Source organism: Phalacrocorax carbo, chromosome 31, assembly GCF_963921805.1.
Source record: "Phalacrocorax carbo chromosome 31, bPhaCar2.1, whole genome shotgun sequence".
NCBI classification, from domain to species: Eukaryota; Metazoa; Chordata; class Aves; order Suliformes; family Phalacrocoracidae; genus Phalacrocorax; species Phalacrocorax carbo.
The window spans coordinates 537,759-599,753 of NC_087543.1; the positions used below are offsets into that span (position 1 = coordinate 537,759).

Sequence of the window (61,995 nt, forward strand, 5' to 3'; positions counted from 1 at the left end):
GTCAATCGTTTGCTTATGTTTACAGCCGTCTGGCCGAATTGATGAGCTTTGCAACGCTTTACCGCCACTTCTTTTGGTTTCTGCACGTCTTCCGGAAGTTGGAGAATGTCTTCTTTATGCTGTATCAATGATTCTTGGGCTGATGGCAGTCCTTTTTCCTTCCCAGTAGCTCCATGATCGTGGATCACACCAAATGCATGTTTGGAATCAGTCTAGATATTTATCCTTCGTCCTTCTGCCATTCGCAGAGCTCGCTTCAACGCTACCAATACTGCTTTCTGTGCTGAGGTGTTCGCAGGCAGCGCCCCTGACTCCATTCCCTCGGCGGTGATAACGACAGCATATCCGGCCATTCTCTTCTCGCCCAGAGCTGCTTCCATCTGTAAACAACTCCAGATCAGGATTTTCCCAGAGGTTTGTGTCTCAGGCCTGGTCTGCTGGAATAGACTTGTTCAATAGTTAGCAAGCGATCGTGTTCGAAATTGTCCGTAAGGTTTTCTGTTGTTAAAAACATAGCAGGATTCAGTATAGCAGTAGCCTTCGATTCCACATGGTCTTGTTCTAACAGAACAACTTGATATTTCAACATTCTGCTAAGGGATAGCCAACGACCCCCCTTTTGTTCTAAAACAGTCACCGCTATGTGCGGGACACATACTGTCATCTTTTGTCCCATTGTTAACTTTGGGGCTTCCTGGATCGGCAGCGCTGCTGTTGCCACTGCCCGTAAACATCCAGGCCATCTTTTACTCACGTGGTCGAGTTGTTTGGAGAAGTAGCCCACGGGTCTCTTCCAGGTTCCCAGTCGCTGTGTCAGCACTCCAAGGGCTAAATGTTGTCTTTCGTGGACAAACAGCTCAAAAGGTTTAGCGAAATCGGGTAGGCCTAATGCAGGGGCCATCACTGAGGCTCTTTTCAGTTCTTTGAATGCCGTTTGGCATCCGGGCGTCCAGGTTAAATATTTATCCTTTGATTCTTTCAGTGCCTCGTATAATGGTTTTACATACAGTCTGTAGTTCAGAATCCAGAGCTGACGCTATTTCACTATTTTCAGAAAAGCTCTCAGTTCCTTCGGGCCGCAAGGTTCGGGAATTTGACAAATAGTTTCTTTCTTTTCACTTTCTAATTGTCTTTGTCTTTGAGATATTTCGAATCCTAAATAAATGGCTGTTGCTTCTCCTATTTGGGTTTTGTTTCTGGAAACTCCGCATCTTCCTTGGCCCAGAAAATTTAAAAATTTCAAAACATTATTCTTTACTTTCTGCCACTATCAGAATGTCGTCTGCATTCTGTAACAATATGCCTCTCCCTGGGTTCTGTTTTTTCTATACATTTCTATATTTCTAATTTTTTTTCTTGCCAGCTGAGTCCCAAATATCGTAGGACTAATTTTAAATCCTTGTGGAAGTACGGTCCATGTTAGCTGTGTCTTTCATTCTGTGGTGGGGCTTTCCCATTCCAAAGCAAATAGGCTTTGACTTTTTATGCCTGGAGGTATGCAAAAGAAGGCATCCTTCAAATCTAGTACAGTAAACCATTTATGCTCCTCCTTTAAAAGAGGTCAGTAAAGTGTATGGATTAGCTACTACCGGATGTAGATCTTGGACCACCTGAGATATAGCCCTTAAATCGTGAACCAGCTAATACTCTTTGCCTCTAGATTTCTTTACTGGCGGCACAGGAGTACTATATTCTGATTCACATTCTACTAAGAGCTCATATTCTGAAAAAAATTTATAATTAACTTCTCTAATCCTTTTCGAGCCTCTCGCTTAATACGGTATTGTTTTTGCCTTACCGGCTTGGCTCCAGGCTTTAAGGTTACTTTTACCGGCTCTGCCCGCTTAGGTCGCTCCGGAGCTCCGCTCGCTCAAACCAAAGGAATTACTACGTTTTCCACTTCTTCGGGAACCTGTTCCTCCCTGGAGGAATCCTGTAACATAAACGCTCTCGCCTCTGTGGCTTTTGATTCTGTTCTGGTATTAGTAATTTAATCTCTCCATCTTTAAAAGTTACTTGAGCATCTAATTTACTTAATAGATCTCATCATAACAGAGGCAGTGGACATTCAGGCATATACAGAAACTGGTGAGTTGCCCATTGCTTCTCCAATTTAAACTTTAATGGCTCTAAGAAAGGCTAATTTTTCTTTGCCCTGTCACACTAACAACACCTACTGGTTTATGATCAACTTTCTCTTTACGTGTATTCAATACCAAAGAAGTGGCTCCCGTATCTACCAAAAATTCTATTTCTTCATTCCCTAGCTTCAGTGTAACCAGGTGTTCAGCTAGGGTTGATTCCTCTGGTCTCCTTCATGCCAAGCTACTTCAAGCATTTTACCCAGATCTCTGGATTCAGGTTCTTCTAGTTTCTGAAGGTTTTTTTACTCCCCCCCCCCACCCCCCCCAATCTGGGGCTGATTGTCTTATGAATATAGAGACCAACTGAATTGCTTTTTCTGTTTTTTTCTGGGTTCAAATGAGTATATTTTCTGGTGGTCACCTTCAGCCTTTCCATAAAGGCTGAAGGGGGGGACTCCTTTAATTCTTGTCTCACTTAATAAATGGGTCAAAATTTATGGCTTTTGGCATTGCATGTCTTACTCCAAATAAAATCTGTCTCTGACATCTAGTCAACATTCCCCTGGGTCCTGGCTGATTAGGGTCCCACTCGGGATTTGTAGATGGAAAATTCTTATTCGTTGTTCTCTGTAAATTCCTGTTAGCATGTGCTCCCTGCACCTGCCTTCTGGCTGTATTCAATACTATTTTCTTGTCAGTTCCATCAAGTGAAGTATCCAGTATCACAAGTAGAGCAACACTTCAAGTTCTCACCACATTTTCCTCTTTTCAGAAACATTGCCGTAGAATCCTGTGGACATATCTCACGCTGTTTCTGCCACTCTGGATGATTCCACAGTGTAAAGAACAAATCAACATATGCCACTTCTTCCCATTTGCCTTCCCTTTTTACAAAACAACATTAATTGCAAGATGGTATGATATTGCAATGTCTCCTGTTCTGGCCATTCGTGCCCACCTTCCAATTGATACGTTGGGCACCAATGATTGCAATATTCAATTAATGGTTTCCGAGTTAGTGGGTCATCACCCCCGATGTCTTTCCAGTGCTTCAAAGTACATCCCAAAGGTGTTCTCTGTGGGATAGGTTTCTTACTCAGAAATGCTCCCATCTCCCAGTCGACTAGCAGTTGTGATAGTGCACTATCACAAATAGTAGTCAGAGGGACTCCAACCCCCGTTAGAGGTCTCACTGGGATCTGTAGCCCCCTGCTAGATATCCCTGGAGACTTCAACCCCCTGTTGAAGACCCCCCTACCCTCGGGTCCCGCTCCACAGGCTTTCGCCTAGCAGAGACTTACCAACCGAGGTACCTCTTGGCCCCAACCCTGCGTGGCTTTTGCCGCGCCTTACGGGCAGGCCTGTGGGACTCAAACCCACTATCCTATCCTATGTGGGAAGCTAACGCCACATATTATTCTACCTAAGTTTCTTCGTAAACGAATGCCTTGTTTACTTCAGTCCAGGGGATCTTTCTCAGAATTCTCTGGCCTGGGGATCGGAAGCTCTCCCCAAGAATTCCTTGGGGCTGGCTGCAGGTCCCACGGTCCTGCGGATCCGTCGAGATTCAAAAGCAGGTTCCCATCTGGGGTGCCAAAACTGTTACCAAAAAACACGGTAAAATCGGAAATATCTATTCAACACCAATCTAGTATTAAAGAGCAGGCGTTCTTTATTCACGGCGCCAGATGCACGGGGGATCGCTCCTCCTGGCGTGCGTCCCTCACACACCTTTCCCGTAGAATTTGTAGATCAAAATTTTACGTATTCATACATATTCATTATCGTCCTGTCTACTGATCGGTACAAACTTGCTCGTTCCGTATGTAAATCGCTGCGCAGGCTCGGTGGTGGTCCGTGAGTCGGTGGTCGCAATCTCCCCCTGCCAGAATTGCCTTTTACCTTCTTGGCTCTTAATCTTGGCAGTCTTGGCTAGTTTTCTCAGTCCGCTACACGAAACCGCGTTTTGTCATCCGTTTCTGACAGAAGCACGTTGTCTGTTGTTCTGCTGACATTAACGATCGCCTAGGGACTAAAATGCAGATCGACAGATGCGCTGATTCGTACGCTCCGTGTTCCCGTAATGGAACACCGTCTCTGGTTGGTTGATTTCATCGCTTTGGTTACATTTCCCCCCTTTGGAAGTTTTGAAATAATCATTTTCTCAATACTTCCATCTTAGATCAATAATATTCCACTATGTCAGTTCAGTGTTTGGTTCATCTTCTCAAAATTTTCACTTGATTGTGGTCTCTAGGGCATATGCAGGTTCCATTTTATACCCAAAATTTTATTAATTTGTTGAACTACCTCTGCAAAAAAATGTGGTCCTCTCTCAGAGGACATTCCTGTTGGCACTCTAAATCTTGGTATTATTTCTTTCAGCAACATCTTAACTACTACTCTAGCTTTGTTGGTGCAGCACGAGAAAGCTTCTGGCCAACTAGAAAACTTGTCCATCAGCACTAACAAATACTGCTATATCTATTTTGTCTGGGTAACTCAGAAAACTTAATTTGCTAATAATTTCCGGGAGAATTTTTTGTTTTGTTACTCCTAAAGGTGGTTTCCTTTGGTTCAGGGGATTATTTCTAGGACAGATTGGACACTTAGCTACCATGGGTTTAACTGTTCTTGTCATGCCTACACACGCTACAGATGCTTTTAAACTCAAAACCGTAGCATCTACACCCTAATGTGTTTGCTCATGCTTTTCTTTTGCAAGTTCTGTCATAACTTGTGGGGTTGTTATTATTATTACTTGTTTTTCTGGTGTTACCTACCATCTCTGTGTTTTGTGATGCTTCCAATTGTTCTGCTAATTGCTCATCCAATTTATTATAATAATCTCGGTTTCAACTTTGGAATTCCGATCTGTTTTACTGGTACTAGTGCAAGGATACCTTGCTCTGCAGTCCTCTTTGCAGCTTTATCTGTCAATCGTTTGCTTATGTTTACAGCCGTCTGGCCGAATTGATGAGCTTTGCAACGCTTTACCGCCACTTCTTTTGGTTTCTGCACGTCTTCCGGAAGTTGGAGAATGTCTTCTTTATGCTGTATCAATGATTCTTGGGCTGATGGCAGTCCTTTTTCCTTCCCAGTAGCTCCATGATCGTGGATCACACCAAATGCATGTTTGGAATCAGTCTAGATATTTATCCTTCGTCCTTCTGCCATTCGCAGAGCTCGCTTCAACGCTACCAATACTGCTTTCTGTGCTGAGGTGTTCGCAGGCAGCGCCCCTGACTCCATTCCCTCGGCGGTGATAACGACAGCATATCCGGCCATTCTCTTCTCGCCCAGAGCTGCTTCCATCTGTAAACAACTCCAGATCAGGATTTTCCCAGAGGTTTGTGTCTCAGGCCTGGTCTGCTGGAATAGACTTGTTCAATAGTTAGCAAGCGATCGTGTTCGAAATTGTCCGTAAGGTTTTCTGTTGTTAAAAACATAGCAGGATTCAGTATAGCAGTAGTCTTCGATTCCACATGGTCTTGTTCTAACAGAACAACTTGATATTTCAACATTCTGCTAAGGGATAGCCAACGACCCCCCTTTTGTTCTAAAACAGTCACCGCTATGTGCGGGACACATACTGTCATCTTTTGTCCCATTGTTAACTTTGGGGCTTCCTGGATCGGCAGCGCTGCTGTTGCCACTGCCCGTAAACATCCAGGCCATCTTTTACTCACGTGGTCGAGTTGTTTGGAGAAGTAGCCCACGGGTCTCTTCCAGGTTCCCAGTCGCTGTGTCAGCACTCCAAGGGCTAAATGTTGTCTTTCGTGGACAAACAGCTCAAAAGGTTTAGCGAAATCGGGTAGGCCTAATGCAGGGGCCATCACTGAGGCTCTTTTCAGTTCTTTGAATGCCGTTTGGCATCCGGGCGTCCAGGTTAAATATTTATCCTTTGATTCTTTCAGTGCCTCGTATAATGGTTTTACATACAGTCTGTAGTTCAGAATCCAGAGCTGACGCTATTTCACTATTTTCAGAAAAGCTCTCAGTTCCTTCGGGCCGCAAGGTTCGGGAATTTGACAAATAGTTTCTTTCTTTTCACTTTCTAATTGTCTTTGTCTTTGAGATATTTCAAATCCTAAATAAATGGCTGCTTCTTCTCCTATTTGGGTTTTGTTTCTGGAAACTCCGCATCTTCCTTGGCCCAGAAAATTTAAAAATTTCAAAACATTATTCTTTACTTTCTGCCACTATCAGAATGTCGTCTGCATTCTGTAACAGTATGCCTCTCCCTGGGTTCTGTTTTTTCTAGACATTTCTATATTTCTAATTTTTTTTCTTGCCAGCTGAGTCCCAAATATCGTAGGACTAATTTTAAATCCTTGTGGAAGTACGGTCCATGTTAGCTGTGTCTTTCATTCTGTGGTGGGGCTTTCCCATTCCAAAGCAAATAGGCTTTGACTTTTTATGCCTGGAGGTATGCAAAAGAAGGCATCCTTCAAATCTAGTACAGTAAACCATTTATGCTCCTCCTTTAAAAGAGGTCAGTAAAGTGTATGGATTAGCTACTACCGGATGTAGATCTTGGACCACCTGAGATATAGCCCTTAAATCGTGAACCAGCTAATACTCTTTGCCTCTAGATTTCTTTACTGGCGGCACAGGAGTACTATATTCTGATTCACATTCTATTAAGAGCTCATATTCTGAAAAAAATTTATAATTAACTTCTCTAATCCTTTTCGAGCCTCTCGCTTAATACGGTATTGTTTTTGCCTTACCGGCTTGGCTCCAGGCTTTAAGGTTACTTTTACCGGCTCTGCCCGCTTAGGTCGCTCCGGAGCTCCGCTCGCTCAAACCAAAGGAATTACTACGTTTTCCACTTCTTCGGGAACCTGTTCCTCCCTGGAGGAATCCTGTAACATAAACGCTCTCGCCTCTGTGGCTTTTGATTCTGTTCTGGTATTAGTAATTTAATCTCTCCATCTTTAAAAGTTACTTGAGCATCTAATTTACTTAATAGATCTCATCATAACAGAGGCAGTGGACATTCAGGCATATACAGAAACTGGTGAGTTGCCCATTGCTTCTCCAATTTAAACTTTAATGGCTCTAAGAAAGGCTAATTTTTCTTTGCCCTGTCGCACTAACAACACCTACTGGTTTATGATCAACTTTCTCTTTACGTGTATTCAATACCAAAGAAGTGGCTCCCGTATCTACCAAAAATTCTATTTCTTCATTCCCTAGCTTCAGTGTAACCAGGTGTTCAGCTAGGGTTGATTCCTCTGGTCTCCTTCATGCCAAGCTACTTCAAGCATTTTACCCAGATCTCTGGATTCAGGTTCTTCTAGTTTCTGAAGGTTTTTTTACTCCCCCCCCCACCCCCCCCAATCTGGGGCTGATTGTCTTATGAATATAGAGACCAACTGAATTGCTTTTTCTGTGTTTTTCTGGGTTCAAATGAGTATATTTTCTGGTGGTCACCTTCAGCCTTTCCATAAAGGCTGAAGGGGGGGACTCCTTTAATTCTTGTCTCACTTAATAAATGGGTCAAAATTTATGGCTTTTGGCATTGCATGTCTTACTCCAAATAAAATCTGTCTCTGACATCTAGTCAACATTCCCCTGGGTCCTGGCTGATTAGGGTCCCACTCGGGATTTGTAGATGGAAAATTCTTATTCGTTGTTCTCTGTAAATTCCTGTTAGCATGTGCTCCCTGCACCTGCCTTCTGGCTGTATTCAATACTATTTTCTTGTCAGTTCCATCAAGTGAAGTATCCAGTATCACAAGTAGAGCAACACTTCAAGTTCTCACCACATTTTCCTCTTTTCAGAAACATTGCTGTAGAATCCTGTGGACATATCTCACGCTGTTTCTGCCACGCTGGATGATTCCACAGTGTAAAGAACAAATCAACATATGCCACTTCTTCCCATTTGCCTTCCCTTTTTACAAAACAACATTAATTGCAAGATGGTATGATATTGCAATGTCTCCTGTTCTGGCCATTCGTGCCCACCTTCCAATTGATACGTTGGGCACCAATGATTGCAATATTCAATTCATGGTTTCCGAGTTAGTGGGTCATCACCCCCGATGTCTTTCCAGTGCTTCAAAGTACATCCCAAAGGTGTTCTCTGTGGGATAGGTTTCTTACTCAGAAATGCTCCCATCTCCCAGTCGACTAGCAGTTGTGATAGTGCACTATCACAAATAGTAGTCAGAGGGACTCCAACCCCCGTTAGAGGTCTCACTGGGATCTGTAGCCCCCTGCTAGATATCCCTGGAGACTTCAACCCCCTGTTGAAGACCCCCCTACCCTCGGGTCCCGCTCCACAGGCTTTCGCCTAGCAGAGACTTACCAACCGAGGTACCTCTTGGCCCCAACCCTGCGTGGCTTTTGCCGCGCCTTACGGGCAGGCCTGTGGGACTCAAACCCACTATCCTATCCTATGTGGGAAGCTAACGCCACATATTATTCTACCTAAGTTTCTTCGTAAACGAATGCCTTGTTTACTTCAGTCCAGGGGATCTTTCTCAGAATTCTCTGGCCTGGGGATCGGAAGCTCTCCCCAAGAATTCCTTGGGGCTGGCTGCAGGTCCCACGGTCCTGCGGATCCGTCGAGATTCAAAAGCAGGTTCCCATCTGGGGTGCCAAAACTGTTACCAAAAAACACGGTAAAATCGGAAATATCTATTCAACACCAATCTAGTATTAAAGAGCAGGCGTTCTTTATTCACGGCGCCAGATGCACGGGGGATCGCTCCTCCTGGCGTGCGTACCTCACACACCTTTCCCGTAGAATTTGTAGATCAAAATTTTACGTATTCATACATATTCATTATCGTCCTGTCTACTGATCGGTACAAACTTGCTCGTTCCGTATGTAAATCGCTGCGCAGGCTCGGTGGTGGTCCGTGAGTCGGTGGTCGCAATCTCCCCCTGCCAGAATTGCCTTTTACCTTCTTGGCTCTTAATCTTGGCAGTCTTGGCTAGTTTTCTCAGTCCGCTACACGAAACCGCGTTTTGTCATCCGTTTCTGACAGAAGCACGTTGTCTGTTGTTCTGCTGACATTAACGATCGCCTAGGGACTAAAATGCAGATCGACAGATGCGCTGATTCGTACGCTCCGTGTTCCCGTAATGGAACACCGTCTCTGGTTGGTTGATTTCATCGCTTTGGTTACACCTGTTCCTGTTGTTCAGTTTCTTCTTTTTTGGCTTTGTGTGATTCTCTCTGTGATTCTGTTTTTCTCTGCCTCGCTTTTCCCAGCTCCCCGTCCCTCACTTTGAATACCCGTTATCCTTCACCAGCTCACTCTCCCTTGGTTGCCATCCCCGTTTCTGAGTTCCTCCTGCTTTGCCATGTAGCCCGTGACTTTTTTCTTAATCTCTCTCTGTCTGCCTCAACGCTCCCGCCGCGCTTTTTAGTTCGTCTGCTCTGCTCTGTACCCTGCTACTGTTACTTGCCTGCCTGAGTTCTTCTCTGTCCAGCTCCCTTTCCCTATTCTTGAATTCCTGTTCTTCCTGCACCCGCCGCTGTTCCCTGTGATCTCCGTCTCCCTCTGTCCAGCTCCCTGTCCCTAGGTTTTAATTCCTGCCTCTGCCCGCCGTAGCCCGTCTAGATTTTTCTCTCGGCCTCTCTCTCTGTCCGGCTCCCCCTCTCTGTGTTCTAATTCCACGTTCTCTGTCACGTAGACCGTGCTGTTTGTTTGTCCTCATCTCTCTCTGTCCAGCTCCTTGCTGCTGTGTTTTATTTCTTCCCTCTCTGTCTGTCTTTGTAGCCCATTGCCGTTGTGTGTTTTTTTTTTTTTTTTTCCTACTTGTTTCTTCATGTGTCTCTGTCTGCCTCCCAGTGCCTGATCTTTAATTCCTCCTTCCCTGTAGGCCGCTGTTCCTTTTTTCCATTCTACATTGTGTTCTCTTTGGTCTCCTGTTCTTATTCATCGATTCCCTCCTCGCCGCCCTGTGGCCTGTCCCCATTTTATTGTTGCGCCTCTCTCCCTCTCTCTGGCTTCTTGCCCCTGTTTTGAAAATTCCTCCCTCTCTTCTCTCTTCCCTGTTGGCCGTGTGATCTTCAGCCTTTCTCCATCTCTTTCTGCCCAGCTCTCTGTGTCTATTCATTAATTCTTCCCTCTCTGCCCTGTAGCCTGTAGCTTTTGTCCTTTCTCCATCTTGCTGTCTCTGGCTTCCCCATGACCCTGTTTTAGAATTGTTTCTCTCTCCTTTCTGTACGCATTGCGATTCCTTTTGCTCCCCATCTCCCTTTGTTTTGGGTGTTTTTTTTTGTTGTTGTTTCTCTGGCTCCCTGTCCCTAATTCTTAATTCTCTGCCTTCTCATGCTCTGTACCACGTAGCCCCATGGTTTGTTTTGTGGTGTTCCCTCCCCGGCCCCTTCCCTCCGTTGTTGGCTGTCTCGGCTCCCTGTCCCCGTGGCTTCATTCTTCCCTTTCTGCCCTGTTCTTGTCGCTTGTCTTGTCTGTCTCCATCGCGCTCGGTCCAGCTTCCTGCCCCTATTCTTCTTTCCTCCCTCGCTGTCGTGCTGCCTGCCCCAGGTTCTTTGTGCGTCTCCAGCCTGCTCCTCTTCCTTCTTTGTTGGTCTGTGTCCTGCTCTTCCCTCTTTCTGCTGCCTCTCTTCCCCTCTCTCTGCTGCTTGTATCTCCACCTCCGTCAGGCTCCCTGTCCTTCTCTGGCCGTCCTGTTCCCTGCCTCGTGCCTTCTCACTACACGCACACACGCCCCCCCGCCCCCGTCCAGCTGGCTGCCGCTCTTCTCTTCTCTTCTCTCTTCCTACTGTCCTGTGCCCTGCTCCTCACCTTTGGTGGCCTCCCCCTCTGCCCAGCAGCCCGTCGCTCCAGGAGCCAGGCGACGGACGGTCCCTTCCCTGCCAAACGCGGACAAGCGCGTGCCGTGGTTTAGCCCCAGCTGGCAACTCTGCACCAGGGAGCTGCTTGCTCGCTCCACCCTCAGTGGGCTGGGGGAGAGAGCTGGAAGGGTAAAAGTGAGAAAAATCATGGGCTGAGATCAAGACTGTTTAATAGGTAAAGCAAAAGCTGTGCGTGGAAGCAAAGCAAGGAATTAATTCACTCCTCCTTTTCGGCGGGCAGGTGTTGAGCCACCTCTGGGAAAGCAGGGCTCTGTCATGTGTCATGGTTACTTAGGGAGAGAAATGCCGTAGCCCCCCCCCCCCCCAAGGACTCCCCCTTCTTCCCCCAGCTGCGTGTGCTGAGCATGATGTCAAATGGTATGGAATATCCCTTTGGTCAGTTAGCTGGGAAAGCTTTCCCAGCTGTCCCAGCCTACTTGCTGGTGGGGCACTGAGAGAACCAGAAGAGGCCCTGACTGTGGAAGCAGTGCTCAGCAAGAACCAAAACATCTCTACATTATTAACGGTGTTTTGAGCATAAATCCAAAACGTATCCCTTCCTAGCTACTGTGGAGAAAATGAGCACTATCCCAGCCACCACCAGCTCCGTGCGGCTGCGGCAACGGCGGCCGAGGTGGCCTTGGGGCAGGGGGAGCGTTGGGGACCCTGAGCCACGAATCGCTCCTGGGACTTGTTACGTGTGCGCCTGCACCAACAGCTGCCCTCTCCTTTGGCCTGAGGGCTGCGTTTGCGCTCCCTTGGCGTGGGGCAAGGGGCTGTGATGGAGCCCGGGGGAGGAGGTGGTGCACTGTGGGGGTGAGGGGAGGGGGCCCCCCGTTGCTGCTGCGCCTCAGCTGTGGGCGGGGTCTGGCTGGAGGAGCCCCAGGTGCGGGCAGTGGGGCTGGCGGTGCCGGCTCCTCCCTGGAAAAGGGGTGGTGCCCTGCTCCGGGGGGCCAGTGTGAGCCGAGGGCGGAGCGGAGCGGAGCTGTGGCCGAGCGTCAGCGGGCTGCGAGTGTAGCGAGGGAGGAGGTGAGCGGGGGCTGGGTGGGGGGCCGCTGCGTGCCGGGTCAAGCCCCGAGGAGGGCTGCGGCGGGGCAGCGGCGGGTCGGAGCGGGCGGTGGGGAGAGCGAGGCTGTGCTGAGGGCTCGGTGGGGCTTCCGGGGGCAGCGGCGGGAGGGACGGTGCCCCGCAGGGTGAGAGAGCGGGGAGGGCGGGCTCGCGGCGTGGCGGGAGCTGTGGTGGTGCGTGTGGCGGCTGGGCGGGCGGCCGTGTTGTGGCGCAGAGCATGCCGGGAGCTGTAGTCCTTGCGGCGGGGGGCTGCCGGGCGGCCGCGTTGTGGCGCAGAGCATGCCGGGAGCTGTAGTCCTTGTGGCGGGGGGCTGCCGGGCGGCCGTGTTGTGGCGCAGAGCATGCCGGGAGCTGTAGTCCTTGCGGCGGGGGGCTGCCGGGCGGCCGCGTTGTGGCGCAGAGCGTGCCGGGAGCTGTAGTCCTTGCGGCGCGCGGCTGCCGGGCGGCCGGGTTGTGCCGCAGAGCGTGCCGGGAGCTGTAGTCCTGGCGCAGTGGCTGCCGGGCGGCCGTGTTGTGGCGCAGAGCATGCCGGGAGCTGTAGTCCTTGTGGCGGGGGGCTGCCGGGCGGCCGTGTTGTGGCGCAGAGCATGGCGGGAGCTGTAGTCCTGGCGCAGTGGCTGCCGGCCCTGTCACGTGGCTCGCCGGGGCGCGGCGGGAGGCGCGGTGTTCCGGCGCTCGGGTGCCGGGCGGCCGTGCCGCGTACGGTAGGCGCGGTGTATTTTTGGGGTTGGATTCGTGTTGATTTCTGGGGGCTTCCAGGTGCGGCCGCTCCCCGAGAAGCGGTGAGTTCCCCGGGAGCTGACAGAAGGGAAGAGGGAAAGGAGGAGGACCTTTTCCCCCTGCCCAGGGCGCAGATGATGGCCGCCGCCTCCCCGGCTCACCGGAGCTCCCGCTCAGCCTCCCCTGGCCCCCCCCTTGCCCCGTGCGCCTGCCCCCAGCCCCGGCACCTCCCCGTAAGCGTGCTGCGTAGCCCTTGGCCGCCCCCAGGCCCTGTCGTGAAGGCAGCGAGCCGGCCCTCGAGCGCACTGGATTCCCCCTCGGCGCAGGGGCCCTTAGCAGTAGCGCGGGGAAGGGGCGGTGTGTCCAGAAGCCCCTGCGCAAGGAGGGGCTTTGGCCAGGGTCGATCGACGGTAATGACGGTCGCTGTTTCTTCTTTCCCTCTCCCAGAGACCGTGCTGAGGACGTGGTTGTCTGTCCTTCCCCCGGGGATGCCGTTGACTGCGGCCGTCTCAGGCTTGCGTGGCTTCTCTCTGCCCGGCGTTGCCATCCTCGCAGCGCGGGGGCGAAAAGGGACACACAGAGCCCTTCCCGGCTGTGGACAGGAGCTGCCTCGGCTGAAGCTGGAGACGCCAACGAAAGGTAAAGCAGAAGAAACTGAAGGCGCTCTGGCTGCCAGCTGCCTTCCTGCCGCAGGCAAGAGAGAGCCTGTCCCTGCAGGTGAGGGAGGGAGGATCCCCCTTCGTAGCCCGCAGCGGGCCAGGCCACCAACGTGCACCGCAGGGTCTGTACACGTAACCGGGAGTTGGGTACGGGCGTGTAGTGCACGAGCGAGCTAGGCTACGTGCCTAGGAAGCCTCATCTCGTAAGAGCGGTAAGACACCCGTGTATCCTCTTTAGGTGGAGGACGGCCTAGAGTCTGGAGCTGCAGAAGAGGCAGGGCGGAGAGGAGGGGAAAGAAGCATCTGAACGGCTAAATTGTGCCAGCAGCGCTGAGAGCGAGAGTCGCGGTGAGTCCTGGGCCACTGGGGCCCCGTTGCCTCTCTTGTGCGTCCTGGGCCCTCCCTGTCTCTCCCCCCTGGCCCCCTCTCTTTCCTTACCTGCTGCAAAATTATTTTTAGGGTTTTTTTTTTGCGCCCCCCCGCCCCTTCTTTCTCCATCTCGCTCTGAGTGGCTCCCTGCCTCCCCGTCTTTTTGGTCCTCCCTCTCTCTGTCCTGTAGCCTGTGGCTACTTGTTCTTTCTCCGCCTCTCTCTGCCTGGCTCTGGCTCAGTTTTTTATTTTATATTTATGGAGAGAGCATCGGGCGTCCTCCTGTCTTTGCAGGGCTGACCCTGAGGAAGTGTGGTCCGTCGGTCGATAGCATGAATATATATATATTTTGTGGGTGCACAAATCCTTTTCAGAGTGTCAGAGGGTAAGGGTTTTGTTCTGTTCAGCGTAAACATTGTTCTGTTTGGTGTATTTGTCGAAGATGAGAGTTTAGTGGGGGAGGTAGTCAGCTCTCTGGCTGGTTTGAGGTGGGCTATACGTGTTTGTCGGTCACCTCTCACCTGCCAGTTGTTTTGAACTAGTTTTATCTGGTTTTCCTTGGGAGTCACAAGGGGTTTGGGGCTCCCCGGTGGCGGGTGCTGTGGCCAAAAGAGAGAGCAGGGTCACAGAGTGCTTCATTTATGGGGCTGGCCTCGGCCATCTCCTGCACAAACTTCTGGTATGTAGCGATCGGGATTTGATTTCCTGAAGGAGAGGATGATGGAGCTCATCATAAGAGCATAATCATTTTCTCTTCCTTTGGCAGTACGGGCACCCGAGGGCCAGCCTGCTTTTGAGGAACAGCATGAGGATGTCGGTGTCGATGCTCAGCAGTGGAAGGAAGCTTCTTTTGGAGGCCAAGAAGATGAAGTGGAGTACTTATTTGTTGTGTTTGATTTTCATTGCGGGGATGGGGAGGGGTGGGACATGGAAAACGCGGTCCCAGGCAGGGGAGGTGTCTATGATGTGGGAGGCCGTGAGAGAGATCATGGACGCTGCTGGACAGGCGTTAGAACCCGTTGCTCAGGTTGGACGGACCCGGCAGAACCACTGCACCATCTTAAGTAACGCCTGCTCACATACTGAGATTTTGGTAGTTGCCCCCACATCCCCGTTGGCTTTTCCTCGTCGAGCTTGTATTTTGGCAAGAAGCGTCTCTCGTTAAGCGTTTGGGTCTAAGGGGTGTCCACGAGGCTACGTGGTGCCCATCCCCATGAGATTTTGTGACCATCAAGTGATATTCAGCATCCGTCTTATGCCCGTCTCCTGTAACTACTCTGCAGTTTTCACTTAAGGCTTGATAGCGCAGCGTTAGCTGAGGGCGGCATTTCCCGCGCTGGCCCCGCCACGCCGACGGCGTTTCCCCTGCCGGCCGCTGTCCGTTCCCTGTAACTGTGACTCTTGTCCTGGCAGAACCTTTGCCAAAGCCACCTTTGTGCTCCACAGCAGTCTGTTTTCTGTCTCGAGTATGTTTCTTTTCGGTATCGGCTACCCCAAAGCTGTGTACCGTTGGCTCAGGTCTCTCCGTGAGCTTCTGTGAGTAGAGAGAGCCTTCCTCTGTTTTTATCGATGCGTCTCCTGGGGTGGTTTTTTGTTGTCCTTTACAATTTAGTTTTGTCCCAGCTACTGAGGTGTTAATTTAGCTGCTTCGTACCGTTCCCGATACGCTTGTATATTTCCACGTTTCTTTTCATGTTTTTTGTCCTTTGAGACTGATTCAGTTCTGTTAAGGGACTGAGCGAGAGAGAGCGTTGAGGTGACTCCGAATGGTTGATGGTTTTACAGTAAATGATTTACTTTATAACCAGAGATAATTTTTGAGAAGGGGCTCTTAAAAGATTTCATTCTGCTTTGCCATTCTGCTGGCGTAGATGAGCCCCAGCCTTTCTTCGGGAGGCTCATTCTGCTCCTGGGCTTCTCTGGTACTGTTCCTTGAGTTGGTTGCAGGTTTTGAGCTGTCTAAGCTCTTTGGGTAGGTGTGTTTTGACATTTAGAGAGGGGGAGGTTTCTGGCTGAGGTAAGAGAGCAGTCAAAGTTGAGCAGCAGATATATATTAGGAAGTATACTTGTACGAGCTTTTGTTTTTCCTCGGGTCAGTAAGTTTGTGTTGGATGTTCAGGGGTAGCAAGATGGTCTAATAGTGTGTTTTGGATTGTTTGGTTTTGTGGGGGTGTTATGGTTTTGTCTGGGGTTTTTTTGGTGTTTTGTTTTTGTGTGTGGTAGGTTTTTTGTTTGGTTGGTTTTGCAGGAATTTTATGACTTGGCCGAGGGTAGAAGCGTATATTTTTCCCACCAGTTTTGCCTGTGTGTTGTGCAAGTTGTTGACGTTATCTCTCAATAGGACTGATGCTGAGATGCTGCGGTAGGGGTTAGGGTGAGCGTGTTGTACGCGTCTGTATGTGGAGCTCTAGCCTTCCTTCAGAAAGCAGCAGGGACGTAACGCATAGTGTGTGTCGGGGTACGGAACTGCTCGTCGCCTTTCCCGATCGCCCGCAGAGTACCACGTTGTCCCGAGAACCTTTGCAGCTTGCGGCAGGTCCCTCGTAGATTATAAGCATCGGGGCTTCTGTTATTTTGTGGGCCTGTAGAGAGCACGGAGTCTGCGGGAAGCCGGAAGGTGGGAGGTGCTCGCAGAGCGCGGGGCAGAGGTGGGAAGGGCAGCTCCCGAGGAGCGGCTGACAGAGGGGCTTTAGGGGTGCAAATACAGGGCGGGAGCTGTCGGGAAGGAGTGAGGTTCCTTCCCTGACAGTTCAGGAGGAGAGGAGGGGTTTTTGAAGTCTTGGTACCGGGGGATGGTTGGGAAAGGGGTGTTCAAGTGTTAGCTAACGGTCGCGTTCTGTGTGCAAGCAGCCTCCGGTAGCCCAGTCTCCTTCCCCGTACGTGTCAGCGCGGCCGCTCGAGCGTGCTGTCTGCCGAGAGGTTCTCCACGCGGCTGTTCACGGAGTCGCTCAGGAGTGAGTTACCTACAAAGGGAGAGTGTGTCACTACACCAGCCACGCCCGTTTGCTTCCCGTACTGCTTTTGGTGTTTGCCCTATCGGTGTAATTTTTGTGTGTTGCGTGGTTTGACTTTTTCTTGCACTTTAAGTCATAGGTCTAGGGTTAAGCAGGACAGTCGAGCGAGGCGTGGCAGCAAAGGCGAGCAGATGGCGTCGTGTGCTGTGACGGGGCGGGCTGTGCGGTCACTCGTCTGGGATTTCTGCCTTTGGGGTCTCTGTGTTGCCAAACAAGTCAGTCAAAACGATTTGTTAGTTTGTTTTGCGTGGTGAGCTCTTGCTTTTGGAAAGCAGTGTCTAATATCTGTGTGCCTCTCCGTATTTCCCCAGAAGTGGGCCCGGCATTGAAGGTGACAGTTCCCAGCCATCGGGGACGGACCGAGTATGCGAGCAGGTGCCTGACGCGGCCACTGACCCGGGAGGCACGGATCGGGAGGTGAGGGAGCCGTGTTGGCATGGTAGGGGAAAGGATGAGTCTGGAATGTGGCTGTTGGTGGAGATGCACGGCAGGGAGCCGGACACGGGAGGGAGGGGGCGAACAGAGCATCGTGAGAAGGTAGGTCAGCACGTGACAACGGAGGGGTCGTGCAGTGCGAGCACCTATGTGACTAGTTAACGAAGGGACTCACAAAACTACATGCAAAGCGGGATGTCTGCCCCCAGCTCGTCGGGCAAGGTGAGCGATGAACAGGAAACTGTAGCAGCGGTTATTTTTGAGGTGTGGAATTGTTTGTGAGCGGGCGGCCGCTTCCAGGCGCAGCGGTCACCTTGTCTCTCTGGTTCTCTAGGCGCCGTAGGTGGCGGCGGCCACGACATCCAGCCTCATTAGAGCGTGGGCGAGCGGAAGTTCACGGCGCTTCCGAGGAGGCTGTCGTTGCGGAAGTGGCCGGCGTTGAGTGGTGCGACGCTGAGTGATGGCACCGCACGTTTGGAGATGAAGAGTGTCCGTGTGACCGCAGCCCCATCCTACGTAGCCTGTGTGGCCTTTTTAAAGGATGGCTTTTGAGCCCCCGGATTTGGAAGCGAAGCTGAGGGGCCGATGCGGTCTTTGTGCAGGTGGCCGGTCGGTTGCGGGAAGCGCAGGGGGGGCAGGCAGGGGTTGTCAAATCAGTGGAGGGGACCGTTCAGAGACCGGACACGTTTGGGCCGAGAGAGGTTGTGTTGTCCTTTCTGCAAAACAGAAGCATCTGCCAGGCAGGGGAGTTCCTGCCTGTGCTTGTGCTGTTGTGTGGATTTTGTAGTCTGTCTTTGTTCCTTCCTGTACTCGGGTCTCGATGTGTCTGTTCTCCGTGCTGAGCAGGCACCTAGGTAGCAATATTGAGGGTTTTGCAAGCCCTGGCTCATCGGCATAATGGTAACCGAGAGCTTCCTTTCTCGCATTTTAAGTCTACTGCATAGATTTGTCTTGTGTCTTAAATATTAGACCTTTATAGAAGGTCATCTTTTTGCGGCGGTGATTAAGGCGGCCTCAGTACTGCTGCTGAAGAGCAGTCTGAATACGCAGGGCCCTTTTCTGGGACCTGTTCCCTGCACCTGAACGTTCTGAGGTCTTTAAGAGCGGCTCGTCGCTCGTGCATCGTCCTAGTTGTGGGTATATGGTTTTTTCGCAGGTGATGATGGTACGTGACATCTCCGCGGATGCTATAGCTGCTTCCTCGCTGCCCTGCAGATCTTCTCGCCCGGTGGCATCTCTGGGCCGGAAGTCCGTGGTCTCGGTGAGAATTTTCTGAGGTGCCGCGATCACGTCGCTTGTAGTATTTGTGAGCAGTGTCGGTCCGTGCACGTCGATGCCTGTGTCAGAGCTGCTCCTCCGCCTGGGGGTGTAGCAATGGTAGAGCGGGGGAAAGAACAGCAATAAGAGTATATGGTTAACGTTAATGTGCGTAGACTGTTTTGGCAACGCCCGTACAACCCTCGTTGGAGCGAGTGGCCGTTGGCAGCGGGCGAGGACGGTAATTTCCGGGGCGTTTTGTGGGTGCCGAGGGGATGACCGTAGCCGTCTGGGAGAGGCAGCTAGAGTGCTAGCTGAGCAGAGGGCATCTCTCAGCTGTTCAAGCTTGTACGTGCGTGGGGCTTAACATTTGATTGAAGGTATTTCCTTTAATGGCATGCAGTAGTTGGGCTCTAGATGGTATTCCTACGTGGAAGCAAGACCTGTGGAATGGTTAAGCTGTTGCTGTGCGTCCAGGTGACTTGTTCTATCATGCTGTTCTTGCAGAGGATGAAGATGGAGCTGTGCAGGGTGATAGAGCAGAGCTGAGTAGAGCACACTAAGGCGGCGGGTCCGTGTGCAGGATTAAAGGGAAGATGCGACTGAAGGCTATTTGAGGAGCATTTCAGGTGAGCTGGGTCGCAGTGAGGAGGCTCATGGGGCTGGTGACTTTGTTCTCTTTGCTCTCAGGAGCACAGCGCTATCCCTAGGGGCTGGCAAGGTTCTAATTGTGGGGCCGGCGCCCATCGGGTGCCTCATTTTTTGCGTTACAGTTTAAAGTGTGGGTCACTCTGGTGTTTGAGGAGTTTCTGGGCAGTTGTCTGCGGCGTCGTTCCCAGATGCATGAACAGCTCTGCTCTGTTGCTGTCCATTTTCAGGGAGCGTGATTTCTTTCCTGCATCCTTACAGTCTTAGGTCTTGTAGCTGGGCTTCTTGTGCCTCCTCCCTCTCAGTTTTGAGAGGAACTTCTTGTCACGGGCCCTGACGCTCTTCTAATCTTTTTGGATCGCGTTAGGGCCTCCTTGCGTCACTGTCAGGGTTCCGCAGGTCTTGTTGCTGGACGAGCTCTTCCGTCCAGTTGTCTCTCTGTTTGCCGAGAGCGTTCTCTCGTCTCGGAGGCGCGCAGTTTGTAGCGTTTCTCATAGCGTTGGTGTGTGCGTTTGAGTTTGTCTCGGACCGCCTTGCTGGCCCTGTAGAGTCGGGTAGGTGGCACAGCGATGAGAGGTTAGGGTTCATCTGTTGCTGTGCCAAGGCTGTTGGGGGAAAGGTTGTACCGTCATCTCGGATTGAGTGGCCCTCCTCAGCGGGCGAGGACCGTAATCACCGTGACATTTTGTGGGCTCGGAGGCCGTGACCGTAGCTGTCTGGGAGAGGCGGCTAGAGTTCAGCTGAGCAGATTACCTCTGCAGGGTGTTCAAGCTTGTACGTGCGTAGGGCTTCATGTTTGAAGTCATATGTTTGTTTTGATGGCAGGTTATAGTCGGTCTTCAGGAACCGTTAAGGTACTGCTGTGCAACCAGGCGACTTGTTTGGTATTGGTTTTGGAGATGCCGAGGGACGAGTCGTGCAGGGCGACGGAGGGGAACTGAGGGGACCGATGTAAGCGGGTGAGGTGGTGCGTGGTGTATATAGAGGGAAGATGTGACCGATGGCTCTATGACTCCGTTGCTCCTTGCGTTTGTCTTTTGGTTTGGGTTTGAAGTAGCGTAGCAATGAGCAAAGGAGGCAAGTCGAGCAAGGCGAGTGGTGATTGGTGGGCTGAAGTAGCAGCTCTTTTCTGAGGTGTTGTGTTGCTGGGGAAGTTATAAGCAATGCGTGTTGTTTGGGTGTTACGGACGGCGGGCGAGCTGGACACGGCACCTGGAAGTGGCGTAGGCTGGGAGGGAGGCTGTCGAGGGAAAGGGGTGCGAGACGGGGATCGGTGCGGGCAGGCTGTGGCATCGGGCAGCATCTCGGGAGGTGCCTTTTCGCTTGGCTTTTTGCAGGTGCCGCTGGCAGGCTCGGAGCGGTGCTGCCGCGTGCCTATGAGAGGTCTGAGAAGGTGGGGCAGCGGCCAGCATCTGAGACCAGAGAATGCTGTGGTCCGTCGTCGAGCTCTTCAGTTTTGTAGGTAACACGTGGGCCGTCTTTGGAACGGCGTATGAGCATTAGAAGCGAGCTGGGTAGTAATGAGGAAGTCACGGGGCGGTGATTTCTCACGAGCGTAACGGTAGTTTACTGTGTGTTGATACATTTGGTGCCACAAGCGATGACGGAAGCGGGGTGTGATGCTGGAACCTGTGCAGAGCAGGTGAGCCGATGGGCATGTTCCTTTTGATGAGGGGGGTGCTCTGGAAGAGAGCTGTGTTGACCCGTGTGATACTTATTGCTGGCTCTGGTGTTTTTTGGGGTGTTTTTTTTTGTTGGTTTTTTTTTTCACGTGATGAAGAGGCACCTGGCCACTGCGAGAATATCCTGGTTAGCTGGTGTGTTTCTTGTTGTGAAAGGATTCATAATCTGGCCCATCTGAAAGCCCCACAGTGTGACTTTTGTTAGGAAGAGATCTTGAAAAATTGAGATATTTCTTATTCAGTGAGGTTGCATTCTATGAACTTGCCATCAGAGTGCATCTTAGAGACAATGTCTTTGTCAGTAGAACTCATCAGCACAAGACTTGCGAAGTACTGCTTTTTTTTCTAAGATGAAAAAATCAATGGTCCTTGCGGAGATCCAAGCACAGCACATACTCCAAATGTTGATGGCATTGGTAGTGCTTGGGTTCTCAGTTGTAACAGTCGAGATCCCATAAAAATACGGTTCCCCTGCATGCTTCAGTACAGCCAAACGCATTAGCATATCTGCCGGTCCTTCTTGGTAGCCCCATGTATTGCAACACTGGGGATTTGATTTGCGTGGGTTTTTGTTGTGGTATTTTTTTTCCCCAAAAGAATTAAAACCGTATCGGGGATCTCTTAACTCACCGATTCTTCTGTCATAAATGAAAGTTTAAAAAAAGCTAACAGCGTCTGATTTACGACGTGACTTGCGCTGTTTCAGCTGTAACTGCCGAGCAGATGTAGCGTATGATTTGTTAGGTGTAATTAAGCAGGTAGGTATTTGTTGTAAATATTTAACGAGGGGCGACTGAATGTTGGGGTGGGGGCGGTTTTTTCCTGCCGGTATTTTGAGGGAGCGCTCTTAAGTATTTTATTTCAGTCTCGCTTTGGATGCGCGTTTCCCTGGCAGTTCAGCAGCATCTCTCGGGCGGGGCAGCTGGGCGGACGTCCCTCCCGACTCCATAACACGCCAAAACCCCCCAGTCACGTTGCTGCTGTGTATTTTGGAGATAGATAATCTTATGGCGGGTGTGAACGGCTGTGTGAGTTAAATGAACGCAGAAGGAAAATGGAAAGCTTTCAGAGCCTAGACGCTCATATTGGATGTGCGTAAACACGCGCCCGCCTTCTCAGCACAAAGTGCATTACTGAGATTTATTCTTAATTTTTTACGTTACTCTTTCAAGTTTGACGCTTCGCTTCAGGCTTCATGGAGCCAGGCAGCAAGACGTGCGGCGGCAGGGCGAGGGCTGTAGCTGCTGCGGTGGATCTGTAAGCGGAGGTTCCGGTTCCGGTACAACTTTGCCCCGCAGCCTCACGGGGTTATCTCCCCGCAGCGGTGCCGTAAGGAAGGGATGAGACGTTTTCCAGCACCAGCCAGAGCGTTCAGTGTTACGCGAAGAATCTGTTCAAAACGGTATCGGTTAGTCTTAATACCGTTTTCAAGTGTTCCAGTCCCTCTAGCTTTTAAAGGAGGTGTTGTGTTTTGACGTGACCCGTTTGCCCAGAATCTTGCTGCGGCTCAATTTCCTTCCTATCCCTTGTGCTGACTGAGTTCCTCCATTTTCTTCTGTGCTATTTTATTCACGTGCTGAAATATAGTTTGGGATTTCTGTTTTTCAGATGTCTTCTCAGTGTCTCGTGATGCTCAAGAGATGCCCCCCGGCCCGGGTTTGCCTGCCGGTCGTTAAGCGTGGTGAAGGTAAGGGGCCATCCCTCTGCCTGGGGGCTCCCGGCTCTGTCTCCAGCGGGTGCCCCGCAGGTGCGGCCGCGAGGGCTGCCTGGTGGGGAGAGTCGGGGCCCCCAGGGGCCGGGGCTGTTTGTCGCCCCGGGGAGCCCGTCCCAGCGCGGGAACATGTCCGAGCAGAGCCCGAGAGAGACGTGACACCGTCCTCTGGCACGCTCCCGCTCCGCCGTGGGGCGGCCGCTAGCCTGCGGACAGGGGCTGGTGGGGCTGCAGCTGTTTGGGGGGCTGCCCCACCTTTTAGATTTTAGCAGAGCTCCCCCTTTTCTGGGGGGTGGGGTGTGTGTGTGTGTGTGTACCTTTGTAAATGGCACTATTAAAGTAATGAGCTGCAGGTTGGAGTAGATTCCCTTGTTTAGTGCCCTTCTTGGGGGTGAATAAAATTGGGGGGGGGGGGGGGGGGGGCGGTGTGATGATGTCATGCGGGGCGCCCCGGTGTCACTGGGGGAGCTGATAATGCGTCAGAGGAACAGGTGAGTGGGGGCGTCATGTAGGGGTTCCCCCCCAAAAAGGGGGGTTGCAGCCCCAAAATGCCTGAAAATTGAGGGGGGCTATTACAAAAACCTCTTATTTTATATATATTGACATGTCATATTAATTGATAGATGTATAAAGGGATTTTAAAATAAGAACTTCTCTCTCCTATATTATATAACGTATTTCAGGATACAAAAATTCTACATCGAGATACAGGGTTTTAAACCACAAAAGTAACGCGACTGTCTAAATATCTAAATTAAAAAATAAAGGAGTTTAAAATGAAGAAAAAGGATAGATGAAGGAATTCAAAGCAGAAGAAAGTCTGACTAGAGCGAGCATCTACGCTTAGTGTGTGTTACATAGTCTAAGCAGATGTGTAATCTAAATAGAGGTTATATAGAGTGAAATAAGCCTAGGTATAACTGTAAGTAGATGTCTAAATAGAGAAGTCGAAAAAGATTGAAGTGTCAAAGGGTAAGTAAGCAGATAGCTAGCCTAAATAGGTGGTTTATATACGTGTTAATATGGAAGTCTGAACAGGTATGTGTAAATAGATATGCTGTGTAAGTGTAAATAGCCTAAGTAGGTGTAAGTGTAAATTTAATAGCTAAGTCTAAACAGGTGTTGTATGTAAATGTAAAATAGATAGTATATATAAACTATAGATGTACTCTGTAAGGATGTGTAAGCAGACACACAAGTGCAAATGTCTATGCTATATAAGGTTTTAAAATGCAAAGAAACCATGTTGATAGAGATGTTTATAGAGAGGATTTAAAAATTGGACACACACCCCACCCCCACCCCCCAATCAACTGAAGACACAAAAGCGCTTTCAAATGCTGCCCCTTTCCCGTTCTCCCTCTCCCATCCCGATTTGGGGCCGATTCCCCCAGATGGGGACTTCCCCCTCTGGGGCTGCGCAGGCCGCCTGGGAGCTGCTGCCAGGGCAGACAAACACCCCCAAAGCCCCCGAGTCTGGGTCTGCAATGGGGGGTGAAAAACCCCAAACAGGCAAAACACCCAAACAGGTTTGGGGGAAAGAAAACAATTGGGGGCTCCTGGGAAAGCCCACTCCTGCTGGGTTTGTGCAGCTGGAAAGGAAGGGGGGGGGGGAAAAAAGCGGTGGGGGGTTGGATGGGTTGGAACCCCACTAACCATTCTCATGCACAAAACCAGGAGCAAAAATCACCGATTTCTTTGTTGTGGAAAGGGCCAAAGAGACCCAGAAGTGAACCGTTTGGAAAAGCAATCCCAACTTTGTTCCTTTGGCTTTTTTTGCTTTTCCATAAGGTAAAACCCCCAAAACCCCCAACAACAAAAAAAGCCAAGCCATCCAAACAGAAATCACCACCACCAAACGACCGCCCCAAAAACCCCAAATTGGGGAAAATTTGGGGTGAAACGGCAGCAGTTTGAGGGGCATTGCTGGGGCTTATCCGGAATGGATTCTCCGGAGCGGGTCGGTTATCTGGAGCGGATCATCTGCTGCAGGTAAGCCCAGGTGAGTTGCCCGTTGTGGATTATCCTGGGGGGACCCCCCTGGTGTCAGTCATCCCCATGCATGTTCCCCATGGCGTGTCTGCCCAGACATGCTCCTGTCCGGCAGTGTCCGCCTCCTCCCCCGCCCTCCCTCTGCGTGTGTCTGTGCCCTCCCAGACGCTGTCCCCTGAGATGGCCCCCCTGCATGACTTTTTTTCCCCGGTGACATTCCTCCCCCCCGCTTCCCCTGGCCTCCTGTTCTGTGCTCGCTGAAGCCTCGTGCTTACGCAGGATGAGCAGTGGCGAGGCGAGGCGCTGCCAAGCCAACGAAGCCCAAGGCTCAGCAGCGCACAACTCCTTTGCAGGGCAGCCGCTGGCATCTGGTCTGCCTGGCTGCCCTGTGCCCCGACGCACAGCTGCCCCCCTCACCCCGGGCAGCCTGCCTTCAGAAGGGCAGCTGTGTTCCCCTGATGGATTTTCTTCTTTAACCCCCCAGGACCTGTTGACTTGCTGCTCTCCCTGTCCCAGCCCTGATGCCGCAGGCCTACAGCAACTGATGGGGCTTACTCCGGGGGGGGTGTGGGGGTGGGAAAGGGGACCTTTTTCCCCAGGTGGTTTGTGCTGCTTCTCCTCCCTCGGGCGTGGGGTGGGGGCGAGTGGGGCAGGCGGGAGGACAGTGCGCATGCGCAGTGGCGCCTTTGCTGCTCTCTGCCGCCACCGTGCGGCCAAACCGCGGTACTGCAGGCGGGCGGCCGCGCATGCGCAGTGGCGCCCTTTTCTGCTCTCTGCCGCCACCGTGCGGCCAAACCGCGGTACTGCAGGCGGGCAGCCGCGCATGCGCAGTGGCGCCATTTTAGCTCTCTGCCGCCACCGTGCGACCAAGGCGCGGTACTGCAGGCGGGCAGCCGCGCATGCGCAGTGGCGCCATTTTAGCTCTGCCGCCACCGTGCGACCAAGGCGCGGTACTGCAGGCGGGCAGCCGCGCATGCGCAGTGGCGCCATTTTAGCTCTGCCGCCACCGTGCGGCCAAACCGCGGTACTGCAGGCGGGCAGCCGCGCATGCGCACTGGCCACCTGTTGTTTTCGGCGCGCTGCTTTCACCGAGCGACCGAGCCCCGGGACTGCAGGCGGGAGCTCCGCTACCCTGGTAGAGATTTCCACCCGCCCCTTATCCGATCGCGGCAGTCACCGGTCGATCAAACCCGGGTACGGCAGACGGGAAGCCGCCCGTTCCCGAGGGTGAAGTTTTCCTCTGGCCGCTGCTGTTGCCGTGCAAGCAGATGCTGGTACTGCAGGCGGGCGGCCGCGCATGCGCAGTGGCGCCCTTTTCTGCTCTCTACCGCCACCGTGCGACCAAACCGCGGTACTGCAGCCGGGCATCCGCGCATGCGCAGTGGCGCCCTTTTCTGCTCTCTACCGCCACCGTGCGACCAAACAGCGGTACTGCAGGCGGGCAGCCGCGCATGCGCAGTGACGCCCTTTTCTGCTCTCTACCGCCACCGTGCGACCAAACAGCGGTACTGCAGGCGGGCAGCCGCGCATGCGCAGTGGCGCCATTTTAGCTCTCTACCGCCACCGTGCGACCAAGGCGCGGTACTGCTGGCGGGGAGCCGCGCATGCGCAGTGGCGCCATTTTAGCTCTCTACCGCCACCGTGCGACCAAGGCGCGGTACTGCAGGCGGGCAGCCGCGCATGCGCAGTGGCGCCCTTTTCTGCTCTCTGCCGCCACCGTGCGGCCAAACCGCGGTACTGCAGCCAGCAGCCGTGCACGGGCTGGAGCGACATTTCGCCGCGCTCACTTCTCCACGCCACTTAGTGACACCCCCCCCCCCGCTACCTGGTGGGGGCTGGAGCCGTGTACCACAGCCCTTAGCGACAGGTGTTGACCCCTTGCGATAGCCCGGTGAGGGTGGTGCTGATACTCCTCGCCACGCTCTTAGCAACGGGCCCCGCCCCCGGCGATGGGCGGGCAGGCGGTCTGATGGCTGACCCACCTGGCCCCACCCACCTTAGCGACAGGCCCCGCCCCCTGGCAACGGCCCGGGGGGCGGTGCCGGCTCTCTCCCCTTAGCGACAGGCCCAGCCCCCTGGCAACGGCCCGGGGGGCGGTGCCGGCTCTCTCCCCTTAGCGACAGGCCCCGCCCCCTGGCAACGGCCCGGGGGGCGGTGCCGGCTCTCTCCCCTCAGCGACAGGCCCAGCCCCCTGGCAACGGCCCGGGGGGCGGTGCCGGCTCTATCCCCTTAGCGACAGGCCCCGCCCCCTGGCAACGGCCCGGGGGGCGGTGCCGGCTCTCTCCCCTTAGCGACAGGCCCCGCCCTCTGGCAACGGCCGGGGGGGCGGTGCCGGCTCTCTCCCCTTAGCGACAGGCCCCGCCCCCTGGCAACGGCCCGGGGGGCGGTGCCGGCTCTCTCCCCTTAGCGACAGGCCCCGCCCCCTGGCAACGGCTCGGGGGGCGGTGCCGGCTCTCTCCCCTTAGCGACAGGCCCCGCCCCTGGCAACGGCCCGGGGGGCGGTGCCGGCTCTCTCCCCTTAGCGAAAGGCCCCGCCCCCTGGCAACGGCCCGGGGGGCGGTGCCGGCTCTCTCCCCTTAGCGACAGGCCCCGCCCCCTGGCAACGGCCCGGGGGGCGGTGCCGGCTCTCTCCCCTTAGCGACAGGCCCCGCCCCCCGGCAACGGCCCGAGCCTGTGTTTGCTCCGCTCGGGGGGGGCTCGGTTTGGGTGTTTTCTCTCCCCCCCCCTCCCGCGCCGGGAGCTCCAGGCGGCTCCCGTACGGCTCCCGGGGCCTTCCCCCCTCGGGGGGCTCGGCCCGCCCCTTTCGCGGGGCGCTGTGGGAAGGGCGGGGGCGGGGCCCGGGGGTCGAAGAGCCCCAGCCGGGGCTCGGGCAGCTCTCGCTGCCCCCGGGCTCCTCTGGCGCCGGGGCTCCCGTGTTCCCTCGGGCGGTCGCAGCTCTGGGGCTGTCTCAGCCCCCCGGGCAGGCGTGCTCTGGCGTTTAGAGAAGCGGAGGCGTTGCCTGAGGTAAGGCTTCCAGAGCTTGGCGCTCTTTGGCAGCATCTGTACTAGAAAGGTCCCTTGTGGCCTGCTTTGCTTTTTTTCTCCCGGGATGCTGTTTTGGGCGCTGAGGGGGCGGTGAGGCGGTTTAGTGGTATGGTGTTCTGTTTGGGGTTTGGTTTTTGCTTTGCTGGTTTTCTTCCCCCTTGTGAGATCATTTTATTCGTTTATCATTTCACATTATCATTTACCCCGCGCCATTTCCGTCCCCTCTGGGCAGCAGCGGATCCGCCGCTCGAGGGCGAGGAGCTGGGCCGACAACGGGCCGCTGCAGACTCTGGTCAGGGTACGAGGCTGCTCCCTGGGGAGCCGGCGCAGGGGGCGCGGAGGTACGCGCGGGCACTTGTCGGTGCCCCTGACCAGTGAAGGGGAGGTTAAATTGTTAGAGTGCAAATAAACACATATTATTTAGGGAGGAGTCGTGACTCAATTTAATCGCAGCTATTACTGAACAAACCAGGCAGTCATTATTCCTAATCTGTAATTAAAAAAAATAAAGGCAGTCCTTTTTTATGCCATAAATAGAGTTGCGAGTCATTAATAGCTCAATCTAAATGCAGCCGTTATTAAATCAACTGCAGGCATTAATGACTCCTGATCAGAAACAAAATAAGGAAATTTTAGAATCTAGAATGAAAATCGACCCGGAAAGCTAAATTGGGAGCGGGTAGTACTGAAATTGTAACAGGGCTGTTAGAAAGTTCGGAGGCAGCGACAGCTCCTGCTTCCAACCCAAGCAGTAAACGAAGCTTTGGGTTCTTAAATGAAGAGAAATAAAGGTGAGCTGTTAAACAGTGGCTGGGGTCAAGCGTAGCTATTAAGAAAATTTGCAGGTACGGGTGATTCCTGACCAGAACTAACAATTCCAGAAGATTTAGATTTAAAAATTACAAAGCTAATGGAGTGCCACAACCGCCCGGATGTAACCGCAGCCGCTTTGGGGGAATGCCCCAGCCCCCCCAGCCACCGCTATTAATTACTGCCAAGGAGAGCGAGAGTGAAAGTAGAAGCGGTGCAGGTGAAATGCGAGCAGTACGCTTTTCCTAAGTCATCCCTTCGTGTCAGGAGAGGAAAGCAAATGGAAAGAAGATGTTTGCAGGGGGTCTGTGCTGGGTTACCTGCGCGTCTCTTCCGTGCATCCTTGAGGAGACATTTAGCTCCTGTTGGGCGCTCGCAGGTGGGGACAGGGCGAGCTGGAGGCAGGATCGGTGCCGGCACTGGTAAAGGGACGGGCGACGAGCTGAGAGAAGAGGGGGCAAGGGCTGAAAAAGGGTCTCCAGTTCTGCAGGGAAGGCAGCGGGATGTGACTCGGCAACCGCTCTGACGAGTGCAGGGTCATTCGCTGCGATGAAGTCGGGGTCTGTGGCTGGCCCGGAGAGGCAGCAGAAATCCCAAACTCTTTGCGGGGGTACCGGCCAGATTAGGGCAACACCTGAACAGTAAAACCATTTAGGGGAAGCAGAGCTGGGCTGCACCGCGTGGCCAACCTCCCTCTTCTCCGTGAGTCCCAAAGGGGCAGCTCCAAGAATGTGCTGAGAATTAATGTCTTGCGCTAAAAATGAGACGCAAGTAGCACCCACCCGTGAATTTTATTTTCTCTCTCGCTCTGCGGCTCCTGCCTGCTTGTCTCTCCTCAGTGCGCACCTGCACCTGTGCTCGGATGGGGCAGCTGAGGGAAGGTGCTGCCATCTCCCCGGCCCCGGCGGACCGCCCCTCAGCTGTGTCCTCTGTCAGGGAGCGTCGTCATCTCTCCTGCCCCCCAGAGCGTGTCCTGTAGTGGCAGACGCGCGGGCTTTTCCCTGCACGCGCATACGGGAAGGGAAGGGAAGGGAAGCACAGTGAGAGCTGGGCTTGTCAAAGCGTAATGGGGGTGGTGGGAAGCGTAGCTAGAACCGGAGAGCTACAGCACAAAAGCGAAGCGGACGGGACACAAAAGTAAAATGGTGCACAGGAATGCTGAGGAGAGAACTCCCGCAGCACACAGGAAATCAGTGTCAGAATCTATTTTCTTCTGACTGCCAAATTAAAAATAATGGCACGCTTTGCAACGCTAAGCTCACTCTAATCGTCTGAACTGTTTCTTTCCAACCCCCCACTGCCCCCAGCACACCGTTCAGCCTCCTCAGCCTGAAATGCCTTGTTTTTCTTCTTTTTTTTTTTTTTAATGACAGGGCAACTTCTGTTCCCGAGGTGGTGCCTACAGTACAGCTATCTCTTCGAAGGCAGTTTGGTTTAGGTCAGAGAATGTTTAGCCTGGACTGAATCAGCCTCTGTTTCTATTTCTGGAAATCGTCGGTCCTGTGCATCAAGCCCGGAAAAAAGGAAATATGAACCAAAGGACCTGGGGCCTGCAGGGCTAGGAAAATATTTGAGAAGAGGTTCAGTGGGGAAATGACTGTTTGTCTGTGGGGCGTCCAGGCAAGCAACCCAGCTGCTAGAAAGCGGCGCTGTCCCCAGGATGGCCTCGGCGGTCCCGTCGGAGTCGGGGGAACAAGGACAAGGCAGGGTGAAGCATCTGGCCTGCCGTGTGGACCGTGACTGTACAAAGCACGTGTGATGCACTGCAAGTTTACCTGTTTAAACTGTGAGTTAAAGAAGGTGTGCAGTTGCTTTGTAAACAGCCGACGCTCTAAAGCTACACCCATCTAATTGCTAGCTGTATTAAATCTATCGTATTGCTGTTTCTGCATTAAAAAAGAAAAAACCAACACACCTATGTAAGCACGTCTAAGTACAATGGAAAACCACTGTTTAACGCGTGGCATGTGCGGGTGGTTTTTTTGGGGCGGGGGGGTGGGGTGTATGACAAAAACCTGCGAGAGACACACGCACACACGCACATGTCATGTTTAGCGCTCACCTAAACCCAAAAAAGAAAATCCACTCTTTATTTTGCAGCATTAGCATTAGCTTCCAGCGCACAGCCTGAGCGCGCACCTCTGCTCTCACCGTCTGCTCCCTCTTCAACCGTGCGTGGCTGTCATCAGCTTGCACAGGCTTTGCTCGTGCAAGTTTCCGCGACGGCTTACGAGAAGGCAGGCAAACAGACCCAGCAAGACGCGTAGTGCCTTCCTCTATGGGCTCCGTCCAGCCTTTGTTAAAATGAGCAGAAAAGACATCTGCTGCTGCCTTTGCCCTGACTGACTCTTACAGAGAGCATCTGACTTGACCTGCAGCAAAGCGATGCCCCAGGCAGCAGCACGTATTGGCGCGGACCGCGGTTTCACCCACCTGCTTTACTGCGCCGGTCCTTTCCCACGGCCGATGCCGCAGATGTGGCGCGGCCCACCCCCAGACCTCTTTACGAGGGTTCCCTGGGCTCTGCAAGTCGCCTGCTGGACGTGTTGCTGATTCAGGCACGGGCAAAGTCAGCTTCTTCGCTGGCCTCGGGCCAGGGCAGCCCCGTACCTGAGGGAAACTGAGAATATCTCCAGCGAGATCTCACCGGGAGGCTGGGACCTCGTCAGTAGGGGAGAAGGCCAAGCGACTGACACTGAAAGGGATCTCTTTGCTAGGCTGTAGATCGTAAAGTTAAAAAAGAAAACAAACCTGCCTTTTTTAAAATGCCCCCCTTTGAGTCTGCCACGTTTGATACAGATTTTTTAAATTGCAGGGTCTATCTCCTACAGGCCTCATGCAAAGGGAAGCGAGTACCTCTGGCTCTCAGGACAAGGGGGTCCCTCAGGAGCCCAGGTGCTCACGCCAGCCGGCATCTGGCACAGCACAGGGCAGGAGCTTTGGCAGTAGTACGTGAGCTGAGAATGAGAGTCCGGCAGCGCCGCACGCTTCTCCTGTGAGCCGCCGAGGCTCGCGCGCTGTGCCTTCCGCAAATAAAAGGCCAGAAGAGTCAGCATTTCTGCTAGTTCCAGCCTCATCCGCACCCTCGTCGGTGTAGCTGTAAGCAAGCGTCCCGTAGCGACTGGGAGCGTGGCAGCTGGGCTTCCTGCGCTGCCTTAGGTTGTGCCCTTGGAGAGACCCTTCTCCGAGCCCCGTGAGCCCCGGGGTGGGTGGGCTGCGGTGCCGTTCAACGCTGAATAGGCACGAAGGCCTGTAAACAAAATGTATTTATATCGCACCCGTACCCGGCAGCCAACCGCCGCTTTATTTACGTATCCTGCACCTCCTGCCGACGCTTTTAAACTTAGCCGATATTGCCGCAGTTTTCACTGACGGGGCAGGGGACTGCCACGCTGCAGGGGCAGTGTCTGGGTGTCTCTCACGGACACAGACGTCCTCAGCTGGGTAGGGACAGGGTGAGAGCTGGAACAACTCTGCTGACATGTACGGGCCGTCCCAGGGCAAGGCTCCTGGGTCTGGGGGCTGAAAGGCGAGCCGCGCTGGGTGGTTGGTGTGGGAGCTGTGGAGCAAGTAGGGGGGAAAAAAAGCAACAGGAAAAAACCATCCAAATGTTTCACAGCAGGTAGAAAGCTTGGCAGAAAGCAAACTGAATGCTGTAAAGACAAAAGCCGAAAGCCGGCTATGGACTGGACGAAAAGAGTCAGTGCCACGGAAGGAGGTTATTTCTTCCACTGACCGTAGGAGGCTTTTCTGTGAGAAAACACAACACCTCTTCTTTCGGCTACGGCGCGGTACCGCAGCAGTAACGGGCCAGAGCGTGCGAGCGCCTCTGGCAGTATCGGTAACGGCCGGGGCACGGCCGAACGGCCAGCCCACCTTCCGCACAAGGAGAACACCGTTCCCCTGGAACGCCACGCAGACCCAGGACGGGTACGGCGGAGGCCGAGCCCAGGCGCCCCCATTGCCAAGGACCACCTTGGCCTCGCAGCGTCTCACGCTGCGGGGTGTTTTGCAGGCCGTGGCTAAGCTCAGGCCCCCTGCTCGTGGCTGCCCCCGGTCCCCCGGCGCCGGTCGGGCCCCAGCCCCCAGCGCGGTGCGGCGCAGGGCAGCGGCCCAGCAGGGCGGCCCCACGGGCCCCAGCCCGCACCCCCCCCCCGTGCCTGCGGGCAGGGCCCCGCGGCCGCCGGCCCCTTCCTCCTCTGCTCGCTCCCGTCGCGGACGGCTCGGTACGTGTCACGAGCGGCAGCCCCGTTCAGCCGCTCCCGGAGGGCGCGCGGCTCTGCCCGGCCGTGACCGGGGCCCGCAGGGGTCTCTCGCTCGCCCGCTCGCCCCGAAAGGAGCCGGCCCCGAGCCGGCGCGTCCCGCCCCGCCCGGCCCTCGGCGCCCTCGCGAGCTGAGCGCGGCCCGGCCAGCAGGGGGCGCTGGCGCTCACCGGCTGGGCGCGGGGGCGGTCCGGCGCGGGGGCGGGGCCGGTGGGGGCCGGTCCTTCCGGCCGCCCTCTAAGGGCCGCCCCGCGGGGCCCGGGCTTCCGGTGGCGCGTGCGCGGCGGAGCGGAGGTGGGAGAGGTGCGTGGGGCGGCCGGGTCGCGAGGGGTCTCTTTGCGGTGCCGGGGCCCCTCTGCGGCCCGGCGTGGGAAGCCCGTGGCCGGCGGAGACTGCTCGGAGCTGGGCGGGGAGCGCCGCGGCAGTCCGGCCGCAGGCAGCCATCCCCTGCGGTGGCCGGCATCCCCTCGGGACTCCTGGAGGCCTGGCGGCTCCCGATCCTCGTCTGCGGCAGCCGCCTGAGAGAGCAGCGCGGCCGTAGCCGGGGGCCGGAGAGCGCTGGTGGGTGAGTTCGGGCAGCGGTGGGGGCTCCGTGTGGGCCGGGGGTGGGGGGGGCTCCGTGCGGGCCCGACCCTGGGCCGGGCGGGGGGGGCCTCCGTCGCCGGCCCGGGCCGGGCTCGGTGCCGGGCGGGGGGAGCTCCGTCGCGCCGGCCCCGGGGCCGGGCGGGGGAGGGGGGGGCTGGCTCCTCCGTGCCGGCCCCGGGGCCGGGCTCGTGCCGGGGGGGGGCTGGCTCCTCCGTGCCGGCCCTGGGGCCGGGCTCGTGCCGGGGGGGGCTGGCTCCTCCGTGCCGGCCCTGGGGCCGGGCTCGTGCCGGGGGGGGGGCTGGCTCCTCCGTGCCGGGCTCGTGCCGGGGGGGGGCTGGCTCCTCCGTGCCGGGCTCGTGCCGGGGGGGGGCTGGCTCCTCCGTGCCGGCCCCGGGGCCGGGCTCGTGCCGGGGGGGGCTCCGTGCCGAGCTCGGGCCCCGCAGAGAAGCCCTGGTCGGGCATCGTTCGCTTTTGCACAATGTAGGGCTTTCCCCTTTTATTTTCTGTGTACTGTGTTTTGGGCCACCTGAAACCCTTTGGCCGGGGAGGTTTGGTGCGGGGAGATGGCAGGTCTGGAGCCTGAAAGATCTCGGGTGGGGGGCGGGGGAGGTATTTTTGCCTTAAAACTCTGGGCCCACCTCGTGTGTCATGTCGTGAGTCTCGTGACTGTGGCAAATGGCTCAGTCAGGCGTTTTCTGATAAAAAACTTCTGAACGTGTGCGTGTGTAGGCACGGGGAGATTTGCGCAGGGTGACGGAGCCCCTTGCGCTTCTGTGCTAATGTCTACCTGTTCTAGATCTCCAATGTTGGAAAGCCTTTGTTTAGTGCCTGGTTGTGCCTGCGTAACAAATGTTTTAGCTGCTGATGTGTTATACCTCTGCTGTGAACTTTTTCCTGGGTGGCTTGATTGTTTCTGGTTGTCCGTGTAAATCTAGGCAGCTATTTTCTGCCCGGTGGTGAAGCCTATCGCTTTGGATAACAAAGGGCAGGAGAGCAATAAAGAAAAAGGTGACCTGTCTGCTGCAGCTCCTTGGAAACGATTCGTTCCTTATTTTCTGCCCTTGGGTAGGTGTTGTGCTTTCCAGATAACGCAGCCTCTCCTGTGCCTGTCCACGCCGTGCATTTTTGTCCTGCCCTTGCTTGAAAAGGCTCTCCTTGCCTTCCTCCTCTCTGCTGCAGTTGGCTTAATCTCTCGCTGCTGCTGCTGCTGGAAGAGGGATAAAGGGAGTGTTGTCGATGGGGTTGTTAAAAGCTTTTTCGCGGGCTGTAACGCGCGGGAAGGGGTGGGCGGGGGGGGCAACTCAGTACGGGGGAGGGGGGAGGATCAGGCTGCGGGGAAAATGGGAAACCAACATCACCTTCCCCTCCTACGGCGCAGCCCGGCCGCACGGCTCCCCGGGGATGCCCCTGCCCGCGGGTGTACCGTGTGTGCGCCCCCCGCGTGGGGCGGGGGACGACGACACACACCCCCACACCGTCGGCGGCACTGGGGCAACCCCTGCCCCAGGGCTCCGCGCTCGTACCCGGCTCTCCCCGCTCCGGCACGGCACGGGGCTGGACGCACCGAGGAGACCCCGGGGCGGCTTCTCGCGTCCGGGCGAGAACAGGGCCCGGCCCCGAGCAGCAGAGCGGGCACCGCCGGTAGCTCGGAGGAGCGGGGCCGGCTCGGCTCGAGGCGTCGGAGCGAAAAGGGACGAGAACCGGCCCGGAGCGTCCGGGGGTTGCGGGGGGGCGGCGGATGGTCCGGTGGCCGGGTTCGGCTCCGTGCCGGGCCGTGGGGCAGCCGGAGCCGCGCCGGGGGGCAGGTGAGGAGCCGCGTGCGTGGCTGGGCGCGCTGTGGGGCGGCGGGTTTCGGCTGTGGGGTCTCCCGGTCCGCGGAGTCCCCGGGGGGGGGGGTTGCGGGCAGCAGCGGCCCCGGGCCGAGCGCTGTCGTGGGTCGGTGGTTGGGTTTTGGGGCCGAGCCCGTGCCCGGCCGTGGGGAAGTAGGGGCAGCCCCACCCGGCTCTCGGCTGCTCCTCGTCGGGGTCGGGCGGCGGCGGCGACCCCGGCGGGGGCCCCTGCGGTGCCGGGCGGGTCCCCCCTTGCCCGCGAGGCAGGCAGGGACCCCGGCTGCTGCCGCCGCGGTTTGCTGGAGGCGGGCTGGGCCCGGCCCCCTGTGGGGTTGGGGTGCGGGCCCGGCGGTGCCGGGGAAACGAGGCCTGCGAGAGCAGGAGGAAAGCGCTGCCGGGCCGGCGCTGGGCTGCCCCGCCGGGGTGCGGGGCCGGGCCCGCGCAGTTCAGTTCCCGAGGCCTCCCCGACAGTGCCCGCGTGGGCCGTGGGGGTGCGGGGCTGCGGGGTGGCTGCGCTCTCCGCGGCCCTGAGCGTTGCCCGTGGGGACTGCGGAGGGGGCCGGGACGCAGCCAGGCTCAGCTGGTTTGGTCCCTGAGCGGGGAGAGCGCAGCTCTTCTGTTCCTGGGCCGTGAGAGCAGGCTCCTGTGGCTGACGCCGGGGCCCTGAAACAGATCGAGTCGTGCGTTTTGAGGGCCTGACCGAGGGGACTAAGTCGTGTGGTTTTGGGCTGAGGAGCAGAGGTCGAGTGCTGCATTTTTGGGACTTGAGAACAGGCTCAGCAGCTGGGCTTTTTAGCTCAGAAACGGTCCCAAAGTGAGCTGGTTTGGGGGCCAAAAGCAGAAGCCGGTTTGGCTGCTTGTGCAGGCTGGGGGGTTGGGGTGGGGGCATTGGGGGCTGCAGGGGAAAGCAGGGGTTGGGCAGGGTACGCGGACCCTCCCCGGAGGTGGGGGTCCGGTCACATCGGACCCCGAAGTTCGGGAGGCCGGCATGCACCAGAGCGAACTCGCCACCTGAGGCGGGTCTCTGGAGGAAGGGTGCTTTTTGGATCCAGCGTAGCGCACCCTCTTTGGGTCCAGCTCTTCTTTCTGTGCTGCTTAGGATAGTTATTAACCAATTAATTAATCATACAAACTAAGTCACAGCAGCTCTATCGGCTCCATCGTGGTTCGGAGCTCTGAATCAGTTTCATTTGGTGTCTAACACGTTTTTTTCCCCAAGGAGAGGCTAAGTTTCAAAGTTAGTTCTCACAAGTGTGTCAGTCGACAAAATTGAGTTATGATTATTAAAACCACAAAGGTGACAGGAGTCTCACAGATCTGGTCTATTTCTGAAAATGTATTCATCCCATGCAGATGTCGTCGGGATACAGATCATCTGCATCTTCATGCTCTGACAAGACAAGATGCTGAGACAGGGATGAGCTCCAGAAGGACTGCGGAAAAGAAAAAAAAACCGCACTCCACAAAGTCATGGGGCTTTTTTTTTGCGTTTGGGGGGGTGGGGTGGCTTTAACAAAAGAGTGCAGTGTTGGCTGGCAGCAGCCTGCAGGGCATCTTTGCTGCCTGATCTCTCCTTTTCTTCTCTTCCACTCCTCTTTCAGGGCTGTGATTGTCATTTGGATAGTTTTAGAAGAGCAGTTAAGTTCCTCGCCTGTGTCAATGTGCTGGTAATACCAGGAAGGTGAATGGTTGAACCGGTCGGGCGGGTGGGAATAACTTGGCTGCAGGTAGAACTTCTGAGGGAAGACCAGCAAAACCAGGAAGCAAATAGCAAGTTCCCCAAAAATGTGCGGGTGTCAAGCACGTAAGCGTTTCATTGCCGAATGTTTTTGGGAATATGTTCCAAATGGCTATTTTTGGTAAACATAAATTTTCAGGAGATTCAGGGTTGTGTGTGGCAAAACATGTCCCTCTGTTTTTGTGTCCTGCCGCACAAACGGCCGGCGGCAGGGCTCTTGTTCCCCGCTCTCGATATTGCCCCAGCAGGGCTGTGATACTTAGACCTGAGTGGGGATGGGTTTAGGAGTGGAAGGAGAGAGAACGCCTGTGTTCTGTAAGGGCTGTGAATGCTGACCCTTTGTCTCCGTCTGCTGCTTTTCCCGTGCGGGTGATGAAGCTGTTTTACTTTTCTCTGTTGTTCCTGGTCTAAATAGCTGCAAGGCTGTCGCCGCTGTGGGTGTGCAATTTGTGTTGCTGTGTTTCTGTGGAGTCCTAGCCACGGCTCGCTTCTAGTGTGGCCAAGGGTCAAGGTAGGGCTTTCAGCTTAAAGCTTCAGAAGCGCTGCGCGCTGAGATGGCTGTAGGTGAAACTGCTGTTGCGCCTGCAGCTGTGCTCGCAGGGATGCTGGGCGGCTCCGCATCAAACCGGCGAGGTGCCCGTGGACCTCCGTCGGGCTGCGCCCTGGGTGCGCGAGCGTGCCGTGGGTTTGCTGTTCCGGCTTGTACGTGCGAGGGCTTAACGTTTGATTTAACGCATTTCCTTTAACGGCAGGCTGTAGTTGGGCTCTAGATGGTATTCCTACGGGGGCGCAAGAGCTGTGGAATGGTTAAGCTGTTGCTGTGCCTCCAGGTGACTTGTTCAGTAACACTGTTTTTCCAGGTGCAGGTGGATGAGTCGTGCAGGGCAACGGAGGAGAGCCCAGGGGAGCGCTGGAAGAAGGTGAGTCTGTGTAGTACTGGAGGGAAGATGTGACTGATGGCTATAGGGCTCCATTATGGGTTTTACTCTTTTTTTTTTTGTGATCCGAGGGCGCTAAGCGATGAGCCGAGCGTGATCTGGGCCCTGGAGGTGAGTCAGGCAAGGTGACCGGTGCTTGGTGGGCTGGAGTAGGTGTTCTTTTTCAGGTTATTCAGGTTTTTTTTTCCCTTGTCTTCACTTTCCTGTCGTGGTTCAGCCTCAGCTGGCAACTGAACACCACGCAGCCGCTCGCTCACCCCCCCCCCCACCCCTGTGGGATGGGGAAGAGAATCGGACGAGCAAAAGAACTTGTGGGTTGAGATAAGCACAGTTTAATAACTACAATAGAATGATGATGATAAATGATTATGATAATAATGACAGTAAGGTTAATATAATAAAAGGGAAAAGGGAGGAAAGGGAGAACAGGGAACAAAAACGCAGAAACACGAACGATACAACCGCTCACCACCCGCCGACCGACGCTGCCCGTCCCCGAGCCGCGATTGCTCCCTCCCTCCCCCGGCCAGCCCCTCCCAGGTAGCATACTGGGCATGACGTTACATGATATGGAATATCCCTTTGGTCAGTTTGAATCCACTCTCTTAGCTGTGCCCCCTCCCCTCCCGGCTTCTTGTGCACCCAGCAGAGCATGGGAAGCTAGACATGTCCTTGACTAGTATCAGCGCTGCCCAGCAACAGCCTAAACATCTGTGTGTTATCTCAACAGGTTTTTTTCCATGCTAATTTCAAAGCACAGCACTATACCAGCTAGAGTGAAGAAAATTAACTCTATCGCAGCTGAAACCATGACAGTATCCACCCCTTATTCCATATCATTGACATCATGCTCAGGTCCCATACTATTCAGTACAACTTCAATAATCCCTATCCATCTTCTTATCCTTTAACAATATATATATATACAGATTTTCATTTATCATTCCACTAGTTTATGGAACACCCCTGTAGAATGCCTGTGAAATGTCCATTGAGTTCATTTAGTCCATGACTTTGGATTTCATCTCTTGTAAGGGTCCTTCGGTGCGGCGGTGTGCGTGGGGTCAGGTTGTTGCATGTCAGTCCTTGTTCCATCACCGCTGCACTGGTAGTTCCTGTTCTCTCACTGCTGCACTCTGCTCGGTTCCATTGAAAGTTCATTTGCTATTATCATTAATTGGGAGATTCCCACCATGATAACATTCCACTGATGCAACCATAGTAGTGATGACATACAACATCATATTACAATTAACAGCATATTATTCAGTTCATTGGCTGTTTTCACCCAGAATTAAATCCCCCTGGGGTACACACCGAACTCCTCCATCCTCCCGCATCACCCACCAAGTGCACCCAGGTCCTCGAGCAAACGCAATCCCACGAGTGGGTTTGCCTCTGCTGGAAGTAGGAATAACCCAGATAGTCTTGCCCAGCATATTTTTTATGTGCACTACAGGGACTCTATCCCCTTCCACAGTACGTAAGGATTCTGATTGGGCCGGGCCAGCTCGCCTGGCAGATCCCCTTGTGTTGACTAACCAGGTGGCTTTTGCTAAATGTGTATCCCAGTGTTTAAATGTTCCACCCCCCATTGCTCTCAGTGTCATCTTTAATAGTCCATTGTATCTTTCGATTTTCCCAGAGGCTGGTGCGTGATAGGGGATGTGATACACCCACTCAATGCCGTGCTCTTTGGCCCAGGTGTCTATAAGGTTGTTTCGGAAATGAGTCCCATTATCTGACTCAATTCTCTCTGGGGTGCCATGTCGCCACAGGACTTGTTTTTCGAGACCCAGGATAGTGTTCCGGGCAGTGGCGTGGGGGACAGGATATGTTTCCAGCCAGCCGGTGGTTGCTTCTACCATGGTGAGAACATGGCGCTTGCCTTGGCGGGTCTGTGGGAGTGTGATATAGTCAATTTGCCAGGCCTCCCCATATTTATATTTCAGCCATCGTCCCCCATACCACAGAGGCTTTACCCGCTTCGCTTGCTTGATTGCAGCACATGTTTCACATTCGTGGATAACCTGCGCAATAACGTCCATGGTCAAGTCCACCCCTCGATCACGAGCCCACCTGTATGTTGCATCTCTCCCTTGATGGCCTGAGGTGTCATGGGCCCACCGAGCTAGAAATAGTTCACCCTTATGCTGCCAGTCCAGATCCACCTCAGCCACTTCAATCTTGGCAGCCTGATCTACCTGCTGGTTGTTTCGATGTTCTTCAGTGGCCCGACTCTTGGGGACGTGAGCATCCACATGCCGTACCTTTACAACCAGGTTCTCTACCCGGGCAGCAATATCTTGCCACAGTGCGGCAGCCCAGATGGGTTTGCCTCTGCGCTGCCAGTTGCTTTGCTTCCACTGCTGTAGCCAGCCCCACAGGGCATTTGCCACCATCCAGGAATCAGTATAGAGATAGAGCACTGGCCACTTTTCCCGTTCAGCGATGTCTAAGGCCAGCTGGATGGCCTTTACTTCTGCAAACTGGCTCGATTCACCTTCTCCTTCAGCAGTTTCTGCTACTTGTCGTGTAGGACTCCATACAGCAGCCTTCCATCTCCGGTGTTTTCCCACAAGGCGACAGGACCCATCAGTAAACAGGGCATATTGCTTCTCATCTTCTGGCAGTGTGTTATACAGTGGGGCTTCTTCAGCACGTGCCACCTCCTCCTCTGGTGATATTCCAAAATCTTTGCCTTCTGGCCAGTCCATAATCACTTCCAAGATTCCTGGGCGACTGGGGTTTCCTACTCGAGCCCGCTGGGTGATCAGTGCAACCCATATACTCCACGTAGCATCAGTTGCATGGTGTGTAGAGGGGACATTTCCTTTGAACATCCAGCCCAGCACTGGCAGTCGGGGTGCCAGGAGCAACTGTGCTTCAGTACCAACCACTTCTGAAGCAGCTCGAACCCCTTCATATGCTGCCAATATCTCTTTTTCAGTTGGAGTATAGCGGGCTTCGGACCCTCTGTATCCCCGACTCCAAAACCCTAGGGGTCGACCTCGGGTCTCCCCTGGTGCTCTCTGCCAGAGGCTCCAGGTAGGGCCATTCTCCCCGGCTGCGGTGTAGAGCACATTTTTAATATCTTGTCCTGCCCGGACTGGCCCAAGAGCTACTGCATGAACTATTTCCCGTTTAATCTGTTCAAAGGCTTGTTGTTGTTCAGGGCCCCATTTGAAATCATTCTTTTTCCGGGTCACTTGATGGAGGGGGCTTACGATCAGGCTGTAGTGTGGAATATGCATTCTCCAAAAACCCACAACGCCCAAGAAAGCTTGTGTTTCCTTTTTGCTGGTTGGTGGAGACATGGCTGTTATTTTGTTGATCACATCCATGGGGATCTGACGACGACCATCCTGCCATTTGATTCCTAAGAACTGGATTTCTCGTGCAGGTCCCTTAACTTTACTTTGTTTTATGGCGAAACCAGCTTTCAGGAGGATTTGAACTATTTCCTTCCCTTTCTCAAAAACTTCTTCTGCTGTATTGCCCCACACGATGATGTCATCAATGTATTGTAGGTGTTCGGGAGCTCCACCTTGTTCCAAAGCATTATGGATCAGTCCATGGCAAATGGTAGGGCTGTGTTTCCACCCCTGGGGCAGTCGATTCCAGGTGTACTGGACCCCCCTCCAAGTAAAAGCAAACTGTGGCCTGCACTCTGCTGCCAGAGGGATTGAGAAGAATGCATTAGCGATATCGATTGTGGCATACCACTTGGCTGCCTTGGACTCCAGTTCATATTGAAGTTCTAGCATGTCTGGCACAGCAGCACTCAACGGTGGAGTGACTTCATTCAGGCCACGATAGTCTACCGTTAGCCTCCACTCTCCATTAGACTTCCGGACTGGCCATATGGGACTGTTAAAGGGTGAGTGGGTTTTACTGATGACTCCTTGGCTCTCCAGTCGACGAATGAGCCCGTGGATAGGGATCAGAGAGTCTCTGTTGGTGCGATATTGCCGTCGGTGCACTGTTGTGGTGGCGATCGGCACCTGTTGTTCTTTGACCTTCAGCAACCCCACCACAGAAGGGTCCTTCGAGAGGCCAGGCAAAGTAGACAGCTGTTTAATTTCCGCCGTCTCCAAGGCAGCTACACCAAAAGCCCACTTGTAACCTTTTGGGTCCTTGAAATACCCCCTCCTGAGATAGTCTATGCCAAGGATGCACGGAGCCTCGGGGCCAGTCACAATGGGGTGCTTCTGCCACTCATTGCCAGTTAGGCTCACTTCGGCCTCCAATACAGTTAGCTCTTGGGATCCCCCTGTCACTCCAGCAATGCTGATGGGTTCTGCCCCTATATAGTTTGATGGCATTAAGGTACACTGTGCACCGGTGTCCACTAAAGCTCTATATTCCTGTGGGTCAGATGTGCCAGGCCATCGGATCCACACAGTCCAGTAAACCCGGTTATCCCTTTCCTCCACCTGGCTGGAGGCAGGGCCCCCCTAGTCCTGATCATAGTATTCATCACTCACTTCCGGTAGATATGAATCACGGGTGTCTCTGTTAAGATCAGTCAGGCCATCAGCACTTCTGCTCCTCTGTCTAGAGAATTGCTTACGGGAAACTGGGGCAGCAGCTCTCCTGGAGAAACTTCCCTGAGTAATTGTTCTCCCTTGCAGCTCACGTACCCGTGCCTCTAAGGCTGAGGTAGGTTTTCCATCCCACTTCTTCATGTCCTCTCCGTGATCACGCAGGTAAAACCATAGGGTGCCCCGTCGTGTGTATCCCTTCTCTTGAGCCAAGGGACGATTACTCCTAATGGCTGAGATACTGGTCCGTACTGGTGGGGAGTAGGACATATCTTCTTTGAGTTGCTGGAACTCTCGGGACAGTTTCTCAACAGCAGAGACGAGCGAGGAAGAGAGATTCGCTTCATATTCCCGGAGTCTATCAATCAACTCAGCCACCGTTGGTGTCTCGTCATCTTTCCAGGACATCACTGCCAATGAGTTTGCATACGAGGATGGTGCGCTCCGTACAAACTTCCGCCACATGGGTCGTGTGCACTCGGCTTCATCTGGATCTTTGGAGGACCGTTGATCGTCCAGGTCACCATAAACCACCTCAAGCACGGCTAATTCCCTTAGATGCTGAACGCCTTTCTCCATGGTCGTCCATTTTCCTAGGCGAAATACAATATCTTCTTTGAAGGGATACCTCTCTCTCACCGCGGCCAGGAGCCGCCTCCAGAGGCTGAGGGCTTGTGTTCCTTTTCCAATTGCTTTATCAATGCCCCCTTCCCTAGAGAGGGATCCCAGTTGTTTGGCTTCCTTCCCCTCTAATTCCAAACTACTGGCCCCATTATCCCAGCATCGGAGCAGCCAGGTGATAACGTGCTCACCTGAATGACGCCCGAAGTCTTTCCGTATATCCCGCAACTCACTCAAGGATAGGGATCGGGTAGTTTCCGTTTCTTGTACACATGGTTCCTCCTCCTCCTCCTCTTCTCGTGATGGCCCTGGTTCATCGTAATCTCTTTCTAAACGAGTTGACTTTCTCTTCCATGATTTCTTCTTGCGTATAGGGGCGACTGATACTGGCACAGGTTGGTCCTCTGGTTCAGCTGCAACGCTTGGCACTGGGGTTTGAGTAGCTGCAGTGCCTGTCGTGGGGGTTTGAGTGGCCGCCGTGCTCATCACCGGGGTTGGAGCAGCTGCAGTATCTGTCGCAATGGGTTGGGTGGCCGCCGTGCTCATCACCGGGGTTGGAGCAGCTGCAGTATCTGTCGCAACGGGTTGGGTGGCCGCAGTGCTCGTCACCGGGGTTGGAGTAACTGCATTCTCTGTTGCGGCGGGTTGGGTGGCCGCCGTGCTCATCACCGGGGTTGGAGTAGCTGCAGTCTCTGTCGCGGCAGGTTGGGTGGCCACAGTGCTCATCACCGGGGTTGGAGTAACTGCAGTCTCTGTCACGGCGGTTTGGGTGGCCGCAGTGCTTGTCGCTGGGGTTGGAGTAGCTGCAGTGTCTGTCGTGAGGGTTTGGGTGGCCGCAGTACTTGTCACGGGGGTCGGAGTAGTTCCTTTCTCTTTCCCTTGGGGGTACTGAATAGTGTTAAATAGGGCTCGATAAGCATAAGCCAGACCCCAGCACATGGCAGTGATCTGTATGTCTCTGGAATTGCCAGGGTGACAACATATTTCCTCCAAATGTTCTACTAATTTTTCAGGATTCTGCACTTGTTCAGGGGTGAAGTCCCACACCATGGGGGGTGCCCACCGTCTTAGGCATTTGCCCATACTTTCCCACATACCCTGCCACGCATAGCTATCAAGCCTTGGGACAGATCTCTGGATTATATTCTTAACTTGCTTACTAACCTTAGACAGATCTGATACCACTTGCCAAAGCAATATCAACAGATGTATCTTAACTACACAAGGATGTTCAAGATACTGAAAAGTTGTTGTAAGGAGGGAGGAGACATTACATAAGATATTAGCTACGGTGCCATTCTGTATTTCCTCCATAAAAAACTCCTCAGAGGAGGAGGTATAATTGCTAATTGCCTCCATGAGGTGGTAGCTGTAGTACAGTAATGGCTTCCATGCAAAACCTAAATAACTGATAACAGTCAAGGCCAGTGTTTTAATAACAAGTCTCCTAGGCAAAATATCTCTAATCACTGAAGAGCACAGCCAGCTGACAGAACCAACAGCAAGTTTTAACATGTACTTTACAATCAGCATGGTAAAGACTGGACAAGCTAATACTGCGAGCAGATTAATCAATGCTGTGACCAGCAACTGTTATTATCTCAAACCCTTCTCGCCCCACGTTGGGCGCCAAAAATAGACTGTCGTGGTTCAGCCTCAGCTGGCAACTGAACACCACGCAGCCGCTCGCTCACACCCCCGCCCCCACCCCTGTGGGATGGGGAAGAGAATCGGACGAGCAAAAGAACTTGTGGGTTGAGATAAGCACAGTTTAATAACTACAATAGAATGATGATGATAAATGATTATGATAATAATGACAGTAAGGTTAATATAATAAAAGGGAAAAGGGAGGAAAGGGAGAACAGGGAACAAAAACGCAGAAACACGAACGATACAACCGCTCACCACCCGCCGACCGACGCTGCCCGTCCCCGAGCCGCGATTGCTCCCTCCCTCCCCCGGCCAGCCCCTCCCAGGTAGCATACTGGGCATGACGTTACATGATATGGAATATCCCTTTGGTCAGTTTGAATCCACTCTTAGCTGTGCCCCCTCCCCTCCCGGCTTCTTGTGCACCCAGCAGAGCATGGGAAGCTAGACATGTCCTTGACTAGTATCAGCGCTGCCCAGCAACAGCCTAAACATCTGTGTGTTATCTCAACAGGTTTTTTTCCATGCTAATTTCAAAGCACAGCACTATACCAGCTAGAGTGAAGAAAATTAACTCTATCGCAGCTGAAACCCTCAAACGGGGACTTCCCCCTGTGGGGCTGCTTATGCAGCCTGGGAGCTGCTGCCTGGGCACAAAAATACCTCAAACCCCCTGACTCTGGGTCTGCAATGGGGGGTGAAAAAAACAGAAAGAATTCTGGTGGAAAGAAAACAACTTGGGGCTTCTGGGAAAGCCAACTCCAGCTGGATTTGTGCAGCTGGAAAGGGAAAAAAAGGGTGGTGGTGGGGAAGGAACAACCACCTAAAAGCACCCACCAACCATTCTCATGCACAAAACCGAAAGTGAAAATGACCATTTTTTGTAGGGTAAAAGCACAAAAAGTCCCCACAGAACTCAGTAGTTTGGAAAAGCAACCCCAATTATTACATTATGTAAAGAAGGCAGGGAAAAAAAAGAAAACCAAAACAAAACCCTATCACAACCCTGATGCCACATGCCTACAAGCAGTTCCTGGGGCTTATTCTGCGGGGGTGGGGGACCCAACCTTGTTCCCCAGGTTTGCTGTGCTGCTTCTCCTCCCTCAGGCATGGGCGGGGGGGGCAGTGGCATGGACAGTAGCAAGCACCAGATTTTTTTAAGCAGTCGAGAGGAAAGGACTGAAATGCTCGAGACGCTTTGCTGTTTGGTGCAGAGGCAATGAACGGTGCTGCTGGGGCTGCGAGGGGGAAAGGTGCAGAGGAATAGAAGCTCTGTGGATGCAGCCAAGTTACGGTTTCTGGATGGTATTAATCGAGAAGAGTAATTCAGATAATGCTGCTGCCCAGCGACCAGAGTTGGGTACTGAGCCCGGGAGCCGCGCACGCGCGGTGGCGTCCCTGTGATCCCCATTGCTCTCTCCGCAGGTGACAGCCCTGCGATGCTGCGGTGCCTGCGAGGTGATGCCGCCGTGCTCGTTGCTGCTTCCTGGTAAGGAAAGGCCTCCTCCGCTCCTGCTGCAGCGTGGTGGTGTGTCGGACACGATTCCCTGTGTCGGGTGAGGCCTAGGGCTGCCGGCGAGGTGAGCGAGCCCCTTTGGTGGGTGCAGGGGTGTCTCCTTGTGTGCCTGCACTACTGGGGCTGGTGGGATGGGAAGCTTCAAACGACCTGCCGAGGCAGGCTTCTGGTATGCTAAAGGCGAGCGGGTGAGGGCAGCCCCAGGAGTTACCCAGGAGCTGATAGAAGGGAAGAGGGAAAGGAGGAGGAGGAGGATGACCTTTTCCCCCTGCCCAGGGTGCAGAAGATAGCCGACTCCCCAGCTCACCAGAGCTCCCCCTCAGCCTCCCCTGGCCCCCCTTGCCCCGTGCTCCTGCCCCCAGCTCCGGCACGAGCGAGCTAGGCTATGTGCCTAGGAAGCCTCATCTCGTAAGAGCTGTGAGACACCCTTGTATTCTCTTCAGGTGGAGGACGGCCTAGAGTCTGGAGCTGCAGAAGAGGCAGGGCGGAGAGGAGGGGAAAGAAGCATCTGAACGGCTAAATTGTGCCAGCAGCGCTGAGAGCGAGAGTCGCGGTGAGTCCTGGGCCACTGGGGCCCCGTTGCCTCTCTTGTGCATCCTGGGCCCTCCCTGTCTCTCCCCCGGCCCCCTCTCTTTCCTTACCTGCTGCAAAATTTTTTTTAGTTTTTTTTTTTGCACCCCCCCCCCTCTTTCTCCATCTCGCTCTGAGTGGCTCCCTGCCTCCCCGTCTTTTCAGTCCTCCCTCTCTCTGTCCTGTAGCCTGTGGCTACTTGTTCTTTCTCCGCCTCTCTCTGCCTGGCTCTGGCTCCATTTTTATTTTTTTATTCCTCCTGCTCTGTCCTGTAGCCTGTCGGTATTTTGTCTTTCTCTGGCCCTCTTGGTCTGACTCCGTGTGTTACCGAAAAACGCGGTAAAATCGGAAACAACTCCTCAACGCCGATTTAGTATTAAAGAGCAGGCGTTCTTTATTCACGGCGCCAGATGCACGGGGGATCGCTTCTCCTGGCGTGCGTACCTCACACACCTTTCCCGTAGAATTTGTAGATCAAAATTTTACGTATTCATACATATTCATTATCGTCCTGTCTACTGATCGGTACAAACTGGCTCGTTCCGTATGTAAATCACTGCGCAGGCTCGGTGGTGGTCCGTGAGTCGGTGGTCACGATCTCCCCCTGCCAGAATTGCCTTTTACCTTCTTGGCTCTTAATCTTGGCAGTCTTGGCTAGTTTTCTCAGTGTGCTACACGAAACCGCGTTTTGTCATCCTTTTCTGACAGAAGCACGTTGTCTGTTGTTCTGCTGACATTAACGATCGCCTAGGGACTAAAATGCAGATCGACAGATGCGCTGATTCGTACGCTCCGTGTTCCCGTAATGGAACACCGTCTCTGGTTGGTTGATTTCATCGCTTTGGTTACATTTCCCCCCTTTGGAAGTTTTGAAATAATCATTTTCTCAATACTTCCATCCTAGATCAATAATATTCCACTATGTCAGTTCAGTGTTTGGTTCATCTTCTCAAAGTTTTCACTTGATTGTGGTCTCTAGGGCATATGCAGGTTCCATTTTATACCCAAAATTTTATTAATTTGTTGAACTACCTCTGCAAAAAAATGTGGTCCTCTCCCAGAGGACATTCCTGTTGGCACTCTAAATCTTGGTATTATTTCTTTCAGCAACATTTTAACTACTACTCTAGCTTTGTTGGTGCAGCACGAGAAAGCTTCTGGCCAACTAGAAAATTTGTCCATCATCACTAACAAATACTGCTATATCTATTTTGTCTGGGTAACTCAGAGAACTTAATTTGCTAATAATTTCCGGGAGAATTTTTTGTTTTGTTACTCCTAAAGGTGGTTTCCTTTGGTTCAGGGGATTATTTCTAGGACAGATTGGACACTTAGCTACCATGGGTTTAATTATTCTTGTCATGCCTACACACGCTACAGATGCTTTTAAACTCAAAACCGTAGCATCTACACCCTAATGTGTTTGCTCATGCTTTTCTTTTGCAAGTTCTGTCATAACTTGTGGGGTTGTTATTATTATTACTTGTTTTTCTGGTGTTACCTACCATCTCTCTGTGTTTTGTGATGCTTCCAATTGTTCTGCTAATTGCTTATCCAATTTATTATAATAATCTCGGTTTCAACTTTGGAATTCCGATTTGTTTTACTGGTACTAGTGCAAGGATACCTTGCTCTGCAGTCCTCTTTGCAGCTTTATCTGTCAATCGTTTGCTTATGTTTACAGCCGTCTGGCCGAATCGATGAGCTTTGCAACGCTTTACCGCCACTTCTTTTGGTTTCTGCACGTCTTCCGGAAGTTGGAGAATGTCTTCTTTATGCTGTATCAATGATTCTTGGGCTGATGGCAGTCCTTTTTCCTTCCCAGTAGCTCCATGATCGTGGATCACACCAAATGCATGTTTGGAATCAGTCTAGATATTTATCCTTCGTCCTTCTGCCATTCGCAGAGCTCGCTTCAACGCTACCAATACTGCTTTCTGTGCTGAGGTGTTCGCAGGCAGCGCCCCTGACTCCATTCCCTCGGCGGTGATAACGACAGCATATCCGGCCATTCTCTTCTCGCCCAGAGCTGCTTCCATCTGTAAACAACTCCAGATCAGGATTTTCCCAGAGGTTTGTGTCTCAGGCCTGGTCTGCTGGAATAGACTTGTTCAATAGTTAGCAAGCGATCGTGTTCGAAATTGTCCGTAAGGTTTTCTGTTGTTAAAAACATAGCAGGATTCAGTATAGCAGTAGCCTTCGATTCCACATGGTCTTGTTCTAACAGAACAACTTGATATTTCAACATTCTGCTAAGGGATAGCCAACGACCCCCCTTTTGTTCTAAAACAGTCACCGCTATGTGCGGGACACATACTGTCATCTTTTGTCCCATTGTTAACTTTGGGGCTTCCTGGATCGGCAGCGCTGCTGTTGCCACTGCCCGTAAACATCCAGGCCATCTTTTACTCACGTGGTCGAGTTGTTTGGAGAAGTAGCCCACGGGTCCCTTCCAGGTTCCCAGTCGCTGTGTCAGCACTCCAAGGGCTAAATGTTGTCTTTCGTGGACAAACAACTCAAAAGGTTTAGCGAAATCGGGTAGGCCTAATGCAGGGGCCATCACTGAGGCTCTTTTCAGTTCTTTGAATGCCGTTTGGCATCCGGGCGTCCAGGTTAAATATTTATCCTTTGATTCTTTCAGTGCCTCGTATAATGGTTTTACATACAGTCTGTAGTTCAGAATCCAGAGCTGACGCTATTTCACTATTTTCAGAAAAGCTCTCAGTTCCTTCGGGCCGCAAGGTTCGGGAATTTGACAAATAGTTTCTTTCTTTTCACTTTCTAATTGTCTTTGTCTCTGAGATATTTCAAATCCTAAATAAATGGCTGTTGCTTCTCCTATTTGGGTTTTGTTTCTGGAAACTCCGCATCTTCCTTGGCCCAGAAAATTTAAAAATTTCAAAACATTATTCTTTACTTTCTGCCACTATCAGAATGTCGTCTGCATTCTGTAACAATATGCCTCTCCCTGGGTTCTGTTTTTTCTAGACATTTCTATATTTCTAATTTTTTTTCTTGCCAGCTGAGTCCCAAATATCGTAGGACTAATTTTAAATCCTTGTGGAAGTACGGTCCATTTTAGCTGTGTCTTTCATTCTGTGGTGGGGCTTTCCCATTCCAAAGCAAATAGGCTTTGACTTTTTATGCCTGGAGGTATGCAAAAGAAGGCATCCTTCAAATCTAGTACAGTAAACCATTTATGCTCCTCCTTTAAAAGAGGTCAGTAAAGTGTATGGATTAGCTACTACCGGATGTAGATCTTGGACCACCTGAGATATAGCCCTTAAATCGTGAACCAGCTAATACTCTTTGCCTCTAGATTTCTTTACTGGCGGCACAGGAGTACTATATTCTGATTCACATTCTACTAAGAGCTCATATTCTGAAACAAATTTATAATTAACTTCTCTAATCCTTTTCGAGCCTCTCGCTTAATACGGTATTGTTTTTGTCTTACCGGCTTGGCTCCAGGCTTTAAGGTTACTTTTACCGGCTCTGCCCGCTTAGGTCGCTCCGGAGCTCCGCTCGCTCAAACCAAAGGAATTACTACGTTTTCCACTTCTTCGGGAACCTGTTCCTCCCTGGAGGAATCCTGTAACATAAACGCTCTCGCCTCTGTGGCTTTTGATTCTGTTCTGGTATTAGTAATTTAATCTCTCCATCTTTAAAAGTTACTTGAGCATCTAATTTACTTAATAGATCTCATCATAACAGAGGCAGTGGACATTCAGGCATATACAGAAACTGGTGAGTTGCCCATTGCTTCTCCAATTTAAACTTTAATGGCTCTAAGAAAGGCTAATTTTTCTTTGCCCTGTCGCACTAACAACACCTACTGGTTTATGATCAACTTTCTCTTTACGTGTATTCAGTACCAAAGAAGTGGCTCCCGTATCTACCAAAAATTCTATTTCTTCATTCCCTAGCTTCAGTGTAACCAGGTGTTCAGCTAGGGTTGATTCCTCTGGTCTCCTTCATGCCAAGCTACTTCAAGCATTTTACCCAGATCTCTGGATTCAGGTTCTTCTAGTTTCTGAAGGTTTTTTTACTCCCCCCCCCCCCCCCCCCCCCCCCCCCAATCTGGGGCTGATTGTCTTATGAATATAGAGACCAACTGAATTGCTTTTTCTGTTTTTTTCTGGGTTCAAATGAGTATATTTTCTGGTGGTCACCTTCAGTCTTTCCATAAAGGCTGAAGGGGACTCCTTTAATTCTTGTCTCACTTAATAAATGGGTCAAAATTTATGGCTTTTGGCATTGCATGTCTTACTCCAAACAAAATCTGTCTCTGACATCTAGTCAACATTCCCCTGGGTCCTGGCTGATTAGGGTCCCACTCGGGATTTGTAGATGGAAAATTCTTATTCGTTGTTCTCTGTAAATTCCTGTTAGCATGTGCTCCCTGCACCTGCCTTCTGGCTGTATTCAATACTATTTTCTTGTCAGTTCCATCAAGTGAAGTGTCCAGTATCACAAGTAGAGCAACACTTCAAGTTCTCGCCACATTTTCCTCTTTTCAGAAACATTGCCGTAGAATCCTGTGGACATATCTCACGCTGTTTCTGCCACTCTGGATGATTCCACAGTGTAAAGAACCAATCAACATATGCCACTTCTTCCCATTTGCCTTCCCTTTTTACAAAACAACATTAATTGCAAGATGGTATGATATTGCAATGTCTCCTGTTCTGGCCATTCGTGCCCACCTTCCAATTGATACGTTGGGCACCAATGATTGCAATATTCAATTAATGGTTTCCGAGTTAGTGGGTCATCACCCCCGATGTCTTTCCAGTGCTTCAAAGTACATCCCAAAGGTGTTCTCTGTGGGATAGGTTTCTTACTCAGAAATGCTCCCATCTCCCAGTCGACTAGCAGTTGTGATAGTGCACTATCACAAATAGTAGTCAGAGGGACTCCAACCCCCGTTAGAGGTCTCACTGGGATCTGTAGCCCCCTGCTAGATATCCCTGGAGACTTCAACCCCCTGTTGAAGACCCCCCTACCCTCGGGTCCCGCTCCACAGGCTTTCGCCTAGCAGAGACTTACCAACCGAGGTACCTCTTGGCCCCAACCCTGCGTGGCTTTTGCCGCGCCTTACGGGCAGGCCTGTGGGACTCAAACCCACTATCCTATCCTATGTGGGAAGCTAACGCCACATATTATTCTACCTAAGTTTCTTCGTAAACGAATGCCTTGTTTACTTCAGTCCAGGGGATCTTTCTCAGAATTCTCTGGCCTGGGGATCGGAAGCTCTCCCCAAGAATTCCTTGGGGCTGGCTGCAGGTCCCACGGTCCTGCGGATCCGTCGAGGTTCAAAAGCAGGTTCCCATCTGGGGTGCCAAAACTGTTACCAAAAAACACGGTAAAATCGGAAATATCTATTCAACACCAATCTAGTATTAAAGAGCAGGCGTTCTTTATTCACGGCGCCAGATGCACGGGGGATCGCTCCTCCTGGCGTGCGTACCTCACACACCTTTCCCGTAGAATTTGTAGATCAAAATTTTACGTATTCATACATATTCATTATCGTCCTGTCTACTGATCGGTACAAACTTGCTCGTTCCGTATGTAAATCGCTGCGCAGGCTCGGTGGTGGTCCGTGAGTCGGTGGTCGCAATCTCCCCCTGCCAGAATTGCCTTTTACCTTCTTGGCTCTTAATCTTGGCAGTCTTGGCTAGTTTTCTCAGTCCGCTACACGAAACCGCGTTTTGTCATCCGTTTCTGACAGAAGCACGTTGTCTGTTGTTCTGCTGACATTAACGATCGCCTAGGGACTAAAATGCAGATCGACAGATGCGCTGATTCGTACGCTCCGTGTTCCCGTAATGGAACACCGTCTCTGGTTGGTTGATTTCATCGCTTTGGTTACATTTCCCCCCTTTGGAAGTTTTGAAATAATCATTTTCTCAATACTTCCATCTTAGATCAATAATATTCCACTATGTCAGTTCAGTGTTTGGTTCATCTTCTCAAAATTTTCACTTGATTGTGGTCTCTAGGGCATATGCAGGTTCCATTTTATACCCAAAATTTTATTAATTTGTTGAACTACCTCTGCAAAAAAATGTGGTCCTCTCCCAGAGGACATTCCTGTTGGCACTCTAAATCTTGGTATTATTTCTTTCAGCAACATCTTAACTACTACTCTAGCTTTGTTGGTGCAGCACGAGAAAGCTTCTGGCCAACTAGAAAACTTGTCCATCATCACTAACAAATACTGCTATATCTATTTTGTCTGGGTAACTCAGAGAACTTAATTTGCTAATAATTTCCGGGAGAATTTTTTGTTTTGTTACTCCTAAAGGTGGTTTCCTTTGGTTCAGGGGATTATTTCTAGGACAGATTGGACACTTAGCTACCATGGGTTTAATTATTCTTGTCATGCCTACACACGCTACAGATGCTTTTAAACTCAAAACCGTAGCATCTACACCCTAATGTGTTTGCTCATGCTTTTCTTTTGCAAGTTCTGTCATAACTTGTGGGGTTGTTATTATTATTACTTGTTTTTCTGGTGTTACCTACCATCTCTCTGTGTTTTGTGATGCTTCCAATTGTTCTGCTAATTGCTCATCCAATTTATTATAATAATCTCGGTTTCAACTTTGGAATTCCGATCTGTTTTACTGGTACTAGTGCAAGGATACCTTGCTCTGCAGTCCTCTTTGCAGCTTTATCTGTCAATCGTTTGCTTATGTTTACAGCCGTCTGGCCGAATCGATGAGCTTTGCAACGCTTTACCGCCACTTCTTTTGGTTTCTGCACGTCTTCCGGAAGTTGGAGAATGTCTTCTTTATGCTGTATCAATGATTCTTGGGCTGATGGCAGTCCTTTTTCCTTCCCAGTAGCTCCATGATCGTGGATCACACCAAATGCATGTTTGGAATCAGTCTAGATATTTATCCTTCGTCCTTCTGCCATTCGCAGAGCTCGCTTCAACGCTACCAATACTGCTTTCTGTGCTGAGGTGTTCGCAGGCAGCGCCCCTGACTCCATTCCCTCGGCGGTGATAACGACAGCATATCCGGCCATTCTCTTCTCGCCCAGAGCTGCTTCCATCTGTAAACAACTCCAGATCAGGATTTTCCCAGAGGTTTGTGTCTCAGGCCTGGTCTGCTGGAATAGACTTGTTCAATAGTTAGCAAGCGATCGTGTTCGAAATTGTCCGTAAGGTTTTCTGTTGTTAAAAACATACAGGATTCAGTATAGCAGTAGCCTTCGATTCCACATGGTCTTGTTCTAACAGAACAACTTGATATTTCAACATTCTGCTAAGGGATAGCCAACGACCCCCCTTTTGTTCTAAAACAGTCACCGCTATGTGCGGGACACATACTGTCATCTTTTGTCCCATTGTTAACTTTGGGGCTTCCTGGATCGGCAGCGCTGCTGTTGCTACTGCCCGTAAACATCCAGGCCATCTTTTACTCACGTGGTCGAGTTGTTTGGAGAAGTAGCCCACGGGTCTCTTCCAGGTTCCCAGTCGCTGTGTCAGCACTCCAAGGGCTAAATGTTGTCTTTCGTGGACAAACAGCTCAAAAGGTTTAGCGAAATCGGGTAGGCCTAATGCAGGGGCCATCACTGAGGCTCTTTTCAGTTCTTTGAATGCCGTTTGGCATCCGGGCGTCCAGGTTAAATATTTATCCTTTGATTCTTTCAGTGCCTCGTATAATGGTTTTACATACAGTCTGTAGTTCAGAATCCAGAGCTGACGCTATTTCACTATTTTCAGAAAAGCTCTCAGTTCCTTCGGGCCGCAAGGTTCGGGAATTTGACAAATAGTTTCTTTCTTTTCACTTTCTAATTGTCTTTGTCTCTGAGATATTTCAAATCCTAAATAAATGGCTGCTTCTTCTCCTATTTGGGTTTTGTTTCTGGAAACTCCGCATCTTCCTTGGCCCAGAAAATTTAAAAATTTCAAAACATTATTCTTTACTTTCTGCCACTATCAGAATGTCGTCTGCATTCTGTAACAGTATGCCTCTCCCTGGGTTCTGTTTTTTCTATACATTTCTATATTTCTAATTTTTTTTCTTGCCAGCTGAGTCCCAAATATCGTAGGACTAATTTTAAATCCTTGTGGAAGTACGGTCCATGTTAGCTGTGTCTTTCATTCTGTGGTGGGGCTTTCCCATTCCAAAGCAAATAGGCTTTGACTTTTTATGCCTGGAGGTATGCAAAAGAAGGCATCCTTCAAATCTAGTACAGTAAACCATTTATGCTCCTCCTTTAAAAGAGGTCAGTAAAGTGTATGGATTAGCTACTACCGGATGTAGATCTTGGACCACCTGAGATATAGCCCTTAAATCGTGAACCAGCTAATACTCTTTGCCTCTAGATTTCTTTACTGGCGGCACAGGAGTACTATATTCTGATTCACATTCTACTAAGAGCTCATATTCTGAAAAAAATTTATAATTAACTTCTCTAATCCTTTTCGAGCCTCTCGCTTAATACGGTATTGTTTTTGCCTTACCGGCTTGGCTCCAGGCTTTAAGGTTACTTTTACCGGCTCTGCCCGCTTAGGTCGCTCCGGAGCTCCACTCGCTCAAACCAAAGGAATTACTACGTTTTCCACTTCTTCGGGAACCTGTTCCTCCCTGGAGGAATCCTGTAACATAAACGCTCTCGCCTCTGTGGCTTTTGATTCTGTTCTGGTATTAGTAATTTAATCTCTCCATCTTTAAAGGTTACTTGAGCATCTAATTTACTTAATAGATCTCATCATAACAGAGGCAGTGGACATTCAGGCATATACAGAAACTGGTGAGTTGCCCATTGCTTCTCCAATTTAAACTTTAATGGCTCTAAGAAAGGCTAATTTTTCTTTGCCCTGTCGCACTAACAACACCTACTGGTTTATGATCAACTTTCTCTTTACGTGTATTCAATACCAAAGAAGTGGCTCCCGTATCTACCAAAAATTCTATTTCTTCATTCCCTAGCTTCAGTGTAACCAGGTGTTCAGCTAGGGTTGATTCCTCTGGTCTCCTTCATGCCAAGCTACTTCAAGCATTTTACCCAGATCTCTGGATTCAGGTTCTTCTGGTTTCTGAAGGTTTTTTTACTCCCCCCCCCACCCCCCCCAATCTGGGGCTGATTGTCTTATGAATATAGAGACCAACTGAATTGCTTTTTCTGTGTTTTTCTGGGTTCAAATGAGTATATTTTCTGGTGGTCACCTTCAGTCTTTCCATAAAGGCTGAAGGGGACTCCTTTAATTCTTGTCTCACTTAATAAATGGGTCAAAATTTATGGCTTTTGGCATTGCATGTCTTACTCCAAATAAAATCTGTCTCTGACATCTAGTCAACATTCCCCTGGGTCCTGGCTGATTAGGGTCCCACTCGGGATTTGTAGATGGAAAATTCTTATTCGTTGTTCTCTGTAAATTCCTGTTAGCATGTGCTCCCTGCACCTGCCTTCTGGCTGTATTCAATACTATTTTCTTGTCAGTTCCATCAAGTGAAGTATCCAGTATCACAAGTAGAGCAACACTTCAAGTTCTCACCACATTTTCCTCTTTTCAGAAACATTGCTGTAGAATCCTGTGGACATATCTCACGCTGTTTCTGCCACGCTGGATGATTCCACAGTGTAAAGAACAAATCAACATATGCCACTTCTTCCCATTTGCCTTCCCTTTTTACAAAACAACATTAATTGCAAGATGGTATGATATTGCAATGTCTCCTGTTCTGGCCATTCGTGCCCACCTTCCAATTGATACGTTGGGCACCAATGATTGCAATATTCAATTAATGGTTTCCGAGTTAGTGGGTCATCACCCCCGATGTCTTTCCAGTGCTTCAAAGTACATCCCAAAGGTGTTCTCTGTGGGATAGGTTTCTTACTCAGAAATGCTCCCATCTCCCAGTCGACTAGCAGTTGTGATAGTGCACTATCACAAATAGTAGTCAGAGGGACTCCAACCCCCGTTAGAGGTCTCACTGGGATCTGTAGCCCCCTGCTAGATATCCCTGGAGACTTCAACCCCCTGTTGAAGACCCCCCTACCCTCGGGTCCCGCTCCACAGGCTTTCGCCTAGCAGAGACTTACCAACCGAGGTACCTCTTGGCCCCAACCCTGCGTGGCTTTTGCCGCGCCTTACGGGCAGGCCTGTGGGACTCAAACCCACTATCCTATCCTATGTGGGAAGCTAACGCCACATATTATTCTACCTAAGTTTCTTCGTAAACGAATGCCTTGTTTACTTCAGTCCAGGGGATCTTTCTCAGAATTCTCTGGCCTGGGGATCGGAAGCTCTCCCCAAGAATTCCTTGGGGCTGGCTGCAGGTCCCACGGTCCTGCGGATCCGTCGAGGTTCAAAAGCAGGTTCCCATCTGGGGTGCCAAAACTGTTACCAAAAAACACGGTAAAATCGGAAATATCTATTCAACACCAATCTAGTATTAAAGAGCAGGCGTTCTTTATTCACGGCGCCAGATGCACGGGGGATCGCTCCTCCTGGCGTGCGTACCTCACACACCTTTCCCGTAGAATTTGTAGATCAAAATTTTACGTATTCATACATATTCATTATCGTCCTGTCTACTGATCGGTACAAACTTGCTCGTTCCGTATGTAAATCGCTGCGCAGGCTCGGTGGTGGTCCGTGAGTCGGTGGTCGCAATCTCCCCCTGCCAGAATTGCCTTTTACCTTCTTGGCTCTTAATCTTGGCAGTCTTGGCTAGTTTTCTCAGTCCGCTACACGAAACCGCGTTTTGTCATCCGTTTCTGACAGAAGCACGTTGTCTGTTGTTCTGCTGACATTAACGATCGCCTAGGGACTAAAATGCAGATCGACAGATGCGCTGATTCGTACGCTCCGTGTTCCCGTAATGGAACACCGTCTCTGGTTGGTTGATTTCATCGCTTTGGTTACATTTCCCCCCTTTGGAAGTTTTGAAATAATCATTTTCTCAATACTTCCATCTTAGATCAATAATATTCCACTATGTCAGTTCAGTGTTTGGTTCATCTTCTCAAAATTTTCACTTGATTGTGGTCTCTAGGGCATATGCAGGTTCCATTTTATACCCAAAATTTTATTAATTTGTTGAACTACCTCTGCAAAAAAATGTGGTCCTCTCCCAGAGGACATTCCTGTTGGCACTCTAAATCTTGGTATTATTTCTTTCAGCAACATCTTAACTACTACTCTAGCTTTGTTGGTGCAGCACGAGAAAGCTTCTGGCCAACTAGAAAACTTGTCCATCAGCACTAACAAATACTGCTATATCTATTTTGTCTGGGTAACTCAGAGAACTTAATTTGCTAATAATTTCCGGGAGAATTTTTTGTTTTGTTACTCCTAAAGGTGGTTTCCTTTGGTTCAGGGGATTATTTCTAGGACAGATTGGACACTTAGCTACCATGGGTTTAACTGTTCTTGTCATGCCTACACACGCTACAGATGCTTTTAAACTCAAAACCGTAGCATCTACACCCTAATGTGTTTGCTCATGCTTTTCTTTTGCAAGTTCTGTCATAACTTGTGGGGTTGTTATTATTATTACTTGTTTTTCTGGTGTTACCTACCATCTCTCTGTGTTTTGTGATGCTTCCAATTGTTCTGCTAATTGCTCATCCAATTTATTATAATAATCTCGGTTTCAACTTTGGAATTCCGATCTGTTTTACTGGTAGTAGTGCAAGGATACCTTGCTCTGCAGTCCTCTTTGCAGCTTTATCTGTCAATCGTTTGCTTATGTTTACAGCCGTCTGGCCGAATTGATGAGCTTTGCAACGCTTTACCGCCACTTCTTTTGGTTTCTGCACGTCTTCCGGAAGTTGGAGAATGTCTTCTTTATGCTGTATCAATGATTCTTGGGCTGATGGCAGTCCTTTTTCCTTCCCAGTAGCTCCATGATCGTGGATCACACCAAATGCATGTTTGGAATCAGTCTAGATATTTATCCTTCGTCCTTCTGCCATTCGCAGAGCTCGCTTCAACGCTACCAATACTGCTTTCTGTGCTGAGGTGTTCGCAGGCAGCACCCCTGACTCCATTCCCTCGGCGGTGATAACGACAGCATATCCGGCCATTCTCTTCTCGCCCAGAGCTGCTTCCATCTGTAAACAACTCCAGATCAGGATTTTCCCAGAGGTTTGTGTCTCAGGCCTGGTCTGCTGGAATAGACTTGTTCAATAGTTAGCAAGCGATCGTGTTCGAAATTGTCCGTAAGGTTTTCTGTTGTTAAAAACATAGCAGGATTCAGTATAGCAGTAGTCTTCGATTCCACATGGTCTTGTTCTAACAGAACAACTTGATATTTCAACATTCTGCTAAGGGATAGCCAACGACCCCCCTTTTGTTCTAAAACAGTCACCGCTATGTGCGGGACACATACTGTCATCTTTTGTCCCATTGTTAACTTTGGGGCTTCCTGGATCGGCAGCGCTGCTGTTGCCACTGCCCGTAAACATCCAGGCCATCTTTTACTCACGTGGTCGAGTTGTTTGGAGAAGTAGCCCACGGGTCTCTTCCAGGTTCCCAGTCGCTGTGTCAGCACTCCAAGGGCTAAATGTTGTCTTTCGTGGACAAACAACTCAAAAGGTTTAGCGAAATCGGGTAGGCCTAATGCAGGGGCCATCACTGAGGCTCTTTTCAGTTCTTTGAATGCCGTTTGGCATCCGGGCGTCCAGGTTAAATATTTATCCTTTGATTCTTTCAGTGCCTCGTATAATGGTTTTACATACAGTCTGTAGTTCAGAATCCAGAGCTGACGCTATTTCACTATTTTCAGAAAAGCTCTCAGTTCCTTCGGGCCGCAAGGTTCGGGAATTTGACAAATAGTTTCTTTCTTTTCACTTTCTAATTGTCTTTGTCTCTGAGATATTTCAAATCCTAAATAAATGGCTGCTTCTTCTCCTATTTGGGTTTTGTTTCTGGAAACTCCGCATCTTCCTTGGCCCAGAAAATTTAAAAATTTCAAAACATTATTCTTTACTTTCTGCCACTATCAGAATGTCGTCTGCATTCTGTAACAATATGCCTCTCCCTGGGTTCTGTTTTTTCTAGACATTTCTATATTTCTAATTTTTTTTCTTGCCAGCTGAGTCCCAAATATCGTAGGACTAATTTTAAATCCTTGTGGAAGTACGGTCCATTTTAGCTGTGTCTTTCATTCTGTGGTGGGGCTTTCCCATTCCAAAGCAAATAGGCTTTGACTTTTTATGCCTGGAGGTATGCAAAAGAAGGCATCCTTCAAATCTAGTACAGTAAACCATTTATGCTCCTCCTTTAAAAGAGGTCAGTAAAGTGTATGGATTAGCTACTACCGGATGTAGATCTTGGACCACCTGAGATATAGCCCTTAAATCGTGAACCAGCTAATACTCTTTGCCTCTAGATTTCTTTACTGGCGGCACAGGAGTACTATATTCTGATTCACATTCTACTAAGAGCTCATATTCTGAAACAAATTTATAATTAACTTCTCTAATCCTTTTCGAGCCTCTCGCTTAATACGGTATTGTTTTTGTCTTACCGGCTTGGCTCCAGGCTTTAAGGTTACTTTTACCGGCTCTGCCCGCTTAGGTCGCTCCGGAGCTCCGCTCGCTCAAACCAAAGGAATTACTACGTTTTCCACTTCTTCGGGAACCTGTTCCTCCCTGGAGGAATCCTGTAACATAAACGCTCTCGCCTCTGTGGCTTTTGATTCTGTTCTGGTATTAGTAATTTAATCTCTCCATCTTTAAAAGTTACTTGAGCATCTAATTTACTTAATAGATCTCATCATAACAGAGGCAGTGGACATTCAGGCATATACAGAAACTGGTGAGTTGCCCATTGCTTCTCCAATTTAAACTTTAATGGCTCTAAGAAAGGCTAATTTTTCTTTGCCCTGTCGCACTAACAACACCTACTGGTTTATGATCAACTTTCTCTTTACGTGTATTCAGTACCAAAGAAGTGGCTCCCGTATCTACCAAAAATTCTATTTCTTCATTCCCTAGCTTCAGTGTAACCAGGTGTTCAGCTAGGGTTGATTCCTCTGGTCTCCTTCATGCCAAGCTACTTCAAGCATTTTACCCAGATCTCTGGATTCAGGTTCTTCTAGTTTCTGAAGGTTTTTTTACTCCCCCCCCCCCCAATCTGGGGCTGATTGTCTTATGAATATAGAGACCAACTGAATTGCTTTTTCTGTTTTTTTCTGGGTTCAAATGAGTATATTTTCTGGTGGTCACCTTCAGTCTTTCCATAAAGGCTGAAGGGGACTCCTTTAATTCTTGTCTCACTTAATAAATGGGTCAAAATTTATGGCTTTTGGCATTGCATGTCTTACTCCAAACAAAATCTGTCTCTGACATCTAGTCAACATTCCCCTGGGTCCTGGCTGATTAGGGTCCCACTCGGGATTTGTAGATGGAAAATTCTTATTCGTTGTTCTCTGTAAATTCCTGTTAGCATGTGCTCCCTGCACCTGCCTTCTGGCTGTATTCAATACTATTTTCTTGTCAGTTCCATCAAGTGAAGTGTCCAGTATCACAAGTAGAGCAACACTTCAAGTTCTCGCCACATTTTCCTCTTTTCAGAAACATTGCCGTAGAATCCTGTGGACATATCTCACGCTGTTTCTGCCACTCTGGATGATTCCACAGTGTAAAGAACCAATCAACATATGCCACTTCTTCCCATTTGCCTTCCCTTTTTACAAAACAACATTAATTGCAAGATGGTATGATATTGCAATGTCTCCTGTTCTGGCCATTCGTGCCCACCTTCCAATTGATACGTTGGGCACCAATGATTGCAATATTCAATTAATGGTTTCCGAGTTAGTGGGTCATCACCCCCGATGTCTTTCCAGTGCTTCAAAGTACATCCCAAAGGTGTTCTCTGTGGGATAGGTTTCTTACTCAGAAATGCTCCCATCTCCCAGTCGACTAGCAGTTGTGATAGTGCACTATCACAAATAGTAGTCAGAGGGACTCCAACCCCCGTTAGAGGTCTCACTGGGATCTGTAGCCCCCTGCTAGATATCCCTGGAGACTTCAACCCCCTGTTGAAGACCCCCCTACCCTCGGGTCCCGCTCCACAGGCTTTCGCCTAGCAGAGACTTACCAACCGAGGTACCTCTTGGCCCCAACCCTGCGTGGCTTTTGCCGCGCCTTACGGGCAGGCCTGTGGGACTCAAACCCACTATCCTATCCTATGTGGGAAGCTAACGCCACATATTATTCTACCTAAGTTTCTTCGTAAACGAATGCCTTGTTTACTTCAGTCCAGGGGATCTTTCTCAGAATTCTCTGGCCTGGGGATCGGAAGCTCTCCCCAAGAATTCCTTGGGGCTGGCTGCAGGTCCCACGGTCCTGCGGATCCGTCGAGGTTCAAAAGCAGGTTCCCATCTGGGGTGCCAAAACTGTTACCAAAAAACACGGTAAAATCGGAAATATCTATTCAACACCAATCTAGTATTAAAGAGCAGGC

General features: G+C 51.6%; 3 long non-coding RNA genes across 4 annotated transcripts; all 3 read left to right on the forward strand.

Annotated features, from left to right (window-relative positions):
* Positions 1-13,032: 13,032 nt before the first annotated feature.
* LOC135310220 (uncharacterized) lies at positions 13,033-22,739 on the forward strand. Its single transcript, XR_010370395.1, has 3 exons — positions 13,033-13,335; positions 13,594-13,703; positions 22,369-22,739. It is a non-coding gene; the product is annotated as an uncharacterized LOC135310220 (long non-coding RNA).
* On the forward strand, positions 14,294-17,389 carry LOC135310219 (uncharacterized). 2 transcript variants are annotated; one of them, XR_010370393.1, is made up of 3 exons: positions 14,294-14,403; positions 14,491-14,599; positions 17,050-17,389. It is a non-coding gene; the product is annotated as an uncharacterized LOC135310219 (long non-coding RNA). The 2 variants fall into 2 exon arrangements; XR_010370394.1 differs by having other exon boundaries at positions 14,491-14,594.
* A 4,509-nt stretch (positions 22,740-27,248) lies between the features above and the next one.
* On the forward strand, positions 27,249-30,254 carry LOC135310184 (uncharacterized). Its single transcript, XR_010370384.1, has 2 exons — positions 27,249-27,466; positions 29,671-30,254. It is a non-coding gene; the product is annotated as an uncharacterized LOC135310184 (long non-coding RNA).
* The last annotated feature ends 31,741 nt before the right edge of the window (positions 30,255-61,995 follow it).